The following is a 71,180-nucleotide window of genomic DNA, read 5'->3' on the forward strand; positions in this document are numbered from 1 at the left end:
AAATCGCTTACTATTTGTTCAGATGTCAATGTCATAGCTGGTACACTTTTGTTGCATGGAATTGGGGCTTGGAATCCGAATTAGAATTTGCTAGGCCCAATTCACATGTTTGGGTGGCCTTGGAATTGAGGCCTGGAAACTGAGTGCAATTTTGAGCCCACCCCCCGCCTGTGTATGTTCCGCCTGGTGAGATTCCGCTCGCTCGCTCGGAAACGCAGGGAAACGTCCGCTTACCGCTTCATCGCTAGATAGCGAGGCTTCTTCGCTCGGGAGGTTTGCTTGCTCGCTCTTCTTCCTCACCCCTTCCAGGCCCCCTGCAACCGCCGCCATGCATCCCTGCAGCGAAGTTGACTGGACGAGACCCGGCCGAATCCGGCCCTCCCCGATGTTCCGCTTGGTGGTCGCCGCCTGGACGGGATTCCCCCGGCCTCAAGGAGAACAAGTCGATCCCGGCCACATCTGGCAGATTCCGGCCACCGCCGGCTCGATCCATGGCAGAGGGTCGAACTCGAGCACGCTGGGGCCTGGCACCCCTAGCAAGTTCATCCCGCCGGCAGGTGTTGTGTAGAAAATTCATATTCCATAGCTTGTTCATCCAAACATGATTTGGAATTGGTTAAACCCTTTGATCCCAATATTAATTTCCAAACACATCCAAACAACAGAATTGAATTGTAAACCAATTCATTTCCATCTTAGATTTGGAATTTTAGTCCAATTCAATTCCATGCCAACTTTCTATGCATCCAAACACAGCGAAGATCCTACTGCCATTCTGTCCAAACTCTATTCTACCATGGAGCGTGGTTTTTTTTTTTGTACAGATGCACTTCCATCGGGCTCTTCATCAATTGCGATGCCTGCAGCCAATCGTCTGTGACACAAATTGCATGGATCAGAAAGTAGAATAATTATTGGAAAAGCAATCACTCACATGTTCTGTGTAGGATTATTTTCATACAAACTTCATGAGTTTCATGTATCTGTTTTGAATTGATTTTGAAACACAATAAGAAGTTTGTATACATTTATAGGATCTCTAACATAAACTGAAATATGGAATATGAATAAATTTGTTAGTTGTGTTTTCATTTTATAACATGCAACTGAGGACATGTGTCAACGTAACATACTAACATGCCTTAGATCGATGTCTCAAAGTGAATGGATTGTGTTGCATATCTAAATGCATGGTTTGAGTGGAAGCTATTAGGCCGTCGACAACAAGAAACTGGATATGTGAATTGGAGGCCAGCCGTGGATTTCGTAGCAACCCGAAGCAAGGAAGAAGCGAGAAACTAGAGATTGGTTTGAATGTCTTTGGTTTCACATCATATGTAGGCCATCTGCAGGATTGATACTGGTCTTCCGTTGTCATACACACGATCTTTACCAACAATAACACACAGGGGCGGAGCTAGCATACAACCATTTGGTGTCAAATGACACCAATGGATTTCCAAATCCTCTTTAGAAATTAGAGAAAAAATCTTATAGCAATAGAGAATGACACCGGTAGCATTTGAAGAATGACACCAATGGGAGATTTTCCTAGCTTCCGCATTTGGCGGAGGTTAAATAATTTTCTTGATATATCAATGTCCACGCATAGGAGAATTACTATAATAGGTTTGGCAAGGTGAATGACTTGACTTTTTTATGCTTTTATTTCAAAGTCAAGCAAGGTGCTCATCATGTAACTTAAAGTTTCACAATATATTTTTAAGTAATTGATCAATATCACATACATAACCACAACGTTCAGTCCACCATTGTCATTCCTTCTCAATATGGCATGTACTTTTCTATACTCTTCTGTTTTTTCTAACAGAAGAATCACCGGAACTAGTTTACGGTGATTGGAATTTGGAATAGCAACGTGACTTCGGAAGAAGCGTGTTTCTGCATCTGATTCGCTCGCAGCATCTCCAGAAAGATTGTTCATACTGGATCTGGTCAGAGTTACTAAATCAAGTACCGCACCTATGCGGTTTTTCTTCTGTTGAAATTCAGAAACCAGCGCCAAGTTGAGGTAATACGCCAGTATTTTTTGGCTAGTGGCGTTATTAACGCGCGAACCAACCCTAACTGATTGCCGTTGCTCGCTGGGGTACAATGTAACGAGATGTCGATTGTCGACTTGTTACTGGGTGGCGAAGCTGTTGTTGGATCTTTGATCGGTACCAAGAGCCGCCTTCTTGGGGTTGACACTGTGCTGGTTCGGTTGCACGATTATTTTTCTCGTACTTTTCCTTGGACCCTCGGTTTTGAATGGCAAAGACTTTAGTTAGGTCAGTTGATACCATACATAATCAGGCTTTGGGTACCCTGAGTTGCACACGCAAATTTCTCTTGTGTCTTGTCAATGATAGCACTACTAATTTCTTCAGACCATTGATTTTGACATTATTGATTAAGTAAATTATTGACCTCATAGGTTTTGAAAAGCTAACACACCCATCATTTGTGAACGCTCACGCTGTTGAACAGCTAATTTTGCCACCAGGTGGCCGCCAACAAAAACAAAGATTAGGGGAAAATAAACCAGAAAGCCGGAAAGATATTAACAAAGGCACGGACGACGCCACCGCCGTAAAAAAACAGGTCTAGGCACACGAGAGCCATATGTTTTCATCAAGAACAATCGGTCAGCATGATCAAAACTCCATTTGCTCTGTGACCCAAGACACCAACGAACCATAGCACCATTATGTTTGGCACGAAGTTGGGAAAAGGAGTTGGTCTATAAACAAGTGGATCTAAGTATGCCTCCACCAAGAGTCGGTCCTTGCACACACACATTATGCAGGTAACTCGGGTTGTAAACACCGGACATATATTTTTGTACTGCCATACGTCACATGCATTTCTCTTGTCAGTTCGGCCAGTCAATACATAAAAAGGATGAACCTACCATGCAAAGGAGTACTTACTGATGTCCAACCCAAAGTATATATACTAGTCTTTGTTACTCCTCCGAGTGTCTTAGTGTCTTATTACTAGTAGAACATTTGCGTGCCAGTAAATTTGGATATTTGACTATATAAAGTGCAATACCAACAAAAGATCTGAGGATAGAGTTTCACTTGACTTTCATTTGTTGTTCATTCTCAGCCAAGCAAAAAAAAATGTAGCATGTAGTGCCATAGGTAAAATCTTCACTTAAGAATCAGAGACATCGAGAAGAGGCAGGCATATTAGAGGAACTACCGAAGTCAGTTGGCTGTGATTTATTCACAGAGACAGGGTAACTCAACGTTGCATGGATTGATGTGCAATCCCGTGTTGGAGACTTAGGACATGTTTGGTTTTGGAACCAAGTACCATGTAATGGAATGGTTCCGTACCACTAGAATGCAATGGTTCTATCTCTATGTTTGGTGGAGGCAATGACATGGAATAGAACGACCCGATCTCATGTTTGGTTTGGAGGAATGGAATGGCACAAATATTGTTCAAATCACCTCTTGTATAGCAAGGGCGAGACTACCTCCATCATATCTTAACCCCTTTCCAATTTAAATATATTATTTGCATTTCTAACATTATCTATTTTAATTAGTATCTGCAATCAGCTTCACTACCCATGTTATGTTTGTGCGAATATTAGTGTACATGTTAGGTTATGGAGGTAGTAGCATGGGTCTCCTATATATGTAGTGTTCGAGTTGGAATAGGCGTGGATAGGATACATGTAGTGTTCGAGTCGGACACTAGTAGCATGGGCCTGAGGGGTGCCACACAATGTAACATATGATGACTTGATAGCAGCAGGAGTGCAAGGGGAGCCGGCGGCTTGCACCGGTGCCCAAGATGGCCAAGTTCTGTGGTATCAAAGGGGAGGAGCGCCCGTAATCATGCCCCGCAGGCGAGATCGCCAAACTGCGCTACCAAACCTCGATGTCGTTATCACGATGCGATTGCTTGTTTCTCGGGTAGATTGACTATGCGCTTATGACGGTAACAAGTGGTGTCAGAGCAAGGTTAAAAGCTGCAGATTGTCGATCTAGAGGTGTCACGGTGTTTTTTCATGGATCCGATAATGTGTGTCGATGCAATGGTCATGGCGATGGAAACAGCGGCTATGGAGTTGAATAGCAACAAAAGCAATCGGGAGAGCATGGCAAGATGATCGGATCGGTGGCAGCAGCACCACGAGTCCTCAACGAGATCGATCGCACATCGTAGACGATATCGGACCAATCTGACTAGGGAGGACACGTTCAGATCGAGCAAATCAGCGCGCGAGGTGTTCACGCGTACATGTGCAGGCGGTACGCTCACATGGACGTGCAGAAGCAACACGAACGCACACAGATCGACCCGTCAATCGTCAAAAGTGGTGTCTCACACGAGAAGTAGCAGCGCCATAGGTCCAACCCAGGCGGGGCGTGTGTGGCCCTCGTGTGAAGGCTGCATGCTGCACGGAAGGTTCAGGCACGATGCTGGATACATCAATCGGTACAGCAGCAGGTAACGAGGGGTGACCTCGGCAATGTCCATAGATTATGGACTTGGGTTTTGGCAAGAAGGCGGTGAGAAGAATTCGGAAGCGAGAGTGGCACACGACGTAGGGTTCACGTCTTCTTGGTGAAGGATCGCTATGTCTTTCTAGCAATCCAGTATATGATCATAGTTGTGTTACAGGGAGCCGCTGCAGGCGGAGGGTTTTATGTTTGTCTAATCTGGTCTAATCTAATCTCTCCCCAAGGAATGTCCCTCTTTGTTTTATATATGCAGCTAGGCTAGAGTTTATAAGTGTTATTCTAGAGTCTTCTTTCTTGTACTCTAAGCGGCTATTACGTGTGGATCCAGCTTGTTGAACCATCGTGTTGGGCCGCCTCCATAATGACCACACCACGTAGAGTAAAACGTGGGTACCCGACGGGTATGTCCACGACAACAGAAGCGCAAGGCAGGGAGCCGGCGGCTTGTGCCGGTGTCTAAGGCGGCCAAGTGTTGCGGTATCAAAGGAGATGAGCGTCGGTAATCATGCCCGGCAGAGTAGGCGAGATTGCCGAACTGCATTACCAAATCTCGGTGTCATTATCGTGCCGTGATTGCCTTGGTTCCTTGGTAGATCGATTATGCGCCTACGGAGATGACAATCCAAATATCCAATCAGCTTGTACAATTTAGAGACTCAATGCAAAAAAATTCTGATTAGAACAATTTGGAATTAGAAGCACTGTTGTTGCCTAGCATCAGTTGTGCCCAACTAGTCCACTCGATAGCAGCATCGCAGACCGACCTCATCTAGCAGCACCTTGCCAAGAGGGTCTCCTTCGCCTCCACATCCCTACATGTTGCCCATGTCAAGAGGGGTGCCTTTAGGCTGAGTGGCGGCAGGGCCAGATGGGATAGACAAGGAGAGGGAAAGACAAAGGGAAAGAAGGAGGAGGGCCGGGTCAGGTGAGAATAGGGCTAGTGATTAGTGGTGATCATTAGCCAGTCATTCCACCATGTTCCACCGATTTGGTGGAATGGGTACATTCCACATATTAAGAGAATATTCTCCTCTCGAGATAGTTCCATTCCACTCCACAACGGAACACTAGAATGGGTTTTAGATGTGGAATGGTTTCATTACATTCTACTCCGTTCCAAAACCAAACACACTCTTCAGTTCAAAAAAAAAAAAAAAAACCAAACACACTCTTAATTGCAAAATGCCACCAGTTTTGGAGCTAGGGCTTTAAAAGGCTACCACCTCCAAACTTTTTGACAAAAAACCGTCATTCCACATTCTAATTCTTTCAAGAAGCACTAACTGGTCTTTTTAAATGGTCTGATGCCGTTTCTGACGATTGGTCCACTGTGGTCCACTGTCAGGTTGATGTAGCAGGTGTGTAACGTTCCCTTTTGTTCGAAATACATTTTAAACATATATTAAAATGTTAAAAAAATTCAAAACAAAATGCCGTGAGCGTAGCTTTACATCTTACGTGCTCATAAAGTTGTTTCAGCAAAAAACAACCTTTTGTGCATCTGGTGTAAAATAGACAATTTTTGGTGTTAAAATAGGACATTTCTCGAGACATTTTCTTGTCTTTTTACACCAGGCACAAAAAATGTCGGTTTTGAGTGATACATTGCCTGCGCATATAGAATATGGAGATATTACATGCAAAATGTTTTTCCTAATATTTTTAACATTTTAAACTTTGTTTTTGAGATAAGGGGAGCATATGCACATGAGATGAAAAGTGCATTTCCGATATATTAAACTCTTTCTACATTCTGGCTTTTTTTTGTAAAACTTCGAGGGACCAATGCATGAGGCTATCTTCTTCCCCCCAATCCCTGCGTGCCGCGACCAACAACTCCCAGCCGTCCCCATCTTGCGGCTTCATTCCGTCCGCCTCGACCACGTCCTCAACCACGACGCCCTTCCTGTCGTTGCCCTCCACCGCGACTCCCTTCCGAAAAAATGGTTGAGGCGGAAGAGAATATGTATGGTTTGAGTGGAAGCTATTAGGGTGTCGACAACAATAGACTCCAGGTGAGTAGTCCAGTACAGGCATACATCAATTGGCAGTCAGTTATGGATTTCACAAGGCCCGGAAGCAATGAAGAAGCGATAAACTAGAGATTGGTTTGAATGCCTATGGTTTCGCATCATGTGCGATGAATGGAACTGATACTAGTCTTCCGTAGTCAGAGACGTGATCCTTTTTTTCTTTTTTTTTGCGAAAGAGAGACGTGACCTTCACCAACACTAGCACACCTGGTGGACATATTTCTACTAAAGTCAAATATATTGTTAATATATAATAATGATATATCAACGTTAATGCACGTTAAATTACTATTATACTTTTGGCGGGGCAGACGACTTAACTTTTTCTTTTGAAATGGTGTATTTGGTTCTCTATTTTCCATACAAGTTTCCTTCAAAATTTTAAAGGCCGCAGTTTGTCACCCAAACAAGCCATACGGGGGAGTTGGGAACCAGCCGGCAATGATTGGCCTGCTGGAGCTCCAGCGGGAAGAAGGGCCCGATATTCTCTTTCTGTCGGAGACAAAGCTTGACAGAGGGGAGTTGGAGAAGATTAGAGTTCGTTTAAATATGAAACACATGGAAGTTCGTGATTGTGAATGCCGTTGTGGGGGCCTAGCGATCTTCTGGAAGGAGGGGGTGCAGCTGTTTGTCAAGCCTACGATGTCTCGATATCATATTGATGCGGACGTCATAAGCGAGGATGGCTTCAAGTGGAGATTGACTGGTCTTTATGGTGAGTCCAAGTCTGGGGAAAAGGACAAGACCTGGAAGCTTCTCCGGATGCTCCATGGTCACTCTTCCCTCCCCTGGCTTTGTCTGGGGGATTTCAACGAGGTTCACTTTCCGAGTGAGAAGCAGGGCGGGCAGGCAAAATCTCAAGCCTGCATGGAAAAATTTAGGGAAGCTCTCGAGTTTTGTGGACTGGATGATCTGGGGTACTCGGGTGACCCCTATACGTGGCGCAACAACAGCCTAGATGCCAGTGCGTATATTAGAGAGAGACTGGACAGGGCTGTGGCTAGTATGGATTGGAGGCTGCACTTTCCTGGGTACAAAGTCATCAATGGCGACCCACGCCACTCGGACCATAGGCCTATCATTGTGCTGCTGGAACCTGAAATCCAGCAGAGAAGTTACTCGGTGGCTGAGCAACCAAAGTTTGAGGCTAGGTGGTTGGAGGAGGGGGACTGCGAAGATGTCGTGAAGAATGTCTGGTCCCTGGCTATTCTTTCAGGGGACTCCATGGTTGCGGAGGCCATCATGTGTGTTGGTTGTGACCTCCACTACTGGAGCAAGGAGGTGCTAGGAGACCTGAAGAATCGGATAAAGAAGACAAAGAAGGACCTCGCTCGGTGCAGAAAGGAAAATATCTGCGGACTCCGAGTCGACAAGGAGCACTTGCTAAAATATAAGCTGAGCAAGCTTCAAGACCAAAAGAATATTTACGGGAAGCAGCGTGCCCATGCCCACTGGCTCAAAGATGGGGACCAGAATACAAGTTTCTTTCATGCGTGTGCCTCTGAGAGGAAAAGAACAAATCTGATTAAAAGGCTTAAAAATGATTCTGGGGGCGTGGTGGAGGGAGAAGAGGAGCTGAAGAGCTTTATAGCTAACTATTATCAGTCACTTTTTGTGTCTAGTGCAGGTGTTGGGGAGGATGAGCTGTTGACAAGCGTCCCCACGCTGGTCACTACCGAAATGCAGGCACATCTCTCTAAAGAATTCTGTCTGGACGATATCAATGAGGCCCTCAACTCTATTGGGGACCTCAAGGCCCCAGGGCCTGACGGCATGCCAGCGATTTTCTACAAGAGATTCTGGAACCTTGTCGGGGAGAAAGTGCAGGCGGAGGTGATCGGGGTGCTGAATGGAGGGGCTATGCCGCCAGGATGGAACGAGACGGTGATTGTCCTTATCCCTAAAGTGCAGAAGCCGGATTGTTTGAAGGACTTGAGGCCGATTAGTTTGTGCAATACCATCTACAAGATTGTGGCCAAGACGGTGGCGTGCAGGATGAAGCCTATCCTGGATGGTATTATTTCTCCGAGCCAAAGCGCCTTTGTGCCTGGGCGCATGATCTCGGACAACATTCTGGTCGCATACGAAATAACCCATTTCATGCATAAAAGGAAGGGGGCAGGGATGGGGTTGCTGCTGTCAAGCTTGACATGAGCAAAGCTTACGACAGGGTGGAGTGGCATTTTCTTGAGAACATCATGAGGAAGATGGGGTTCCCTACTGGCTGGGTGGCTCTAGTCATGAATTGTGTGCGCTCTGTCTCCTATAGGGTCAAAGTGAACCAGGACCTCACTGAGGTTATTATTCCACAGAGAGGACTCCGGCAGGGGTGTCCTTTGTCCCCGTACTTGTTCATTATATGTGTTGTGGATATACTTCATAGGTATACCATCGACATGGTCCGATTCCGGCAAGCCCGGGTGGCCCACAGATGGTGGTGATAGCATATGGCCCACCGGGCAGCCCAGTTGTTGTTGATCAAGATGGAAGATGTCCAACCCAGGCAGTGGCGGACGCAGGAAGAAATTGGAGGGGGGGCACACCTAGAAATTTTTTTTGGACCACCCAAATTGTGAAAATCGTTTGCCAAATGAACAATATATAAGAGAATTTGATTGTCAATATTGAAGTTCAATACATATATCAAATGTCACGATTGCAACATAAATAGTTCAAAACATAAATAGAGTCTTAAATGATAGAATATTACCTTGCATTTGGTTGTTGGGGTGAAAGTGGATGTGGTGTTGTATAAATTTCAATCTCACTCTCGATAGAATATTACCTTGCATTTGTAGTTTTCTACAAGTGCCAAACTATAACTATGGTCTATGGATAGAGATTTCACAAATTTATTTACCAAATCATAGACAGAGATATAATAAATTGATTTAACCAACTATGGACAGAAATTTTCAGATTAACACTATGGTCTATGGACAGATTTTAACAAAATATAGTCACATATTCTTGATTCCTCCCAAACAGCCAAACAATGTTGCTAACTGCTGCTCAGCTGCTGGACGGTGGTGGAGAGATGGACGGATGGTGTCTCGCCTGGCTGCGACGGCGGGCAGTGTCCGGCCGAGCGCCGCGAACCCCGCGATGGCGAGATGAGAGAGCGGAGCGCCGGACTGACGGAGGACGGAGGCCGCGCCGTCGCAGAGCGCAGAGGCCGGAGGGATGGAGTGCCGGAGGCCACGCGCCCACGCCGCCGCAGAGCGCGAGCGTGCAGGTAGGCTTCGCCCGGCTCTCGCTCCGTGCCTCCGTCCCTCGGTATCGAGGCTGAACGCTTTGGGTAGTTTCTTCCTTGGACTGTTTGGGTCGTTTCTTCCCTGGGCCGGAGGGGTATGAATTATTTTTGGCAGAATTCTGGGTGGGCCACGGCCCCCCCGGCCCCCCCGCTGGGTACGCCCATGAACCCGTAGAACAAGGAGCCGGATCCGAACCGCCCTACGAAGGTAGCCGGATCCGAACCGTCCTACGAAGGTAGCCGGATCCGAACCGCCCCACGAAGGTAGCCGGATCCGAACCGCCCTACAGAGGTACCCGGATCCTAACCGCCCTAGGAAGGTAGCCGGATCCGAACCGCATTACAGAGGTACCCGGATCCGAACCGACGTACAGAGGTACCCCGGATCCGAAGAGGTCTATGCCAGGAGTCAGATCCGTGAAGGCCCATGAAGGAAGCCGGATACGTGGAGGCCCATAAGGAACCCGGATCCAGTACGACGTAGATGGAAGGCGGATCCTTGACGTACACGGCAAGACATTATACCGTAGTTAGGCAACCTGTAATCCGGTTAGGACTCTCCATGTAAACCCTAGATCCGTGCGCCTATATAAGCCGGATCCCGGGAGCCCTGAGGGCAGATCTCGAAGTAGAAGCGAGACAACCACAACTCATTGTAACAACGCGAAAGCGCCCGGATAATTCCGGACAAGCGGCGAGTAGGCCTTGTCATCGTGCGAGTGTTCCGAAGCTGGGTAAATCGCGTACCACCGTCCCGTGTGCACTCCGCCCTATGGCCCCTACTTCTTCTCCCCCTCGTGAGGATCCCTCCTCCGAGGTACCGTCGATTAGGCAACGACAGTTGGCGCCCACCGTGGGGCCTGCGGCGTCTGGAGGCCGGAACCGGGCGGGTTCCACATCTTCATCTGCGAGACCTTCGATTTCGACGGAAACGCACTGGTAAGTAGTGTAGCTACGACCGCCGCCGAGCAGGACGCAGCTGCAAAGATCCGATCCGAGTCGCTGGAGCTTTCCACGGAAGAATCCGCCTTAGACCTGGAAATTTCAAATTCTGGTTTTGGTAGTTGGATCCGCACCTATATTTTTGGTAGCCGGATCCATACCTATTTTTGGTAGCCGGATCCATACCTATTTTTGGGTAGCCGGATCCGCACCTCAATTTTTGGAAGTCGGATCCATACCTATTTTTGGTAGTCGGATTCGCACCTATATTTTGTAGCCGGATCCATATCAAAATTTTGGTAGGTGGATCCGCACCTCAATTTTTGGAAGTCGGATCCACACCTAAATTTTGGTAGGTGGATCCGCACCTACAGGACCACTGCGACAATCAATCTCGCACCGGCTCGACGGAACGCCGAAGAAAAACCGCCATGACCGACGTTGACCCGCTCCAAACAGCTAAGTCCCTATTTATATTTAATATTTTAATATTTTATGATCATGAGATTAAGATTGGTTCACTCATATCCTGAGTCTTTTACCGCTTTCACTGTTGGTCATATCTTTCCCACGATTTGCCTCGCGCTCGTGAAAATCTTTGTACTGTTTTTGCCGCTTAAGGCTCCGATGCTGCTGCAAAAATTTCCGCCTTCGGGCGTTAGCTTGAGTTTTCCGGCCTACACGTTTTTCGTTGTTTATATGTGGATTCCTTAGTAGTGACATTTCGGTACTTAAAACCGGCCTCTGTTTCGAGGTTCTTGATTGTTTCGCTATTAAGCGCTATCGCCTCAGCGAGATGTTCCGTGTTTAAAGTTTGCCGTCTCGCGAAAAGTCAAGCATATAAACCGGAAGAACGGATAAACCAGATCTTGCTTAAAACATATAAATTGCATTAACTCGTTCAAGATAGTCGAGTTGTTTTTCCGCCTTGACAGCTTTATGTTGTTCAACTGCTGCATAGTTTCAGCTTTAAAACATTTGTTCAAAGGCCGTTTTTGTTCCGCTTACATTTGTTCGTTGAACATGATCAAAGAAACAATTTAATACAAATATGTTTTTATGTTTATGTATCAGGTACATGACACTTGGACCTTCAACAGTCCTCGAACTAAGGTGTTTTCAAGCAGACCTAGCAATCGCGAGAAGCCCGGGGAAGCTAGCCGGATCCATATGAGATAAGGTTAGGCGGATCCGTAGCATGCATAGCTGGAAAAGCAACTTGAGTCTTGATTCCGCTATGCTTAGCCGGAACCAACCCTCGGGGGCTGCGATTTTGATCTTAAGTGAAAAGTGTGTTTCCTTCCGAGTATTAGTGCTGGAAATTTCCGCCTAGATGCTTGGGATTTACACTATTCCTTGGTCACATATAAAGATAAAGCTACTCTAAGAGCTCCAAGCCGGATTTTCAAGTAAATTCACCTTGGCGCTCGGGGCTACATCGATGAAGTTCTCTTTGGAGCAACTAACCGAAAAATTTACACCTTGACGCTTGGGGCTAAGTTTCTGAGCATCGAGTCTCCTTGGAGCAAGCCGACTCAACGCTCGGGGGCTACATACATATGGTTATGTCAAGAAAAAATTCAAAGATGGCGAAAATCTGGCTAACTAGTCGGATCCGCACCTAATTTTTTGGTAGCCGGATCCGCACCTAATTTTTTGGTAGCCGGATCCGCACCTAATTTTTGGTAGTCGGATCCGCACCTTAATTTTTTGGTAGCCGGATCCGCACCTAATTTTTTGGTAGCCGGATCCGCACCTAATTTTTGGTAGTCGGATCCGCACCTCAATTTTCGGTAGTCGGATCCGCACCTTAATTTTTTGGTAGCCGGATCCGCACCTAATTTTTTGTTAGTCGGATCTGCACCTATATTTTGGGTAGTCGGATCCACACCTATATTTTGGCTAGTCAGATCCGAACCTACATTTGGCTAGTCGGATCCATACCGAAGATTACGTTGGATGGTGTCTCCGAAGAATATGACCATTGGATCATGAAGTTTCCGACCAATACTTGGTTGGAGATATGAAGTTTGGAGTCCTTCAAGATTCTCTATTATTCGTTCCAGCCAAAGGGTGAAGATACATGCGCAAGCTGAGCTGGATGGAAGAACGGTGAATCTTGGAGAACTCCGGGGGCTACTGTTGTGGATATACTTCATAGGTATACCATCGACATGGTCCGATTCCGGCAAGCCCGGTGGCTCACGGATGGTGGTGATAGCATATGGCCCACCGGGCAGCCCAGTTGTTGTTGATCAAGATGGAAGATGTCCAACCCAGGAACAAGGAGCCGGATCCGAACCGCCCTATGAAGGTAGCCGGATCCGAACCGTCCTACGAAGGTAGCCGGATCCGAACCGCCCTACGAAGGTAGCCGGATCAGAACCGCCCTACAGAGGTACCCGGATCCTAACCGCCCTAGGAAGGTAGCCGGATCCGAACCGCATTACAGAGGTACCCGGATCCGAACCGACCTACAGAGGTACCCGGATTCGAAGAGGTCTATGCCAGGAGTCAGATCCGTGAAGGCCCATGAAGGAAGCCGGATCCGTGGAGGCCCATAAGGAACCCGGATCCAGTACGACGTAGATGGAAGGCGGATCCTTGACGTACACGGCAAGACATTGTACCGTAGTTGAGCAACCTGTAATCCGGTTAGGACTCTCCATGTAAACCCTAGATCCGTGCGCCTATATAAGCCGGATCCCGGGAGCCCTGAGGGCAGATCTCGAAGTAGAAGCGAGACAACCACAACTCATTGTAACAACGCGAAAGCGCCCAGATAATTCCAGACAAGCAGCAGTAGGCCCTGTCATCGTGCAGGTGTTCCGAAGCTGGGTAAATCGCGTACCACCGTCCCGTGTGCACTCCGCCCTATGGCCCCTGCTTCTTCTCCCCCTCGTGAGGATCCCTCCTCCGAGGTACCGTCGATTAGGCAACAACAATATGTGCTGAAGGGCTCTCCTGCCTTTTCCAAAAAGCAGCGGAGGAAGGCACACTTGAAGGTGTACAAATCTGTCCAAATGCTCCAAAGATCAATCATATGTTTTTTGCAGATGACTCACTGGTTTTCATGAAAGTCAATGAGGCGAGTGTAAAAAAGCTACAGAGTATCCTCAGGCTGTATGAGGGGGCTTCTGGGCAGATGATAAATAAGGAGAAGTCTGCGGTTATGTTCAGCAAAGGGACCGCAAATGCTGGGAAGCGCCGATTCCTAAATGGGCTCCAAATCAGTGCCGAAGCTCACAATGAGCGCTATCTTGGCCTCCCTGTCTATCTAGGCAGATCTAAGAGCAAGGCCTTTGCTTACCTCCTCGAGAAGGTGTGGAAGAAGATCCAAGGATGGAAGGAAAAGTTCCTCTCAAAGGCTGGAAAGGAGATCCTTGTCAAAGCGATGCGCGCGAGCAATCCCTATCTTTGCTATGTCGTGCTTCGACTCGACAAAAACTTTTTGTGATGAGCTGAGTTCTATGGTGTGTCGGTATTGGTGGAATAACCAGGATGAGGAGAGGCACCACTGGCTTGGATGGGAGCTGCTGTCAAAACCAAAGGATGAGGGAGGGTTAGGATTCAGAGACCCCCGTATTTTCAACATGGTGATGCTTGCTCGCCAAGGCTGGCACCTGCTTCTTAACCCTGACTCCCTTTGCGGCCGGTTACTTAAGGCGAAGTACTTCCCGGAGGGAAGCATTCTTGATGCTACCCCGAAGCACGACATATCCTACACATGGCGTAGTATTTTGAAAGGTGTAGCTCTGATGAAGGAGGGGCTGGTCTGGCGCGTGGGGAAGGGGGACAACATCAACATCTGGGACGACCCTTGGCTTCCTGTTGGTGATACGCGCAGGCCAAGTAATGGGTCGAGACATGTGGAGATAAAGTTCGTCTCTCAACTTCTGAATTCTGCGACGGGTGGCTGGGATGAGCAGCTGGTCCATTCGCTGTGAAAGTATAGAGATGGTAAACCTAGAGGGGGGGTGAATAGGTTTCTACAGATTTTAATTCTTTCTTTGCAATATTAGGCTTTGCGGAATATAAAGGTGAGCCTAATGCAAACTAGGTGAAGCAACCTATATGAGGATACAACTAACTCGAGCACGAAGGCTCTCACGAGCAGTTAAATCACAAGTAAGGAGTTCGGTTAGAGATAACCAGATAGCACGCGGAGACGAGGATGTATTCCCGTGTTCCCTTGCTTTGCAACAAGGTACGTCACGTTTGGAGGAGTGGAGGTCCCACGAAGGATTCCCGCGCCACGAAGGCTCACCCTATTCTCCGGAGCCTATCCCACGAAGGAATAGCTCACTCACTTGTGGTAGACTTTGAGGTAGCCTCCAAACCTTCACAATCTTGCCCGGAGCAAATCCACAGCCCGGATGCTTCCGGACTCCTCTTGCCCACCTAGGGTTTCCAAGGAACCCTAGGAAGCAAGCTTCTCAATGAATACAAGGGGTAATGAGATTTGGCTTGGTAGAACGGTAGATCGGGTCCTCCTCTAGTGATTCCCCGGAGGGATTTGAGTTTGGGTGGAGGAGGAGGGAGATCTGAGGCTTTTGGTGTTTCTAGCAATGGAGTAAGAGAGAGAGAGCTCAAGAACAGCTTGTAGTATGTTGCCTAACCCTTCCAAGGTAGAAGAAGGGGTATTTATAGTGTTCTTCAAAATCTGGCCGTTGCCACTTGCCACCTCGACATTCTTCCTCGATAAACCCGGTTGACCGGACCACAGACCGGACAGCCCGGTCGTGAGGCCGGTCGGACCGGGCCACAGACCGGACAGCCCGGTCGTGGGGCCGGTTGGACCGGATCAGTGACCGGGGCTCCTTTGCATCGTCCTGGCACTTCTCCGGTTGGTGGCCGGTTGCTGCCCGGTTGCCGACCGGTCGACCGGACGGAGCGCCGGACCCGCCGGTCAGGAGCCCGGTTGACCGGGCGCAAACCGGAGCTGCTGGCTTCTCTTTTGGAGCCCGGTTTCCGGCCGGTTGATCGGCCAGCACGCCGGACTGGCCGGTTGCTGGCCCGGTTGGACCGGGCTGGTGACCGGATTTCTCCTGTAACCCCTTTTTGATTGTTGTTGAAATGGGGGGTCTCCTTTAGCCTTCTTGTTCCTTTGATACACCATTTACGCCTCATTGCCTAATACCTGAGATTATCCTTATAAACACATTAGGCCAAATACTTTAGCACGGTGTCATCGTTACCAAAATAATGGATAAGGGTGAAATACCCTTACAATCTCCCCCTTTTTGGTATACGATGACAAACCGAGCTAGAGTCACGAATAGATATTATGATAAGCTCTAAACCTTGATTCCATATAAGATATTACGAAAGCTCCCCCATAATGTGTGCACTTGGAGAATTTGCGTTTGAATGCAAAGTGCACCATTTGTGAAACATGAGAAGCTCCCCCAATATCTTTAGGAAACAAGCATGGTATGGAGATGTGCATATCAAGATATATAAGCATAGCACACATAATCATCCTAACATAGAGTAGCACACATAATAGTCGTCCATACACATCCATACATGAATTATTGGAAATAGCAAATGGTTCTTGAAAAACTCAAAGTAAACAAGCACAAGCCATATAAAATCCAAATAAGGCAACTCCCATGGCTTGTGGCACTCAAAGAACCCCGTGGTCCTAGACTCTACTCTCTTCTCCCCTTTGGCATCGGAACACCAAAAAGGCGAAGAAAAGAGGAGAGATGCTATCGCACCCATCAGTAGTGACCAAACCCAAGCGAGGAGGAGCTCTCGCGAGCATCATCATCATCCGCATCATCATCACCCGCATCATCATCAGCATCATCAGCAGGAGGAGTGGGAGCACGAGCAGTCCTAGTAGGAAGAGCACCATGAGCGTACACGGAGAAGTCGAAGTTCTGGAGCATCTCATCGGTAAGAAGAGGCATCTCCCACTGAGGAGCTACCACAGGCTCCAGCTCATCTCCAGGAGGAGGAACAGGGTGGTTCCTTGAGGCCATGAATTCATTCTGGCGCCTCCGTGTCTCCTGGGTCATAGAAAGGGTCCGATGTGCAACATCATTGCTGTTCTTGCACATTTGGAACATGCATGTGAAGAATCGAGCGGCCCCATGCTCGGGAGCGCCGAGAGTGACTGGAGCTAGCATCATGATCATGGTGTGCCTTGGAACGGCGCTCAGTGGTGGGCATCATGGAGGGAACGTCTGGACGAGTGGCCTCCTTAATGGGGAACCGGAATGGTTCCATGATGACACTTTCACCAATAGTGTGCCGAGGAGCGGGAACAATGTAGTTGATGAGCCGCTGAACATACTGGGCATAGTTGGGAGTCATGCGGTCCATAATTGCTCTCCTCGGTTCACAGTAGATAAGATCACAGCCATCAATCTTCCTTACCCTGTCAGGATGACAATAGTACATCAAGTTGAGGTGATAGTTCCGGACTTCACTGTGGTCGCCAGACTTGCTGATGAGGTTCTCACGGAACAGCTTGGCAAGTACCAGATAGGAGTAGTACATCCCAGAGATAGTGGGAGGTCCAGGCGAAGGGTTCGCAGGATAGCAGAAAGAGATGTCACCCCTAGTAAGCCTGGACCGTGAATGAATCCTGTATCCTGGATTACTGTCATCACCACAACCCATGGCTGCACGGAACTGAGAGTAGGAGCATGAGTACTTCGTCTTGCCGGTCATCCATGTGAGGGTGCGGTCCTCATCATCATGGAAGAAGACGGTGCAGTGAAACTGGCGGACAAGGAGGGGACAAAAGGTAGGATCATCTTGGGTATCATCAGGCTTGAGGCACACGAGGTCTCACAAGAGGATTCATTAGGATGATAGTCGAGACCATATTTAGTCACCAAGGATTCAAGATATGCATTGGTCTCAACATGCAAAGAGAGTTCCTCTTGTAAACGAACATGTTCCTCAACAAGCTTAGCATGCTCACTAGTAAAAGATGTAGAGGGACTAGCATGCTTTTCAACAACAATGGGATCCTTCATTGATTCAAGTGCTTTCATGTAGGTTTCTTGGAGTAGGTCATGGTTCTCTCCAAGTTTCTTGAGCTCATCCTTTACAAGCTTGTTAGCTCTTTCAAGGTGGTCAAGATCCCTAGTGAGAGAAGCATGAGCAACTTCAAGTTCCTCTTTTGAGGTATGGAGCACTTGAGTCAAAGATTGAGCCCTATCAATAGTTTCTAGGTCCTTAACTTTATCAAGTTCATAGGTTTCAATTTGTTGCTTAAGACCTTGAGATATGCACCTTTCGGTTTTTAGCTCTTGTCTTAGGAGATTGAATCTCCGTTCCTTTTCATCCAATTGATATTCTAATTCCTCAATGGACTCATCCTTTTCTTTGAGAGAGTCCATCAAGAAATCAAACTTGACAAGAGCATCACCACGAAGGGTGCATCTAACATTGTAAAGTTCCTTAAGCACAATTAGTTCATCTTGATTTTCATTTTCATCATCAAGAACACTAGATAGGGAAGGTGGAGATTCCATTACCTTGGTTTCCCTTGCCATAAGACAAGAGCCAACGATTGTAGAGGAGGAAGAGTCATCGGAGTCATCATCTTGAGTGATTCTTGCCATGAAGGAGGAACCAACATCATTCTCCGTGGAGTAGTCCTTGGAGTAGTCATATGTGAAGAGTGACCCGGGCTTGGAGAAAGCCAAACCGGCCACCCCGGCCTCCTTCTCCTCATCTTCATCTTCATCATCGGACAAGTACTCGGCTCCAACAAAGGCTCTTCCCTTGTTCTTCTTGAATCGATCGTTGATTGGGTTTGGCTTCAATCTTGGCTTGACCCCTTTGATGAATCTTGGCTTGTCTACCCTTTTCTCATAAGGGCACTCATTTGCAAAGTGGCTATCTTCATCACAATTGTAGCAAGTTCTCTTCTTCTTCTTGTCATTGAGGAGCATTGGAAACTTTGCCTTGTATTTCTTGGCAAAGAAAGCAAAGTCGGTAGCCATGTCACTAGTTGAAGTCATCTCTTCTTCTTCTTCAATTTCATAGTCTTCTTTGCTCCCATGATCGGCCCTAGCTTTGAGAGCAAGGTTGTGTGACCCTTCATGGTTGTGCGAGGCTTCATCCACACGGTTCATTGCCATGAGCCTCTTTCCCGCTTTGGCCATGTTTTCATTGGCGGCCACATAGGAGACGAGATCATCGGAGTTGAGATCGGCACTCTTGGTCATGATTTGCAAGTTGAGTGCAAGGTTGGTGTCTTCTTGCTTGACGGCAATCATAGCAATGACCTTGGACTTTATGAATGCTTCATTCATCTCGAAGCCATCATTGTACTTCTCAACACCAAGTCCCTTGACCCTTACTCTAAGAGCACCAAGCCTAGCATAGGCATCGGATACGGATTCTCCATCTCGAATCATGAACTGGTGGGCCTCTTGCTTTGCGGTCTCATAGAGAGCTGATTGGATCAAATCGGTTCCCTCTTGGAGTACTACGATCCGATCCCACAACTCTTTAGCGGAGACAATGTCATCAACTTGATCAAGGAGCTTGCGGTTGATGCCACTTCTAATCTTGTCACGTGCGGAGGCATTGAGTTGACGGTTGTAGAACTCGGTGGAGGTCAACCGAGTAGGATCTTGTGGCTCCCGATGTCCATGAACAATGAGCTCCCATAGCTCCACACCTGCAACTGCGAATATGAGATTCCATAGCAGATTTCCAATGTGGAAAGTGAGTTCCATCAAAATGGGGAACGGTCCCACTATGGTTTATATGAGGCATGGGTGAAGTGTTTTTGGGATAGTCATGGTTAGCTTCATGGTAGGTTTCCTTAGAGACCGAAGCCCCACTAGAAGTCCCACCGGCAGTTAAGTTCTTAAGCATGGCAGTCATTTCTGTCATTTGTTTTTGTAGCTCATCCTCCTTTTTCTTCTTCTCGGCATCATATGCCAAGAGTCTAGATTTCATCTCTTTAACCGAAAGGTTAGAGTCGTCATCTAGACCCTCGAAGAGTTTATCCATCTCACTCTTAAGGCGGTGAAGACCTTAATAAGAGTCCAGGCTCTGATACCAATTGAAAGTATAGAGATGGTAAACCTAGAGGGGGGTGAATAGGTTTCTACAGATTTTAATTCTTTCTTTGCAATATTAGGCTTTGCGGAATATAAAGGTGAGCCTAATGCAAACTAGGTGAAGCAACCTATATGAGGATACAACTAACTCGAGCACGAAGGCTCTCACGAGCGCTTAAATCACAAGTAAGGAGTTCGGTTAGAGATAACCGATAGCACGCGGAGACGAGGATGTATTCCCGTGTTCCCTTGCTTTGCAACAAGGTACGTCACGTTTGGAGGAGTGGAGGTCCCACGAAGGATTCCCCGCGCCACGAAGGCTCACCCTATTCTCCGGAGCCTATCCCACGAAGGAATAGCTCACTCACTTGTGGTAGACTTTGAGGTAGCCTCCAAACCTTCACAATCTTGCCCGGAGCAAATCCACAGCCCGGATGCTTCCGGACTCCTTCTTGCCCACCTAGGGTTTCCAAGGAACCCTAGGAAGCAAGCTTCTCAATGAATACAAGGGGAATGAGATTTGGCTTGGTAGAACGGTAGATCGGGTCCTCCTCTAGTGATTCCCGGAGGGATTTGAGTTTGGGTGGATGAGGAGGGAGATCTGAGGCTTTTGGTGTTTCTAGCAATGGAGTAAGAGAGAGAGAGCTCAAGAACAGCTTGTAGTATGTTGCCTAACCCTTCCAAGGTAGAAGAAGGGGTATTTATAGTGTTCTTCAAAATCTGGCCGTTGCCACTTGCCACCTCAGCATTCTTCCTCGATAAACCCGGTTGACCGGACCACGCGACCGGACAGCCCGGTCGTGAGGCTGGTCGGGACCGGGCCACGGACCGGACAGCCCTGGCCGTGGGGCCGGTTGGACCGGATCGGTGACCGGGGCTCCTTTGCATCGTCCCGGCGCTTCTCCGTTGGTGGCCGGTTGCTCGCCTCGGTTGCCGACCGGTCGACCGGACGGAGCGCCGGACCCGCCGGTCGGGAGCCCGGTTGACCGGCGCAAACCGGAGCTGCCGGCTTCTCTTTGGAGCCCGGTTTCCGGCCGGTTGACCGGCCGAGCACGCCGGACCGGCCGGTTGCTGGCCCGGTTGGACCGGCCTGGTGACCGGATTTCCCCGTAACCCCTTTTTGATTGTTGTTGAAATGGGGGTCTCCTTTAGCCTTCTTGTTCCTTTGATACACCATTTACGCCTCATTGCCTAATACCTGAGATTATCCTTATAAACACATTAGGCCAAATACTTTAGCACGGTGTCATCGTTACCAAAATAATGGATAAGGGTGAAATACCCTTACACGTTGTTTGAGGCGGAGGACGCCAAGACAATACTTTCCATTGGCATTGGGGAAGGGATGGAGGACCTGCCGGCCTGGCATTTTGATGCAAGGGGTACTTTCTCGGTTAAGGCTGCATACAAGGTGGGAGTCAAAATCAGGGGTAGAAAGAAAGGAAAGGATGCGACTAGCTCCAAGGCTGCTAGGGGGGGCAGCGTTGTCAAGTTTGAGTGGAAGAAAATCTGGGATCTAAAAGGAACAAGCAAGCTGAAGATGTTTGTGTGGCGCCTTGCCCACAATAGCCTGGCAAATCGTATGAAGATCAAGCGGGTGGGAGTCAAGCTTGACACCAAGTGTCCCGTCTGCAATCGTCTTGATGAGGATGGCGGCCATGTGTTCCTCAAGTGCAAAAAAGTAAAGGAGTGCTGGGTGCAATTAGGCCTCGGTGATACAAGATGCAAGCTCGCTGGAGTGCAACTCGGCTGAAGCAATGCTCGGAATGCTTGTGGACCCGTGAGGAGGAGGTGCAGCTCAAGGCTCTCGTGCTGATGTGGGAATGGTGGGGCGTCAGGAACAAGGTTAATGCGCGCGAGTCGATCAAAAGGGCCTCTGAGATTATCGGCAATGTGGAGAGGCATCTGCTGGACTTCAGCTCTCTCCGCCCACCACCCAAACCTCCAAAACCACCTGATACATCTATATGGGAGAAGCCGAAGGAGGACTTCATGAAGGTGAACTTTGATGGAGCCTTTCATGAGGCTACGAGCACCGGTGACCGGGGTTTTATAATCCGCAATCACCGGGGGAGTTTGTTGCAGCAGGGGCTGGGAGGTTAAGTCATCTCCGGATCCCCCGCACGCCGAGACTCGGCTCCGTATCGCCGCCGTGAAGGGTGCTGCTGTGGTGGGCGCAAGAAAGGTCATTTTTGAATCAGATCGCTCAAATCTGGTTCGAGTGCTGAGAAGTGAGGAGCTGGACCGGTCCGCCTTATGGCCATCGACGATGGAGGCAAGGAAGAAATGTGCTGCTGAGTTTTAAAATTTTAGTTTCTCCTTTTGCCGTCGTGCGTGCAACTCTGCAGCTCATGAGCTTGCAAAGGTTGGTGTTAAGTCAGTTACATCTGACATTTACTGGGTGGACTCTGCCCCCAGTTGTGTAACAAACATTGTTGCCAGTGATCTTGCTGTGCAAGTTGAGTAATAGATCTCTATTCCCCCGTCAAAAAAAAAACAAGCCATACGGTAAACATAAACATGTCAAAGCTAAATTGCAGATATAATAATGGGGTTGTTATTTCAATGCGTATTATGCTTTTATCTCAAAGTCAAGCAAGGTGCTCATCATGTAGCTTAAAGTTTCAGAATATTTTTTTGAAGTAATTGACCAATGTAGCATACATGGCCGCAACGCTGTCGTATCATCATGTAGTTCCGCCTCGTCCTTCCTTCTCAATCTGGCATGTACTTTTCTATGCTACAAAAATCCTGTAAAACTAAGTAGACCCCTTTGTTCTTTAAGCAAATTAAACGTTTCTCGCTGAGGTGAGATGCTCTGGGATATTGATTGTCGACTTGTTTATTTGGTGGCGCCTTGGCGGCGATGTGGTTGGATCTTTGATTGGTACCAAGAGCCGCCTTCTTGGGGTTGACACTGTGCTGGTTCTGTTGTTCAATTCTTTTTTCTCGTACATCTCCTCGGACCCTTAGAATAGCGAAGACTTTAAGAACTTAGGTCTGTTCAAACCATAGAATTATGCTTTGGGTACCCTGAATTGTACACGCAAATTAGCGGTAGCTTGGCAATAAGAATAACAAAGATTGGGGGAAAATAAAACCAGAAAACCAGAAAAGATACTAACGAAGGCACACATGCAGCCACCGCCAAAACAGAACAGGCACACCGCACACGACAGCCATCCATTCGATCAAGAACAGTCGATTAGCAAGATGAAAACACCATTAGCTCAGCGACCCAAGACAGCAATGAGCCAAATCACCGTTGTATTTCCCACAAAGCCACCATGACACCGTTGCCAATGACACATGACCCCAACATAAAAGGTACTTATTCATTCTACAGAAGAAATGTTGAATCAGAGGGTTCTCCTAGCTTCTCGCTGGTGTATTGGCAGCTAGAGACGAGGGGAACATGCGGAGACTTTCCTGAAGAAAAGTCAGATCGCTTCTCCCTCAACAACTCCACTAGTTTAATGGAAGAAATTTGCTATGTTATAAAAGAATGTAAATGGCACATGCCCGGTTCCGGTTTTGCCTGCTTCGCATCCATTGATGCTATCACCACGTTTCTGTTGCAGATGCAATCATGCAATGCCAGAACAGTAGAGCTTGGCACCTGATAAAATATTGCAGATTCACAGATATATCCCCTCCTTTTGCGATGCCAGTCAATCTTGCAATTCAGTCTGTCAGTGCAAACAAACAATTTAGACGATCCATTTTTTGGATTCTCGAAACTGGGTGGTAAGACAATCCAATGTTTTTCTTTATGAATGTTCCTGGCCATTTAACGAACAAACAAAGCACCCACCAATCTCCATCCTTTCCCCGAGTATCTTTGAGTAGATCCACTGATCCATGACAAATATTGCTTGAATTTGTATTGGTCGATGCGTGTGCTGCACGTGGAAGTATGCCACCACCGAGAACCTACCATTGGCATAGGACGCATCCTTTGGTAGCTCTGATGTGGGCAGATAGCGACGAGCAAGAAACAGCCGGGTACCAGCGGATCCCAGAGCGTGCCAGTGATCCAATCGCCAACGTATAATGAGATCAACTTGGAATAAGATAAGCTTGCGCGCGAGCGCACGCCTAACAGTATTTGGCATTTCTTCTCCACAGCGGCGACTCCCCACGCCAGTGAAGAGCTAAGCCAACTCGCTCCGTCCAGACTATTCTCTGTCTCTACTCAGCTTCCCTCCCTCTCCTCGCCCACCCAAGAGGCCATCCACCTTTCTCTTGACCCCATCCTCCTCCTCTCGCACCTTATCTTACCCATTTAAATACCTTGCATCTTCTTGGGGGGAGAGAGAGAGTAGTGAGAGGGTAGACAAAGAAAGAGAGACAAAACTATGGCGTTGCTGCAGCACCAAAGGTTGCCCGGCATTGGCTGCGGCGACATCTTGGCACGGGCAAGATCACAATGTCTGGCAGCGGCGTCCCATGCCCCCTCTTTACCTGTCTTGCTGCACGTTAATGGCGGCAGCAGGCAGGCTCATCTCGTCTCGCGTAAGGCCGGCAACGCCCTAAGCTTGAGCGGGAGGAGCAGGAGGCGAGAACTATGCGTCGTCGCGGCGTCCACGGCCAGCGTCACGCCTGCCTTGCCTAGCGGAGTCAGCGCCAGCGATGTCCTTTGGCCCTCAGCTGGTGAGTTTCGAGCTTTGAGATTCTTTTGCCCTCTCCTGCTTTCCCTGGATCTTTATGTTCATTCCCGGTAGTCATAGTCACAGTTGGGTTTGCTCCCTTCAACGGTACCTGTCAGACGATGGCAGTTATTTCAGTCTTTCTAAAACATCAGTTTCATGATCTTACCACCAGCTAGACTTCCAGAAAATAGAGTTACCACTTTTGACATACTTTTCTTCTCCTGGTGATATTATGAAGGTGCATTCTTGGCGATGGCAGTGCTAGGAAGAATAGATCAGATGATGGCGTTCAAGGGAGTATCATTGACAATTGCACCTCTTGGAGCTGTCTGCGCTGTGCTTTTCACCGCTCCAGCCTCGCCAGCTGCCAAGGTTTGTGGTCAACAGCAAAACTTAGTTTGGATACTTTTATATTTTGTAAGACAGCTAGTAGCCTAGGGCTGGATTTAGAATGACTCATTGCATTGATTAGCTTTACAGAAACGATATGTACAGAATGCATCTAACCTCTTCTTCTATGATTTCCGCAAAACAATATTTTTCAAAAGCTCCATCCACAAGCAGTTTCTACCCAAGTATTAGAACACTTTGAATTTTGAGAAGACTTCTATCATCTGGTAGTGAGGGATATACTGTAGGCATGTAGAACTTGGTTGAAATAACCCTACTCTACTTGCTTTGTCAAGTCATCAACACGCCATCAATGTTTATGTTTCCTGTCATTTTCAGTGTAGTAACTGCCATGTTATAGCTTCTCATTCGCATTGCAGAGAATCAAGAGATCTTGATAACCAATACTGACACTAGCAGGTGATTTTTTTGCAGAAATATAATATATTCGTCGCCCAGATTGGTTGCGCAGCAATCGGTGTGCTTGCCCTGTCGTTGTTTGGGCCTGGTTGGTTAGCAAGGGGTGCAGCTCTTTCTGCTTCCATAGCATTCATGACCATCACAGGTTCTACACACCCTCCAGGTAAAAAACCAGCATAAATTTTCCATCTGGTATATTACCCAGATATATGCATATGTGGTATTTCTATGTGCTTTACTGAACTCTTATTAATTTGTGATTTTTCTGCAACGAAATTCAGCAAGGACATAGTTTAATATCACCTCTTTCATGATGATTACAGCTGCAAGCTTGCCTCTCTTGTTTATTGATGGCCCGAAGTTTCACAACTTGCAATTCTGGTATGCACTTTTCCCTGGAGCAGCAGGCTGCGTCATTCTTTGCTTGATTGTAAGTTAACTGTACCTCTGACGCTCCTGAAAGTACATAAGAGCTGTTATAATGAGAGCTGAACATTGACCCTTGAATGCACATGTTGCAGCAAGAAGTGGTGGTTTACCTGAAGAAGAACTACAAGTTTTGACTCAAGCACCATCATTTCATGACTTCTTGAATCATGGTTTGATTATCATCCAAGATGTGCCATAAATTGATAGATCAGCATTTGGAAGGAGTTTACAAATTTAGATTTAGTTTTCTTGGCTCATTTGCCAAGGGAAAACTAGTAGGAAAATAAAAGCTTATTTTGCTTGCTAATTGTAATTGATCATGGTAAAGACCATGCAAATGTAATGTACATATATACCAATGAGAATGGAGTATGATGTATATACTCACTTATCCCTACATTTATGTTTCCCAATAGTATTTCTCATCTAACATAATTTTGCAACCATAAAAGAAATAGAATATTCCCAATAACCTCAGGTAATCTGAAAGGAGAAATCATGCCATTCACTCAAACATGGTTGCAGTTGCATGCACGCTTGCACAGTTGTAGTAGTAGTAACCATCCAAAAGGTAAAAGATGGATTCAGTAATGGAATATAGGTGGGAGTGGGAACATAGGATGCAACACACACACACAATTTAAAAAAAAAAAACGAATATATGGGAAACCTATAGAAAGAGGATACTATGCTTAACATACACTCCAAAGTGTGTATCATGATAAATTACTTCAGTGCTTCACTTGAACCAATCATCCTGAACTACTGTTGCCCTACTTTACCAACTTATGAACTTAGTTAATCAGGCTATTTAAATCTCATGAATGAAAACATGTAGTTAGATGTGTTACTATACATCCCAGTCATCACCTCTACTGCTAAAGAATCTCTTAGCAGTTAAGTTTCCATAGATCTCTGAAAATTCAGCAAGGCATTTGCTCCTAACATGATAATGTGCTTGTGTGTTTCGGCTAATGGCTACTCCTGAAAACTTAGACATGTCAATTGCCCAAGCTGGCTTCACATACTCCACTGTGCTCATTGAGCTTGCATTCGCAAACAAGAAATTTAGAAGGACGTCCTCACAATTGAAGAAACTGTCAACAGTCTCCCTTCCTACCTCAGCCTTCTCGCTCCAATACCTCTTAAAAGCCAAGTCATGATCCATAAATGCTGCTCCAGTCAGTATCATGTTATAACCTCCTTGTTGCCGAGCATATCTCTCATTGCGGTATTCCAGTGGAGTACCTTCAGCAAGGCGTGGATAGTAGCCAACGATCCTGTCAGGGTGCTCCCTCCATACCTTGAACCCACGCTCTAAGTCATCACATGGCATCATGATATCATCATCAAGCTCCATAACAGCTCTTGTCTTAATTTCTTCGTCTATGTTGAATCTGTTGTTCAGAGTGTTTTTATCTTCAACTCTGACTCTGACAGGAACTGCTGACTTCAATTCATTTTGTACTGGGGGACGGCCCTTGTTCCAGACAACTACAATCTCCCTCACTGACGCACATTTGGAGTAATGCTCCACAAACATCTTCAAATTCCAAAGGCGGACGTCATATGTCATAGTTAACAGTGTGAACTGTGAGTATCTACCCTTGATTGGATATGGCCCTTCAGCACCATTGCCACCATATATGTAGTGAGTTCCAAGACAAGTTAGAAAAGTTAAAATTAGTATAACTACTGCTACAGAAACTCGGCCCTTCCAAGTTCTGTAGTCAATTCTCCCACCGAGAAGAGAACCCAACTTGTTCAAACTGGAAATCAGCAAGCTTAGCTTGTCCTGTAGAACGAATTGCTGCTTTGCATGGAAGAAATCATCCCGTTTCTCAGTTTGTGGAGCACACCATCTGAGTGGCAACGTGCACTTAATCGCACCAATGAGCCCACCAAGCAGCAGAATTAGTACAAGAGTGACTCCATAAATCATGTACCCTATGGTCGGACGGTGAACTGAATCACTTGAGGACACTCTATCACCATCCATTACCCCAATCCAGACTTGACTTGATTGAAGCCATTGAACATCAAGATGATGGGACCGTGCACCATTCCATGCATGTTTTTCCTTTGGGGGCTTGTCGATGGCAAATGATACCTCAACTTCCTTGTATTCATTTGCTGTCAGGATTTCAACTTTGAAGACTTTGATACTATGGCCAGATACACCGCCACTATCTTTGCCTATACGATAGAGATTGCCATCATAAATGATTGGCCTGCCTCCATTTCTAAAACTCGACCTGTTGGCCATGCTACGAATTGGATTATGCCTGTGTGGATTCCAAGGAGCAAGAGGAGAGCTGCTATACCAGATACTGAGCTCTCCATTCTGTTTTCCACCATAAGAGCTTAAATCTGATCCAAGGAGCCAATAGGAACCCTGGAAATTTATGATCACTGAATCTACAAGTGGCTTCTCCAGAAGGACCTTCTCCAATTTCCACGTAAGGGGGAAATCCAATGCACGGTATAACCGAAGATCTCCATTCTTGCTACTTTCCGGCATCATATAGATCTGCGGATTGAGGCAAGTAATAAAGTACATGTGAGGATGGATAGAACTGGAACTTCTCGATCACGAATAATAAGCAGCTTTGAATGGGATATTTACCTTGTTATCGTAGCTGAACACATATGGGTATGAAAGATGCCAGTCCTCATCTAGCACCACGCCCAATTGCTGCCATGTTGCACCGGAGTCCTTGCTCACAGCAGCGGCAATGTCACCTTGTGATGTAGCTGGGTTCTTCGTCTCGAAAAACATGTAAATGGCATCACCCTGAGGAAAATTCAGTTTCACATCCATCCGGTCAAGGTACAAACCACGACTGAACAAGAACTGATCACGGCGATCTTAAAAGTTCTGATGAAAGATACATTGCGGGGAACGAATCACCACGACAACTACTTTCGCCTCTAAGTATGAAAATGTACAAGGGTGATGTTCAGAGCAGCACACTAACTTGGAGCATCAAGCATCTAACAAGTGCCCCTAGTTGATACTAAAACAGTATTCAATTACTGAAGTAATCTAATTGAGACATGGGCCCATGGGTGTGTTATATCTACTTGGGTTACTACTTGCTAGATGCGGAATTGCGGACACACAATATGGCATAATCGACGCAGTATCCGTCGCCCTACCTGACCATATACATGGCCGCCAGCAGAGAGCTACGAACGGGCGGGAATATTGAAATCAGAACGCGACCAAAGCTTTACCTTCGCACACTAGCTTGGAGAACCAACCATCAGACAAGTGACCCAGTTGATACTAAGATATTCAAATTTAGTGGCATAATCAATGAGGAACACAGAATATGACATGATCGATGCAGTGTCCGTAACCCTGCTGCTTTAGTGCTGCGAGAGCTGCTAACGCGAGGGAATACTGAAATCGGAGCGCGACAAATTAGAGGTTCGAACCTGGATGAAGAGGAAGGGGTTGGCGACGAAGCTGCTGGGGAATCCGGCCTCCGCCACGTCCGCGCACGTCACCGCCGGGTTCGCCACCGGCCACGCAGCTCCTTCGTCGTTCGAGATCCCCCACTGCGATCCACGGGAAACCCAAGTTAAACGGTGCATATAAAGGACGCGCCCACTGGAGCAGAGGAGGGAGTGGAATTACGTGTTCGATTGGCTTGAGGGTGAATGGGGAGTCGCCGAGGAAGACGCCGGCGGACCAGGAGCCCTCGGCGTCGGCGCCGCAGCGGCGTGTGGCGGGCGGGTGCGGGAAGCGGGGGGCGAGCGCGCGGGAGAAGGCCGCGGCGACGAGGGCGAGGAGCGTGATCGCGGCGCAGAGGTAGGCGGGCGCGGAGGGCGGGGAGTGGTGGGGGCGCCGGCGATGCGCCGCCGTCGCCGGCCGCGGGGACGACGACATCGGCCGGCGGTTACAGATGGAAAGCTCCAGGTGCGCTTTTCTTTCCCCACTTCGGTTCTGTGACGTGCCGCGGCGCGGCGCCTGTGTTCTGCTGCCCGCTGGATCAAGACGCCGTTCGGAACGGTTGCGGGAAGAAGTCTGGGACGTCGATGGCCGATCTGATGGCTGCGGTTAGCCTGAAGAAACATGTTGTTCTCTCTCTTCCCCACAGCGACCCAATTTTCACCAAATTTGAAATTTGTAGCAGAGTTTGAATGAAGCAGTTTTCATTATGCAATGTGAATGGTAAGACGGAAGAAAAACTACTGGAATATGGGCAGTGAGAACGGCAATCGGGAGCACGATAACAAGGAAAAAACAAGTTGAAGAGGGTGCAAAAAAATGGGTTTGGAGATGTTACATGGATTCCAAGGTCATCATCAGTAACATTGATAAGTTTCAGATTTACACTTCTCTGCTCAATCAGGAATCACATTCCTAGGTCCCAGCAGTATAACAGGTTCCGGTGCTACCCTCCCTCGTAGGGCCTCCGAGTTGTAGCAGCAGAAATGGGGTATCAATACCAGCAGGCAGCAGCCCGTGCCGCTATGCACGCATCCATCAGGCGCACCATAACAATCGCGAGAATCTATATGTGCCTCCGAACCAGATCAAAACCGCTATATTTACAGTTTCTAGGTGTACATATGCGTGGTGCATGTTTTACAATATCTTCCTAGCCTTTAGGTACCGGTACATGAGGAAAAATCCAGCTACTGCCCCGACTGCTATTCCACCAGTTGTCGCCCAAAATGCCCACTGCTCCAAAACAAATTCACCGTCAAACGAAAGGGGCGCAATGCTATATCAAGTAACAGCTAGTGTAGGCAGGTGGCACTGACACGGAATAAAATCTGAGGAGTACAGTGCTATACCGAGTTCGTCTCGAGGTACGATGTAAGGTTCATGCCAAATATTCCTACAGAACAGAAAACAATACAATGGATGAGCCAGGTTTTTAATGGCTCCTACTAAGGAATACCATGTACCAACTAGACTCTCAAATTACCCGCAAAAAAAAAACTAGACTCTCAAAAACAAGATTCTAGTGAATAAGAAAATTCATGAAGGTGATCTTTTATACCTGCAATTAGTGCTCCTACAGCAACGCAAAATGTTCCAACCTGAAGAAGCAGCTCCACCCTGCTTACCTCCAGTCTCCGGGAACTGTAAGAATGTCCAAAGTTATGGTAAGGAGTAACACCATTTTATGATACATTAGAGATTTGGAGCAACTTAGCTACAGATATTTTCTGTCGCAAAAAAACACTGCACTACGCAAATGCGTCCTTCGATTTCGCCCCCAAAGAAATTCTACTACCTCATAGTCATGCAGAATGACATCTAAACTAATTCAGCCCATTGGATCATAACGGAACAGATGGGTGGTCTATATTGATTTGAAGATATGATAAAGGAGCTCTTTATTTACATGAAGTAATATTATTTCTGCCATAAGCATTTTTTATTATCCAATTATATTGGGAAACAAAAAATTCAAAAATATGTGCATATAGTCAAATAATTTTTAAGCTCATGTGGTGATAATAGACAGACCTTAAGTTCACTGCAATTGAATCTTCCATTTCTCTTGCAGAATCAAGAAGTCTCTCTGCCTGACCATGGCATGATTCACATCTGACAATAAGAATGGAAACTTGGTGAAAACACAAAACCGCAAGGAATAAACAAGAAACACATTAATGTATTGCAGGACTTACCTTTGAAGATAATTTTCCAATAGCATTTCAATTTCTTCCTCTTCTTCTGTTGAGGTCAAAAGTTACAGATCAATTCACGTTAGGAACCAATCATCTGGCTAATATCAAATAACATACCCCTGGCCACCTAATTAATTTACTTTATTATTATTTTTCTCTCAGAACTTGTAGACACTCCACATAAACAAAAAAATTCAATTGCTTTCCTCTCATTTTCACGAGTGGCTTCTTCCTTTTCTTTCGTTTCATTTCTTTATAAGAAATATCACAGATGCATTTGTACTGTTGCAATTTGCCACTTTAAACTACTCGCATATGCTACAAAGGTATCCCATCAATGCTATGTTTCAGGACATAAGATATTGGTCTAGCAATTAGATGGCAGAAGGACATAATGAAGGTGCATGGTCGCAATGATAATTCAGTTGTACCTTCAGCAATATGCTTCTCTAAAGGAACAGAACATTCCACATCATCGCTCAATTTATCTAGTGTACAATTTCTCCCCATAATACATATTCTACGAATTTCATGAGGATCTTCTAGGAGATCAATGAGCATTTGCTTGAGATCACCGGCTCGTGAACCCAGCTCAACCTTGACACATGAATACAGAATCAAAATCAAATCAATTTGACAACTGTGTCCAGGAAATTATTCTAAAGGCAGATTTAATACCAGTGATTGTTTGCTTAGACGAAGCTGCTCCAGAACATCACCTGTCAACCGATTTGGTAGAACTTCAAGCAACGTGGCTACCTGAGATGAGAGCCCAGAGCCAAGTAGCAATCCCATTAGTTCAGTTGGCAGAGGTGTTATAGGGAGGACAATATGCAGCAAAGTTGTGCACTTATAAGAGGCCAGCAGAAGGCGCAAGGTGTTAAGACACAAAGAAGGAAAGAACTGGCAGCATTATAGTTTGCATGCTGATGTATGTACTTGGCATGAAGTTGTTTGAACTGAACTGTGGAAATAGGGAAGGTGAACAACAGTCGACAAGTGCATCAGGTCATCTACTAAGAACAAATCAGAGATTGCCCTTAAAATGAGTACACATGAAGAAAAACGAGCAACAACTTCATCGTAGATATACTACCTCCGTTACAAAATAAATGTAGCAGATTTGTCTAGATTCATACGTATCTACACACTAAAATGCATCTAGATACATGTGAATCTAGACAAATCTATGACACTTATTTTGGAACGGATGGAGCAGTTCTGAAGAAACAAAACTGTGATGTGAAACCAGGAACACCTTATGGAAGGATGACTTTTTAAGTACTCACTCGGGGCTCAACATGCATTAATCTTCGCTCCAACCTTTGTATTCTCGAAAGCAGTGCGGCTTCGACAACCTAAACATAACAGGAACACAAAGAAAGATTGGATCATTTTCCGCCCAATATTGGACCGACAGGTACCCTCAAACTCCATGAATACCAAATACAAATGGAAGGGCCACATAACAGCATGTTTTACTAAAAAATCATTAATAAAACTAAATCAATGAAGTTAAACGTGTATAGTAGAACAATCATGAATAATTTAGAAAATCATGGACATGTCTGCACTGCTGTTATTCAAGACTTGACTTACTTGATGACTAGAGAACTCTAGAAAATCAAGGATGAGTAGTCGAGTGGTGTAATCATGCATATACGTTACTTTAAAATAAAATAAAACTTGTGATTGTTTAACATGCTTCATTGTTGAAATTACAATGTAGATATGAATAGAAATACGCAGCTATTTGAGCAATTCTGAGGCTCTCAAATCCTAACCGGGTTAAAATCAGTAAACCTTGGTCCACCAAAAAGAAAACACTAAACCTCAATAGAAATAAAACTTTCCAAGTTTCCATTGATACAATAAGGAGAAAATAAATTGACAGAGCAACATGACGCCATATTAAGATCATCCACAGACTCCAAATACAAATGAATACAACATTTTTTTTGCGAGAAAACAGATGAATACAATAACAGCCTATCGATTACCTCAAGTTGAAAAGGCATTGCAGGCCCGCCATTGATGTTCCTCGGATTTAACCGGGGTAGTAATAACTCTAAGAAGGCCTTTCCTCCTGGGCTGCTCAAGTTAGAGAAAATATCAATAAGTTTGTTTTGTATGGTAAGTTCACCAATACCAGTAGGTTCCAATCACAAACATATAAACTGACCTGTTATAGTTGAATATAAGGACACGTTCATGCATAGCAATTGCTCTCAACGAACCAAGATTGAGTAATATTGCTTGTTCACGTACCTACAAAAAATGGTGAAATAAGAGCTTACACGAGCATCTTATATAGAAAGCAAGATGGTTAAGAGAAAAGTACATGAATGATCATGCAAGTTGACAACACAGAGAATAGCCAAAATAAATTTGCAGGGAAAGCAAAAAATGTGCTAGACATCAACCCATAGTAACATTTCTTAAGATGATTTTAACTGAATCGTAGTCAATGTTCCTGAAACACAGATGTAAGCAATACTTGAGCTGAAATTACGATCCTATGACATACATATTGTAGTACATTAACTTTATTTCTTATTTTTCAATCTTTTCAAGTGCAACTATTTGTGGGCTCCATGGTTTACTGTAAACACAGAGCGTGGCTTTTCACATTTAACAAAGAGGAAACAATTATACTGTCGTAGGAGTAGGGCCGTGGCACAAAATCCATTGTTTGAACATATGAAATGATGTACAGGATAGGACTTCGACAAACGGAGGGAAAAATATATAAATGTTACCAGCAGCGAAGGCATTGAATTCATTAGCCATAGTGATGGGTCAACACTTCTGGTATCTCGTAGACGGAGGCCTAGCAGCAGAAGAGTTAAAAATCACAAGTATGCAAGTGCTTGAAAACCACAAATATATTTATCGAGAATATTCTGCATTGAGAAAGTCGTGGCTGAGCTCAGGTGTAGGTGCACCAATTAACTTTGGACATAATTTTGTGGCGTTATAATTTAACAAAAAATCAAAGAAAAAAACATGATTCTAGTACATCATCACACAATGTTACACATAAAACTGGAGAGAAATAAAATGATATCAGGCAAACACAAAAGAGCACGTTGTAGCAAATATACTTGAATATAAAACTAATATAATTCTCCCTTTTTTGTTTCTCCAAAAGATACAACATATAACCATGAAATTTTACAGGTCAACCTAGATTAGTACTGCAATGCTTAGAATTGTTTTTGGATTTTTGGTTCACTGGAAACAGCTAAAACGACAAGGACTGTGTATTGGATTCTGCATACCACTTGATTTCAGTAGCTGCCGCCGGCTTATCTTTTCGGTAGACACCCTTCCGTTAGACTTCACTTCTATGACCTGAGTAGAGTTCGATATTGATGTGAAGGTTAATTCGCATCTTGCAAGGTGGTAAGCTTCAAAAATTGTAAGGGGCATTATTCCGCTAAATCCCACCCACCCTTCCATAAAAATGTCCTCAAACTAGCATGGCAACTCTTGATTTGAACTGTATAAATACAAAAGCACGCATTGCTTCTTGATATCTATCGACTTGTCGTCAGAGTGACCACATTGCAGTGTTTCCTTCTAGAGGCGTATGCTTGGTTGATGGATTACTCCAACGCTGTTGCAGTCTGAAACTCTATTTGCATAATTTTGTTCGAATAGCAGGAAACGGAGCGAGAAACGTTGGGGCGGCATGCAATGTGAAGGCAATGCAGCCGAATGTTTGACTTTCTAGGCATAATGGTTACTTACTTATCCCCTCAACTGCCTTCCGTTACTCTCGCATTCGACATCGTATCATAAAAAACAGTTCATATTGCATAATCACCATGTTCATGTGGTTGCAACAATACAAGGCGTAACCCGGCCGGAGTTGGCTGGGGACCTACCTCGTAGACGGGCTCCTTGATGCCTAGCGAGACGTAGTCCGCGGCGAAGCGTCCCGAGCCCCTCGATGCCCCCGCGCTCTCCGCGTCTCGGGCACCGCCATCTCCTCCCCTCTCCTCCTCTTCGGAATCCTGCTCCTCGGCAACGGCCCGCCCATCATTCCCCTCCGCGGCCCGCGGCGCCGGGGGTGTGAGCGGCAGAAGGATACCTCCTCCCCTCCGCGCGCCGGCGGAGAGCCCTAGCGGCGGGAGAGGCAGCCTGGGCAAGCGGCAGCGGGGCAGGAGGTGGAGCGGCAGCGGGACGGGGAGGACGGCCTGCGACGCGCACGGGGAGGAGGACACGGACGCCATGGGCGGGCGCTCCGCGGGGGCATCAAGCGCGCGCGCCCCTGTATTTTTGGGCGAGCGACGGCAATGGCGAGGTGGAGAAAGAAGCAAGGAAGGAAGGAAGAAGCGAGGCGGGAAATGCTATCCGGTGGTTGGGCTGGTGGCTGTCCTGCCTTCCGCGGAGGGCGATCGGGGCCGTCCGGTTCCTGATCTGACGGTCCTGGTTTGTCCGGGGTGTTTGCTCATTTGGACGTGCCTTCTGGCCGGTGGGACCTCCGGGGAGAGAGTGCCTGGTGGTGGTGAGTTCAGGGCTTCACGACAGCCTCGGGAGGCCTCTCGGTCACATTCTTATCTCCCCTCTCTTTCTTCTCGTGCTGCGGTGAGAGCTAAAGGTGCTAGAAAAATCTACTGATATTAACACTAGTAGGAAAAGTCTTATAGGTGAGATCTTAGTTTTGTGGCGTATTAGTCAATTATGCGCCACAGAAAGTTTATTTGTGGCGCATCAGACATGGTGCTCCAACAAAATAGCTTATTTGTGTGGCGCACTATTAGACCATGCGCCACAGAAATAAGGTAGGGCCCACATCCTGCCACCACCAATAATTGGTGTCGTTATTTCTGTGGCGCATAGGACTGTGTGCGTCACAGAAATAAGTATTTCTGTGGCGCACTGGTTCTGGTGCGCCACAGAAATGAGTGATTTTGCGGCGCACTTGTGCTGGTGCGCCACAGAAATAGCGTCTTTTATATTATATCATGATGTACCTCCTCCCTCGCCCGTACGCCTGCAATCTCTTCCTCTCCCTACCGCCGCGCGTCGCCGCCTTCCATGGTGAGCACTGTCGTCGCCGCCGCCTTCCTCCGCGAGGGCCGCCACGCTCCACCCATCCCCGCCACCAGCAGCAGCACAAGCCGCTGCAGCGTGGAGGAGGAGGGGCCGCCGCATCAAGGAGGACAGGCCGGCGCCGCGTCAAGGAGGAGGAGCCGCCGCGTCCTCCTCCTCCTCCACCCCTGTCGTCGTCGACCTCCTCCTCCACCCCTGTCGTCGGTGAGCACTCTCCCCTCCCATCCCCTCCCCTCCCTCTTCCTCTCCCGCGCGAGCACAAAGTGCTCGACGAAATGCTGCAGCTAGATGCATGCTCTGCTGCGTCCTCCTCCTCCACCCCTGTTGTCATTGCTTGATGTCATTACTGCTGCAGCTAGATGCATGCTCTTGCAGCTTCTCACCATTCCTGGTGAACTACTGTTGCTATTGCTTGTGTGTGCTGCAGCTATCATTGCTTGTTGTCCTATGCTATTGCTGCTGCAGCTGTCATTGCTTGCTGTCCTATGCTATTGTTATGTCTCTGTAGCTTCTCACCATGTATTGGTGACCGCTCATGCTTGTAAAAGCATGCTGGAGGGTTTTGGTGATGTGCCTGATGCTTCCATAGCATCCTGGTATGATTGTTGTTGCCTAATTCCATAGCTTGGATGGAAGCCAACTAGTGTTGGGTACCCCAGCTTTGTTTTGAACTCAACTGAGTAATGATAAATTTCTATTTCTTGTTGGCTTGTATGAATTTATGGTTGATGTAACCTCAGCAGTGGTTCACTACTGCATCTGGTTGCTCCCACTGTTGTATGGTTTATTGTGGAAGGATTATTGCATACTGATGATCAATTCCTGATTACCAGTAGAATCTGATGATCCCTTTGGAGCATCTGCTCCATGCTATGTGTGTTTGAGCAGTGGTTCACTGCTGCATCTGGTTGCTCCCACTGTTGTATGGCTTACTATGGAAGGATTATTGCATACTGATGATCAATTCTTGATTACCAGTAGAATCTGATGATCCCTTTGGAGCATCTGCTCCATGCTATGTGTGTTTGAGCAGTGGTTCACTGTTTGAGCATCTCAAAGTTGGACATTTGATTGGTTTTGATGAAAATAGAGATATCCACAGTAGGGGATCATGTAAATGAATGCCACTGTGGTATCTTTGAAGAAAATGGATTGTTTCTGATGGTTTTAAAAGGCTAGGTGGTGCTAGGTGATTTAGTTGGCTACCAAGAACTTGTCTCATCTGGTTAGCTGGGGTATGCTATGTGTTATTGCTTGTTTAGACATATCTATCACTTACTGGATTTACTGGTTCTTGCTTGGCCTCTCTTTTGCCAGCATCACTTGGTTTATACCAAGTGATGAATAATCCATTTGGAGCATCTGCTCCATGCTATATATGTGTGTTTGAGCATGCTTATGATGGATTGCTTGCTTGTTTGTGTTGCTGGTTGCATCTCAAAGTTGGTTTTGATGAATTGCTTGCTTGTTTGTGTGTTTGAGCATGCTTATGATGGTTGCTGGTTTGGTGGTGTTTTTGTACTTGCCGATGATTAGAATGTTTGGTAGATCACTACTCTCTGGGTGGCGTGAGTGAACCTGGTGTGATGGCACAAATATCAATTTGTTGTGCATCCTACTTGGCTTCGCTTACGCCATCCCTGAATGTTAATATTTGTTTCGACCAACAAAGTATGAGGCATATGATATCTAGTTGATACTGTTGGAGATATGCCCAAGAGGCAATAATAAATTAGTTATTGTTATATCTTAGTGTTCATGATAAATGTTTACATCCCATGCTATAATTGTATTAACCGAAACATTGATACATGTGTGTTCTGTAAACAACAAGGAGTCCCTAGTAAGCCTCTTGTATAACTAGCTTGTTGATTAATGGATGATCATGGTTTCATGATCATGAACATTGGATGTTATTAATAACAAGGTTATGTTAGGTGAATGATATAATGGACATACACCCAAATGAGCGTAGCATAAGATCAAGTCATCGAATGAACGCTGGTGAGCAGATGTATAGCTACGCACGCATAGAGAGACCGACACGTGGCTAACACCGTTTGTTTCTCTGTGAGGCGTGTCAGCATTGTTAATACCCCATCGCTGCATGTGACTGGTTTGGCCTGAAAAGGAATCTCCAACAGTGAGCCATGCAAGGCAAAAAATAACACCTCGATCCATCCAAACCAGCCCGCATTCTTAATATATCTAACAAGTGCATGCACGTAATGGTGTGGGCTCCATTAGCATGTCTGCATGTGCATTCCAACTTTGGATACACACGAAAGAAAAGGCACTGGAGCCTGGAGGCTCATGCCTTCACCGAAATGAGTGGAGGCCTCGAATGTGGTCATGCCATGCTGCCTAGCTATTCTTCGATCAATTGCAATAGAGCTGATACGTATGTACGAACGCCATGACCACGTACTTGCAGCTCGACGATGGCTCGGGCGAGAAGCCCGTGAGCAACTGAGCAAGGACCGGCCGGTGGCGAGGAAGCGAAAGTATTGGAATTCATACAAGCCAGCTGACGTGATTATGCATGTAGTACATGAAGAGCGAGTTTGCACCTTGAGCTGGCCGACAACACCTGCAGTCGGCCTCCTCGATCGCCGCCATACTCTTTCTTTTCATGCGTCAAACCATTAGCTCGGTCAAGGTTTCCTCCTAACAGACGTACTTCACCTGCAAGGAGCAGGTCGCATGCCATAGCTTTCTCGTCAGGAGAACACGTGAGGCCAGTTCAAGCCGCAAAAGCAGATTCCACACCGTTTGGTCGCCGTCAGTGATGGCAGAATCTCAAAGCAAATCCAGTGGTAGAGGGACTATGCGTAGCTACCCATCTGCTCACCGAATTCACTCTCGTCAAGTCATTAAGTTCAACTTGCTATAAGCTTTCGATACATATTTACCTAGTCCTTCGACCATGAGATCATGTAAATCACTTACACCGGAAGGGTACTTTGATTATATCAAACGCCATTGCGTAAATGGGTGGTTATAAAGATGGGATTAAGTATTCGGAAAGTGTGATTTGAGACATATGGATCAACAGTGGGATTTATCCATCCTGATGACGGATAGATATGCTCTGGGCCCTCTCGGTGGAATGTCATCTGATTAGCTTGCAAGCATATGATTGGATCATAAGAGATGACAAACCACGGTACGAGTAAAGAGTACTTGTCGGTAACGAGGTTGAACAAGGTATGGAGATACCAATGATCGAACCTCGGACAAGTAAAATATCGCGAGACAAAGGGAATCGGCATCGTATGTAAATGGTTCAATCGATCACTAAGTCATCGTTGAATATGTGGGAGCCATTATAGATCTCCAGATCCCGCTATTGGTTATTGGTCGGAGAGGAGTCTCGATCATGTCCGCATAGTTCACGAACCGTAGGGTGACGCGCTTAAGGTTCGATGTCGCATAAGTAGATTCGGAATATGAGATGGAGACCGAAGTTTGTTCGGAGTCTCGGATGTGATCCAGGACATCACGAGGAGGTCCGGAATGGTCCGGAGAATAAGATTCATATAAGGGAAGTTGATTTCTAGGTTTCGGAAAAGTTCGGGATTTTTCCGGTGGAAGACCGAGAAGGTTCTAGAAGGTTCCGGGGGGTCCACCATGGGGACCACGACCTAGGGGGTCTAACATGGGCCTAGGGGGTGCATCCTAGCCCTAATGGGCCAGGGGCACATGCCCCTCAAGGCCCAAGTCGGCCACCCTTAGGGTTTTCCCCAAAACCCTAGGGGGGATCAACTTGGGGGGGGAGAATTCCCCCTCCCCCCTTTGGCCGCCGGCCCTAGATGGGTTTGGGGGGTTGGGGGGCCACCCAAACCGACCTCCCCCACTATATAAAGAGGGGAGGGGGCAGGGGGTCGACCACCCTTCATACCCTAACCCTGGCCGCCCCTCTCTCCTCCACCGCAAGTCTACTCCGGCTTGGCGAAGCCCTGCAGCTTTTCTCCTCCACCACCACGTCCACGCCGTCGTGCTGCTGGGATTCCGAGGAGATCTACCACACCTCCGCTGCCCGCTGGAACGGGGAGAGGACGGGCTTCATCGACACCGTACGCACGGCCGAGTACGGAAGTGCTCGCCGGATTGCGAGCCTTGGATGATCGACTACATCAACAACGAGATCTAATCTCGTAGGCTTTGGAAATCTTCGAGGGTTAGTCTCACATGCATCTCGTTGCTTCGATCTTCGTAGATTAGATCTTGCCTTCTCCTAGATTGGATCTTGGATTTATTCGTCTTACGGTAGGAAATTTTTTGTTTTCTATGCTACGAACCCCATCAGTGGTATCAGAGCCATGTCTATGCATAGATCTGTTGCACGAGTAGAACACAATGGTTTTGTGGGCGTTGATGCTTTTGTTGCTTTAGTTTGTGTACTTTTCATCTTGCGGGATGGTGGGATGAAGCGGCCCGGGCTAACTTTACATGACCGCGTCTCATAAGACCTGTTCCACGCTTGACATACAACTTGTATTGCATAAGTGGCTTTGCGGGTGTCTGTCTCTCCCACCATAGTGAAGATTCCAATTTGCACTTTCTATTGTCAACACTAGTATCACCGTTGTGGTTCATGTTCGTAGGTAGATTGGATCTTACTCGAAAACCCTAAACCACGTAAAATATGCAAACCAAATTAGAGGCGTCTAACTTGTTTTTGCAAGGTTTGGTGATGTGATATGGCCATGATGTGATGATGATTATATTTGATGTATGAGATGTTCATTGTTGTATTATGGCAACCGGCAGGAGCCTAATGGTTGTCTCTAATTTTTGTTAAAGACTTGCGTGTCTATTCATCATGTAATAGCTTTTTTTCAAGTAGCTGTTATAGTAGCTATAAGTGATGGACAACCATGAAGCGGTGCCATGGACCTTGGTGCAATGCTGGTGATGATGGAGATCAAGCTCATGTGCTTTGGAGATGGAGATCAAAAGCACGAGAAGAAAGGCCATATCATATCACATATTATGAATTGCATGTGATGTTAATCCTTTATGCATCTCTTGCTTAGATCGCGATGGTAGCATTATAAGATGATCCCTCACATTAATATCAAGATAATAAAGTGTTCTCCCCTCGTATGCACCGTTGCTACAGTTCGTCGTCTCGAAACATCTCGTGATGATCGGATATGATAGATTCTACGTTCACATACAACGGGTGTAAGCCATGTTGCACACGCGGAAGTACTTGGATTTGCTTGGCGAGCCTAGCATGTACAAACATGGCCTCGGGACACAGGAAACCGAAAGGTTGAACACGAGTCATATGGATGATATGATCAACATGTTTATGTTCACCATTGAAGCTACATCATCTCACGTGATGATCGGTTTTGGTGAAGTGGGTTTGGATCGTGTACCACTTAACAACCATGAGGGATGTTGTATTAAGTGGGAGTTCATTAGTAATTAGATTAAAACATGAACTAATTATCATGAACATAGTGTGAATAGTATTTTGAATTAAATTTGTAGAATTGGCATCCGTTATCTACCATGCGCTAGTCTTGTAATTGAGATAGAAATACTGTTAAGTCTGACAAGTAACTTTACGGATTAGTACCGTATTGTTAAAGAATCAAGATATGATTAAGTCCTAATGCAATCTTTTAGTAAACCTCACATTGATGATTCAAAGAGCAATGTTTTCAATTAGTACCAAATCATCTTGTCTCCGTGAAACTTGAAGTTCAAATCCGTTTGAAAAGTAAGGAGCTGGAAATTTTGTTTTCAGAAATAAGCAAGGTATGAGATATGTGTGATATCTAAGACCCTATTGCAAGATGATAGATAATCTAGTGAGACTACATAAACTCATAAGTTTTATGTGAATGTACGAAGGTTGAAGACGCTAGGCGTCCCGATCCTCCAACTAGTTGGGCACTAACGATATTCACATATCCATGAAGTGATCGTCCTTAGTATGCACCGTTGCTAAGACTCGTCGTTTCGAAGCATCACGTGATGATCGGGTGTTATAGATTCTACGTGTGCATACAACGGGTGCAAGCCAGATTTGCACATGCGAATACTAAGGTTAAACTTTACGAGCCTAGCATGTACAGACATGGTCTCGAAAAGTCGTCATGATTTGATGGATAAAATTATGAGTGAAATTGTTCATCACATTAAAAGGTTACTAATAGTGAAATCTGGAACACTTGTCATGTGATGATCAACCTCAAAGTAAGAACCTCAAGGTTATTGGTATTTGACCAATGGACCTAAAAGTTATTGAAGGTGAAGTGTTTTCTGAGAATGGGGAAAGCTAAAAGAGAAAACTGCAAAAGATTTTTGGCAGAAAGAAAGAAAAGACTAGAAAGTCTAGCTCAGGAGTATATAAATGATATACATGTTATGAATGTATTCCTTGTTTGGTCACATAATAAAATTCTTGGGTATTTGTACCAGATTGGTTGGTATGAGATGTCATACAAAACAACGCAATACAAGAATACGATGGCCTAAGTGACTGATAAGGAATATGGTGATAATGCACGTCTGGAACATAATAAAGTGTTATTATGTTTGTCATTGGCATTCTACCTAGCCCTTAGAATTTATAATAAAGAACTCAATAAATTGTTATTTTGCTCTGGTCAAATGAAAACAATGAGTTGTTCAAATTATGACATTACTCCATGTACGATGGATAAGTTATTATAAATCTTAATGGTGAAACACACATACATAACACTGATGCTAAAATGCCATAAGGCAAATGATTTGAATTCCACTTAGTTGTGGAACCGCCATTTAGGTCATGTTAGAAAGGAACGCATGAAGGAACTCCATGCAAATGGATTTTTGGAGTCATATGATTTTTGAATCATTTGGCGCTTGCAAATCTCTTCTAAAAGGAAATGACTTAAATACCATTCATAGGCCAAGAGTTGAACGGGCAACTAACTTAGTGGAAACATGCATGTGGTGATGTATATGGTTCACTGGGCATAGTTGTGTGCGGGAGATGCTTCTACTTCATGAAAACTTCTAACAATGAATTGAGTATATATATGTGGATATATTCGATAAGGAAGAAGTTTGAAACATTTGAATGGATTCAAGTAAATTTCAGCATGAAGTGGAAATCATCGTAATAGAAAAGTCAAATATCTATGATTGGATCATGGTGAAATATTTGAATTACGAGTTTTAGCGAACATCTAAGAGAGTTATGAAATTGTTCTACAACTCACGTTTCTTGGAGTATCATAGTGATGATGTTGTATCCGAGAGATGTATCCAAACCTTGTTGGATTAATGATGAGATAAAATAAAATCATGCCATTATATTTTTGTGGATTATGCTTAGAGACTACCGCTTTTACACTAAATAGAGCATCATCATGATCCATTGAAATGACACCATACGAGTTATGGCATGTGTATAAACCCTAATAGTCCTTTCTTATATTTTGGTATGCATAGCATATGTAAATAAGTTTACAACCAAAATTGGATGAATGTCTTTGTTGGTTATCCCAGAGAATTGATTGGGAATTCTTTCCACTATGGAGACAAAGACAAAAGTGTTTGTCGATGTTTCTTACTTTTTCCAAGAAATTGTTTCTAGCAAAGTATTTGAGTGGGAGGACAATAGAACTTGATAAGGTTTATGAACCTGAGCATAATGATCAGAGTAGCGGAGCATCAGAAATGGTTCCGGATGCGGCCACGACGATCATGGCTCCCATGACTACAAAGTGTTTTAGCCATGGAGATCAAAGTACCTATTGAACCTTGTAGGTATGGTTTACTTTGTGATCAAATAAATGATTTGTGGACAAAGGATTGTTTTTGAACAATGATAAACCAACTACATACAAAGAAGTTATGATGGGCCATGACTCAGTTAAAATGGCTATGCGCCATGAAATCCAAAATAGATGAATACGTTTTTTGAAAGTAAATGGATCTATAAAATTGATGGACTTGGATGGTATATCCTTGAAGAAGCTCGACTTGTCGAAAAGTTGTTTACGACAAAGTTCAAAGAGTTGACTACGATAAGATTAGATCTTCCGTAGCGATGCTTATAGTCTATGTGGATTATTCTAGTAATCACTACATATTTCTTTTATGAGATATGCTAGTAAGATAGCAAAATACATTACTTAACAGAAGTATGTATTAAAGGTGTATACAAGATACAACCAAGAGTTTTGCTAGTTCGTGGAATACTAGATAGGTATACGAACTTCAATTGGATAAAGTGAGTATCGCGGAGTTGGAATCTTCACCGGATGAAATAGTCAAAGAGTTTTTTGATTTCATCAGAGACGATGAAGAGGCTTGCATTTGCAAGAAATTAAGTGGGAGCGCTGAGAAATATTTGTAATACTTTATGTGGATGACATATCGTTGATTATAAATAATGTAATTATATAATTGATTAAAAAGGATTCATTGAGAATTAACTTCAATGAAAGGATATGGACTGAAACATATTTAGTGTCAAGATCTATGAAGATAGATTGAAACACATAATAAGTTTAAGTCAAAGTACATAGAATGAATATTGAAGTAGTTCAATATAAAAATATTAAGAAGGTGTTCTTTTCCATGTGAAGGTTTAACAAGACTTGAGTCTATTTGACACTCGATGAGTAATAACACATGAGTGATTTTAGATCACGAATAATATGTACAAATTCAGATGTCCTGTGCTCTAAAGTGTTACGAGCATATACCAGAATGATTCATGTAATGATCATTGGACAATAGTAAGAATATCCCTGAGGGGCTTTAGAAGAACCAAGGATATATATATATATATATATATATATATATATATATATATATATATATATATATATATATAGTTTTTGTATGGGGTAATGACAAACAAATCGATGTAAGGAGTTGCACCGATATTAGTTTGATCACATATAAAAATAAAAATTTCAATCTCAATTAGGCTAAGTGTTGTTTAAAAGGTAGCACAATGAGCTAGAAGAAGTCTATGCTAGATTTAGATCAGTTCTAAATATTGTGACGGATTCTACAAACGAAGGCAGAGTATGTCATCGTTTCGAAAATGACTGAGGATGTTAAGTCGAGGAGTTCTTTGAGAACTTGGTGTAGTTCCAATAGTGTTAGAACTTTGAAGCTATATTGTGTGTGACAATATTAGTGACTTATTTCAGATCGCGGAATTAAGGTTCCACCAGAGGACTAAGCATATATAATTAATGCCAACTCATTTGGAAAATGAGTGATGCGTTGAGACTATTATCACCAGATTTTGGTCAAATCAGGAGGTGGGCCGTAAGGGGGATGGGCTGGAAAGACTACGCGTGGAAGATCTCTGAAGCGGCCTTGCACGAAGAATTTGGGCTAGTTGCCCGTGTATCTTTATTATAGTAGATTGCATCATAGATTAGAAGTTAGAGTTTGTCTCATACACGGTGGGGATTATTCCCACGTTAGAAAGTCCCTTGGACTATAAATATGTATCTAGGGTTTATGGAATAAACAACAACACACGTTCACCCAAACAAATCAATCTCGGCGCATCGCCAACTCCTTCGTCTCGAGGGTTTCTACCGGTAAGCGACATGCTGCCTAGATCGCATCTTGCGATCTAGGCGAGCCTAAGCTCCACGTTGTTCATGCGTTGCTCGTATCGAAGCCTTTTTGATGGCGAGCAACGTAGTTATCATAGATGTGTTAGGGTTAGCATTGTTCTTCGTTTAAACATGCTAACGTAGTGCAACCCTTGCATGTCTAGCCGCCCTCACACCTATCTCAGGTGTGGGGGCGGCACCCCGCTTGATCATTATTTAGTAGATCTGATCCGTTACGGTTGCTCCTTGTTCGTCAAGGATTAGTTTAATATCTGCAATAGTTAGGCCTTACAAAGGGGGGGAGGATCCAGCGGCACGTAGGGTGTCGTTCGCAAGTCCTAAACGAGGATGTTCGGGGATCAACTTCATGTTGGTTTTTAGGCCTTGTTTAGGATCGGCTTACGATCACCGTGCGTGGCCGCGAGGCCCAACTCTGGAGTAGGATGATCCGATTATACGGTGAAAACCCTAAATCGTCGTAGATCTCATTAGCTTTATCTTGATCAAGCGGGACCACCATATATTCGTGCACCCCGTACGAATCATGGGTGGATCGGCTCCTTGAGCCGATTCACGGGATAACACGAGAGCCGATCGAGGCTCGTATTTAATGTTTACGTGTATGCCATGCAGGAACTAAGCGAGGCATTCTCCATCACCTTCCTGACCAGGTATAGGTCAGGTGGCACGTCCTTGCACTTCGCATCGGACGTGTGACCATAAGAGCTTTGCGGGCCGTCGCTCGGAGGGACCTCAGCCAGCCGCAGCTCTAGGTTGTTCCCGGCTCTACGGTGTTGACACGTCGCTGCCCGTCGGTGGGTTTCTGACGTCAACACATTCTGGCACGCCCGGTGGGACAATCATCTACATCAACCACATCGCCATCTACATCTGAGATGGCGGACGGCACGCCAGTCACGTACGAGGATCTGACGGAAGAGCTCAAGAAGAAGTATGACGAGATCAAAGTCATCCTCGAAGCCGACCTCATCGGCTCTTTTCACAGAACCCGTTCCCATGGCATCAGATGGAAGGGGTTCTCACCTCAAGGTGCACTCGATGGGATAGACCTCTCTGCCCCGTCGGAGGAACGCACCAGGTCCCTGCGGCAGGAGATCAACTTCTTGGTGGCTCACTCGCTACACCGCCATTCTGAGAACCTGGTCAACACGTTGGAGCGCGTCGCTCTTCGCGTGACCCAGGAGATCATGAGGCACCAGTACTCGCCGTCAGGACCAGCTCTCGGGACGCATCAAGGAGAGTTGCCACTCCAGTCCCGTCTGCCGCTGCCATTTGCGTTGGCAGCACCAGAAGTGCCGGCTACACCGGCATTCGTCGTCTACAAGATTGGTGGTGACCCTAGTGACTACCAGTTCTTGCCTGAGGCGCCTAAGGAGATCCCTCATGGATACACGTGCACGTATGTGCCAGATTGTGGCAACTGGGCAATCGCAAACCAGGCCACGACATCAGGGACTTCTGGGAAAACAGGAGGAACGTCAGCGACAGAGCTTGAGAAGCAGACGTGGCTAGCTAAGTACGCCACCCCGATGAACCTCCAGAGCTCGGCTCCAGCAGTTGGCTCAGAGCTGGAAAAGCAAACATGGCTGGCTAAGTACGCCACTCCGGCGAATCTTCAGAGTTCAACTCCTGCAGACCGGCCACGGCGGATCAAATCGGTACCATACCGAGAGACCGGTTCGGCATGGTGCTGAAAAGAAGGGCAATCGGCTATTCCAAGCCGTACCCCGACGAGTACGAGATGATCCCGCTGCCACCTAAATATCGGCTCCCTGATTTCTCCAAATTCGGTGGATCGGATGGCTCCAGCTCCATCGAGCACGTCGGCCGATATTTGGCACAACTAGGACCGGCTTCAGTGTCGGATCAGCTACGCGTGAGGCTCTTCTCACAGTCCCTCACGGGATCGGCTTTCGGATGGTACACCTCATTGCCACCAGACTCCATCCGGACTTGGAAGCAGCTGGAAGAGCAGTTCCATATGCAATACCATTCAGAAGCTTCCGAGTACGGCATTGCCGATCTAGCACAACTACGTCGAAGCGCGGAGAAACGTGACGGAGATACATCCGGCGCTTCAGGAATCTTAGGAACCGATGTTATTCGGTTCGTATAAGCTGAAAAGAAGCGATCGAGTTGGCGGTAGCGAGGCCTTGCAACACAGCTCAAGGACATGGCCTCCCAAGCGGATTATCCCTCACTGGCGCACATGGTTCAGAAATTGTCAGCATATGAACAGCGCCACCCGGACCTGTACCAAGACAAGTTCAAGCGTGCAGTAGTCCTGGTCGATGCAGAGGAAGACGAAGCTTCTGCGGGAGATCAAGAGGTAGCAGTGGCTGAATGGACTCGGGGAGGAACCCCCGTGTCATGTAAATGGGTAAAGCCACCAGGCCCGCCTAGGGGATTTGATTTTGACGTGACCAAGACTGAGCAAATCTTCGACCTCCTACTCAAGGAAAGCGAGTTGAAGATACCGAAGGTCTCAAGTTCCCCACGGCGCAAGAGCTGAACGGAAAGCCATATCGCAAATGGCACAACTCGCTCTCCCATGCCACCAACGACTGCAGGGTGTGGCGTCAGCACATCCAAGCGGCGATAGAGAAAGGGCGTCTAATTTTCAACCAGTACGCCATGAAGGTCGATACCCAGCCCTTCCCCGCCGTTAACATGGTAGAGTTCACCTACCCTGAAGGTTGCCAGCCAGGATCCTCGTTCAGCATCAACATGGTAGGACCTGGGAAACACTCTGGCAAAGATGGAGACGAGGGCAGCTGCTCTCGTAGCAAGGACACAGAGGAGGCCGCTCCACGCGATCGGCTCCATCTTGATGGCAAGCGCTACGTCACAGAGGGAGAGGTGAAGAACATAAGATATCAGCAACCCCTCTCTGATCACCTCCTCAAAAAGTATGTAAGTCAGTATGACCAACGCCGACGGTCCAACTATGATGATGAGAGAGATCGTCTGGCGAGAGAAGCCAGAAGACATCGTCGGCATGGTCGCGATGAGGAGGAGCACGAGCGCCGTGCCACGGAGGAATCAAGGGAGCAAGATGACAACGCCAGGCACTGGGACTGCCCCTTCTTCAGACACTGCTGGGATTCAGGAATGAGCCGATTGCCCACAATTGGCAATTGCCCAGAATGCAACCAGAAGAAGAAGGAGGCAGCCAACATATCTGTGTTCAAGCGCTTAGGGCCTCTCCCGCCACAAAGCAAGCGCGCTGAGTCACCTCGTTGGGCAGATCTTGAGGATTCAGAAGACGAGGGAGAAGAAGAAGAAGACAGGTGCCACCGGCCAAGGTGGTGCCCTGACGGACTCAGCCGTTCCCAAAAGCGCAGGGTTCAGCGGTTGCGCGGCCTGGAGGAAGCCGAAAGGTTGTACTTACATACGTTAAGGAAGGCACGACCTGATCTGGCCGCAAAAGTTCAGCGAACCCTGGATGAAGAGGGTCGTCCATGGAAAATGGAGTGGCGCCCCAAACAAAGGAAAGCCGATGATGAAACATCGGCTGGTACAAACATGGTGCTCGTCCTTCCGACAGAGTTTAGTGCTCCACGACTCTACGATGCACTCAAGGTGGACGACAGCAGGCGCATAAAGTCAGAGGTTGGGTTGGTTCTATCCAGCCTGACCGAGTAGCAAGAACAAACCGATGAGCAAACGGGGCGAGGCTGATTCTTGTGATCGGCCACAAAAATTTATGGAGGGACATTACAAAACCTTCATCGAACAAGCAATGTGGAGGCCGATTCCAGCAATCGGCCAAAATTATCCTCACCATCCATTCTGCCTGGGTTCAACGTTTGATCCAGCAGGGAGTACCTAAAGAGCCGATACCATCAAATCTTTTGACAGAATCGGCTCGGGGGGGCACCTAGGTGGATAAAACACGAGGATATGAAGAAGGAGTGTCTTTCAAACGCCCAGCAGCCCAAGATATTCTTTGATGATGGGTATTGAAGTATGGGGACCGATACATACATGAATCGGCCGTAAAAAAAAAAAATCGAAATTTTTTGAAGCACAGCCGATGCAGCAGACATCGACTTAAGGGCAGAAAGCTGATGCATGACCATCAACTCCAGAGGTACAACTGTTATGAGCAGAGGGTCAATGGAGTAGGAAGTGAGCCATGAAGAGAGATTCTAATGGAAGAGCTCCTCAATGGAGTGGTTTGATGACTCCGATCTTCTCTTCAAGAACCTCTGGTTTCTTTTTGCGAGTAATGTGCAGATCAGGTTAAGGATGGGTTGCATCAGATCCACCAAAGGAAAGGAGCCGATCTGACCTGCAAGGCGCGAGAAGTAGACTGAAGAAGCTCGGGGGGCAGCTCGCCCTGAAGGTTCTCTGTTTTGGGGAGCCGATTTTGTTGAAATCGGCTGACTCTGCATGATACTTGGAAACCGACGGCGGCACATTTGGCTGATCCATTACCGTGCTCGCCTCGACTGAGGCTCGGGGGGCAGTTAACTTGGTAGATGCTCTGATTTGGAAGCCGATGGGAGTCACATCGACTGGCCCTGCATTATGATCTTCTCTGAAGTAGTGAGGTGTTGTAAAAGAAGACTACTGAAGCTATGGAGAGGAATCGGGAAAGGAGGCCGTCGGCTTTTACAGGTTTTGGACCGTCTCGTCGCTGCAAGAGAAGGAAAGGGACTGGATTCTCGAAATAGCCGATGAGTAGTCATCGGCTGAGGGATTGCGAAAAATTATGGTCAAATATCAAATCGCAGCCTGAAATTGAGAAGTGCTTGACCGACGGGCTAATCGGTAGGTGAGTCCGGCTTCGCGGGCGTCCAAAAGAAAAGAGTTCCGATACGTTGCTATCGGTCTTGGCATGACAGGCGAAAGGAATGAAATTGGAGTAATTGAAGGATGAATTGAAAGAACAATTTCATTAATTCAAAGGAGCGGCTTTACAAGAAAGAGCCGATGGCTCTCAAAAGAGGGATCTGGTGCCTAGTGCACTGCTACTACTAGTCCTATTCTACTAGTCGTCGTTGTCCTCGTCATCACCGCCGTCGATGTCATCGGCGCTGCTCCCAGGAAGCTCTTCGTCGCTGCTGCCCCAGCCCTTGGCCGGAGCGTCTTCCTCCTCGTCATCATCATCATCCTCGCTGTCCGCCCAGGAGCAGAAGCGCTTCGTCGGCGGGTACCCGGCGGAGGAGGAAGATTCATCTTCCTCCTCCTCTTCTCCTTCTTCGTCGTCATCTTCGTCCTCGCTGTCCGCCCACATACGGGAGCGCTTCTTTGGCGGGAGCTTGGCGGAGGGGAAGACCTTGGCCTTCGCTACTTCTCCTTCTTTCTTCTCCTTGTCGGAGGAGAGGGGGTTCACCTCGGAGTGAAGGTTGTCCTCGTTCTTCCTCTTCGGCAAGGATTGGAGGGGGAGGCTTGAGAAGGAAGAGGAAGAGGAAGACATTGCTACAGGAGAAGAGGGTTTTTTGGTGCCGATGGCCGGAACAGAACAGAGGATGAAGAGGGCTAATCGATCGGCACGGTTAAATAATAAGGAGCCTGGTGGAGATTTAATGCCATTACAGTTTCCAAGGAGTCGAGGCCAAAGCTATCAGAATTTGCAGGGAAGCTGAGAAGACAGGGCATAATGATGACGGATGCTGCAACGGCTCTGTTCTGCCATGACATGACCCTTCGAAGGAAGAATAGAGTGGTTTTGGAATTATCATTGCCAAAACCAGGGGGGCATGTGTTATCACCAGATTTTGGTCAAATCAGGAGGTGGGCCGTAAGGGGGATGGGCTGGAAAGACTACGCGTGGAAGATCTCTGAAGCGGCCTTGCACGAAGAATTTGGGCTAGTTGCCCGTGTATCTTTATTATAGTAGATTGCATCATAGATTAGAAGTTAGAGTTTGTCTCATACACGGTGGGGATTATTCCCACGTTAGAAAGTCCCTTGGACTATAAATATGTATCTAGGGTTTATGGAATAAACAACAACACACGTTCACCCAAACAAATCAATCTCGGCGCATCGCCAACTCCTTCGTCTCGAGGGTTTCTACCGGAAGCGACATGCTGCCTAGATCGCATCTTGCGATCTAGGCAGCACAAGCTCCACGTTGTTCATGCGTTGCTCGTACTGAAGCCTTTTTGATGGCGAGCAACGTAGTTATCATAGATGTTTTAGGGTTAGCATTGTTCTTCGTTTAAACATGCTAACGTAGTTCAGGTGTGGGGGCGGCACCCCGCTTGATCATTATTTAGTAGATCTGATCCGTTACGGTTGCTCCTTGTTCGTCAAGGATTAGTTTAATATCTGCAATAGTTAGGCCTTACAAAGGGGGGGAGGATCCAGCGGCACGTAGGGTGTCGTTCGCAAGTCCTAAACAGGATGTTCCGGGGATCAACTTCATGTTGGTTTTTAGGCCTTGTTTAGGATCGGCTTACGATCACCGTGCGTGGCCGCGAGGCCCAACCTGGAGTAGGATGATCCGATTATGCGGTGAAAACCCTAAATCGTCGTAGATCTCATTAGCTTTATCTTGATCAAGCGGGACCACCATATATTCGTGCACCCCGTACGAATCATGGGTGGATCGGCTCCTTGAGCCGATTCACGGGATAACTCGAGAGCCGATCGAGGCTCGTATTTAATGTTTACGTGTATGCCATGCAGGAACTAAGCGAGGCATTCTCCATCACCTTCCTGACCAGGTATAGGTCAGGTGGCACGCCCTTGCACTTCGCATCGGACGTGTGACCAGAAGAGCTTTGCGGGCCGTCGCTCGGAGGGACCTCAGCCAGCCGCAGCTCTAGGTTGTTCCCGGCTCTACGGTGTTGACCCGTCGCTGCCCGTCGGTGGGTTTCTGACGTCAACGGAGACGCAAATGAATTGCAAAATACATACGTTTCTGAGCGTGTCAGATCCGTTGACTAAAACCTCTCCCGTGAGCAAAACATGATAAGCACCAGAAGGTCAAGGTGTTATATCTTTACAAATGTAAGCTAGATTATTGACTCTAGTGCAAGTGGAAGACTGTTGGAGATATGCCCAAGAGGCAATAATAAATTAGTTATTGTTATATCTTAGTATTCATGATAAATGTTTACATCCATGCTATAATTGTATTAACCGAAACATTGATACATGTGTGTTATGTAAACAACAAGGAGTCCCTAGTAAGCCTCTTGTATAACTAGCTTGTTGATTAATGGATGATCATGGTTTCGTGATCATGAACATTGGATGTTATTAATAACAAGGTTATGTCATTAGGTGAATGATATAATGGACATACACCCAAATGAGCGTAGCATAAGATCAAATCATTAAGTTCAACTTGCTATAAGCTTTCGATACATAGTTACCTAGTCCTTCGACCATGAGATCATGTAAATCACTTACACCGGAAGGGTACTTTGATTACATCAAACGCCATTGCGTAAATGGGTGGTTATAAAGATGGGATTAAGTATTCGGAAAGTGTGATTTGAGGCATATGGATCAACAGTGCGATTTGTCCATCCTGATGACGGATAGATATGCTCTGGGCCCTCTCGGTGGAATGTCATCTGATTAGCTTGCAAGCATATGATTGGATCATAAGATATGACATACCACGGTACGAGTAAAGAGTACTTGTCGGTAACGAGGTTGAACAAGGTATGGCGATACCGATGATCGAACCTCGGACAAGTAAAATATCGCGAGACAAAGGGAATCGGCATCGTATGTAAATGGTTCAATCGATCACTAAGTCATCGTTGAATATGTGGGAGCCATTATAGATCTCCAGATCCCGCTATTGGTTATTGGTCGGAGAGGAGTCTCGATCATGTCCGCATAGTTCACGAACCGTAGGGTGACGCGCTTAAGGTTCGATGTCGCACAAGTAGATTCGGGATATGAGATGGAGACCGAAGTTTGTTCGGAGTCTCAGATAGGATCCAGGACATCACGAGGAGGTCCGGAATGGTCCGGAGAATAAGATTCATATAAGGGAAGTTGATTTCTAGGTTTCGGAAAAGTTCGGGATTTTTCTAGTGGAAGACCGGGAAGGTTCTAGAAGGTTCCGGGGGGTCCAACATGGGCCTAGGGGGTGCATCCTAGCTCTAATGGGCCAGGGGCACATGCCCCTCAAGGCCCAAGTCGGCCACCCTTAGGGTTTTCCCCCAAACCCTAGGGGGGATCAACTTGGGGGGGGGGGGAGAATTCCCCCTTCCCCCTTTGGCCGCCAGCCCTAGATGGGTTTGGGGGGTTGTGGGGCCACCCAAACCGACCTCCCCCCTATATAAAGAGGGGAGTGGGCAGGGGGTCGACCACCCTTCATACCCTAACCCTGGCCACCCCTCTCTCCTCCACCGCAAGTCTGCTCTGGCTTGGCGAAGCCCTGCAACTTTTCTCCTCCACCACCACCACCACGCCGTCGTGCTGCTGGGATTCCGAGGGGATCTACCACACCTCCGCTGCCCGCTGGAACGGGGAGAGGACGGGCTTTATCGACACCGTACGCACGACCGAGTACGGAAGTGCTGCCGAATTGCAGCACTGGATGATCGACTACATCAACAACGAGATCTAATCTCGTAGGCTTTGGAAATCTTCGAGGGTTAGTCTCACATGCATCTCGTTGCTTCGATCTTCATAGATTAGATCTTGCCTTCTTCTAGATTGGATCTTGGATTTATTCGTCTTGCGGTAGGAAATTTTTTGTTTTCTATGCTACGAACCCCATCAGATACCACTTGGCTCTTTCTTCCATTTTAGTGCCGATGATTAGAATGTTTGGTCACATATACACTCCGGGGCGGCGCAAGCGAGCCTGGTGTGATGGCACAAATATCAATCTCTTGTGCATCATACCGGCCTCGCTTACTCCGTCCCGGAATGTGAATATTTGTTTCGACCAACAAAATATGAGGCATATGATATCTAGTTGAGATACCACTTGGCTCTTTTTTACATTTTATAGTGCCGATGATTAGAATGTTTGGTCACTCGTACACTCGGGGGTGGCGCCAGCGAGCCTGGTGTGATGTCACAAATATCAATCTCTTGTGCATCCTACCTGGCCTCGCTGACGCTATCCCTGAATGTTAATATTTGTTTCGACCAACAAAGTATGAGGCATATGCTATCTAGTTGATACCACTTGGCTCTTTCTTCCATTTTAGTGCAGATGATTAGAATGTTCGGTCAATCGTACACTCCGGAGTGACGCCGGTGAGTCCGGTGTGATGGCACAAATATCAATCTCTTGTGCATCCTACCTGGCCTCACTGACGCCATCCCGGAATGTTAATATTTGTTTCGACCAACAATGTATGAGGCATTCCATTTAGTTCATACTAGCTACTTGTCTCTTATTTGAGTTGACACTTCTTAATTGCATTGGCCGATGATTAGAATGTTTGGTCACTTGTACACTCTGGGGTGGGGCTAGTGAACCTGGTGTGATGACACAAATATCAATTTCTTGTGCATCCTACTTGGCTTCGCTGACCCCATCCCTGAATGTTAATATTTTTTCGACCAACAAAGTATGAGGTATTCCATTTAGTTCATAGTAGCTATTTATCTCTTATTTAAGTTGACACTTCTTAATTGCATTGGCCTTTCTTCCATTGTAGTGCCGATGATTAAATTTTGTGGTCACTACACACTTGGGGGAGGCACCAGTGAGCCTAGTGCGATGACACAAATATCAATCTCTTGTGCATCCTATCTGGCCTCACTGACTCCTTCCCTAAATGTTAATATTTGTTTCGACCAACAATGTATGAGGCCTTGTCATTCCATTTGCTTTGGTATTTTTAAAATGCCGATGATTAAAATGCTTGGTCACCGTACACTCGGGGGTGGCGTAAGTGAGCCTGGTAAGATAGCACAAATATCAATCTCTTGTGCATCGGACTTGGTCTCACTTACGTCATCCCTAAATGTTAATATTTGTGTTGACCAATAATGTATGAGGTATTTATTCCATTTCTCTTGTGCATCGGACTTGTTGGTCTCACTTGGTCTCACTCTTCCATTTTAATCATAGTAGGAACCGGATGAAGACCCCGATGCAAGCGAGCCTGGTGGGTAGAGAGGAGGGAGCAAAGGAGGAACCGGATAAAGACCACTTTGTATCTCGAAATTGTGAAATTTGTATGAATTAAGAGTTGTATGTAAAACATTTGACATTTGCCACTATATATGTATCTCGATCGGGCTCTAAGTAATGTGATGATGATGTCTATATTATATATGTTCAATGTACATGCTATTTATATTATATCTGCATATTTCTGTATGTTGCTGTATATAACATGTATATTGCTGTATATAACATGTATGTGTATAGCAGGCAGTACAAAATCGTGTATAATACGAGCAAATTATATGGCGCACTGAAAATCAATTCTGTGGCGCACCTTTTTCTGTGGCGCACCTAAGCCATCGTGCGCCACAGAAACCTTAATTCTGTGGCGCATGTACGGGTGCGCCACAAAAAACTTATTTTTGTGGCGAAGTTTCTGTGGCGCACCGCCCTTGCGCCACAGAATAGGTATTTTGGTGCACCACTGATGAGACTTTCCGTACTAGTGTAATGGTGAATGTACCTACGAAAATGGCCGAGGTGTGTTTTGTGTGGGGTAGGTAACCCTAAGATCCCGACCACCGAGAGCTTATTCAGGGGATCATGAATTTATTTGGTGGCGGGAATGTTCAAGTCAGCAAATCGAAATACGGGACACTAGTCACCCCGGTCTAGTCCCCATTTGCCTTGACTGTATTATATGAGGGATAAATGTGGAAGGATTACAATGTGGTGAACTCGGCGAGATCTGATGATGATCTCGACAAGGTTTTTGTCTTGTATTCACTGAATAACATGTTCCCGCCTTGTAAATCATCGCATTTCATTACCATATCGTTTTGACTAATTGAATAGGCATTGTTCTTGTTGATCATTCGAATGAAGACTTCATTTTACAGATGATACTTAAAATATTTTACATGTGATAAGACTCATGGAATGGGCGGATAAGCATTCCAGTAGATATTGATCTGAAAGTGGAAAACAGGTTACCATGAAAAGCACCATCTGACTCATGTGTACTAAATTTCTAGATCCCGTTGTTGGTCATTGATCGGAGGGATATCTTGGTCATATCTACGCATTCCTGAACCGTAGTGCGGCACGTTTAATTAAGGATATACGACGTTTAGGGTTTTGATTCGGGATCGTCCGAGTAATAAGAGTGAACTCTGAAATTATTCCGGAGAGGTATCGAAAGATGTTCTGGAGTCGATGAATTGTTCGGAGATTTAAATAACATGTTTTAGTATTTAATTAAGTGAATTAAATATTAAAAATGAATTTAAAATAAGGATAACCCTAATGGTACGCATGTATGGTAGCCCGTTAGGGAGCGCTCACCTGAGGGAATGGGTGGTGGTGGCCCATGATGGTGTCACCCCCACCAAACCCAAGGTGGGGTGGTGGCCCAAGGGGCGCATATGGTGGAGGCTCCATCCCTCCCCACGCCTATCATGTGGTGCTTACGGGGTTGGATCTCCACCATCCGCATGCCGTCGTGTTGCTTGATCGTCGGTCTGAACTATTATTCTTCCACTGCTTCGCTGGACTGGAGCCCGGGAAACGTCGTCTACACCGTACGTGTGTATAACTACGAAGGTGCATGCTGCCAGTTGTAGTACTTCACTGCACGTACGTCTGCACGACCTTGAGGTTGGCATCGCCGTACGTCTACACCAACAACGTTCGTTCTGAATATAACGTTTTCGGTCTTCAAGGGTATAAACACCGAAACTCCTTCATTACCTTACATCTACATATAATATATCTTGACTATATCGTTCCCGTTGGTAGGAAAAAAAATTGTTTCCTCCTACGTAACCCTTCATAGAGAACCGGTGGCTTCATTAACGGCAACCTGCCACAGAGCATACCATACGTCGCATTTAAGGATCGAGCCGGCCGTAGAGTCGCTAACATGCCGGTCCCGCCATTGAAATTTGGCGTGGCATTGTGTGCTCGCGCGCCCGTTCGACACCCCACGTGAAGGGTCCAGCAATTTTATTGGACTCCAAATGGTGCCGGCTCATTATTGAGAACACCTGTGTGGTAAAAAAAAGGCTGGACCCAAAACGTTGTTGGGATAGCTATACATGCTGGTGGAGATGCTCTAATAGCAGCTGTGTTTTGACCACCACAACAAAAGAATCAACCAATCATATCTATTCAGTGGCCAGTGGGCAAGCTTCTTTGCTCGCCCGCCGGAAGGTTCCACAGGGTCTTTCGACCCGGGAGCGTCAGCGTTCAAAGCCCACACCGGAGCTCGGTCAGGCTCGTAGCGGTAATCGTAGAAAAGCTCCTCGCCTGAACCAATTCGTTCTTTGGCGTTGCCTACCCTATGGTTCCCGAAAGAGTAGAGTAAGCAACGGCCCAGCTGCCGAATCAGATATAAAATGCAGTGTTTTGAACGAGAGCGAGAATAATTTAGCTCATGCAAAATGCTCGAGCTAAATCTAGTGATAACCCCAGCATATAATGTTTGATGAGTGCAAGTGGTGTGTTTGTACACCTACCTGATTATTCTAGTTAAAAATGAATGATGCAGGAAACAATCCGCGATAAAAAAATATTAGCGTTAAGAACGCTGCGTTAACTCGTTATCTTCACGTGTTATTATTAAGGGTGTGTTTGGTAGCCCGTATCAACCCATAATTTCCCATCTCATCAGAGATTTTTGGCCATACCTATATTTGTTAGCCCGGGTGAACAGAGATGAGTTATGCCCACTTCATACAGAAAATGCCCCTCAGCCTGGCCGGTTGTGAAGCTCAAATCGAGCTTCACAACCCAGCCAAGCTGAGTCCATCCCGCAAACTTCCTCGGGACCCCACCAGCGAACCCCCAGACCACAGCCCGGCCTCCTCATTTGCTCTCGAACGAAAGGAATGGTCGCTCCCGTACCCCTCCCATGGCCGTCGCCCGCCACCACCCCCTGGCCGCCGGCTGCCGCCACCCCCTCCCCTGGCCTCCCTGGACGCCGCCCGCCGCCCGCCGCTGCCCCCTGGCCGGCGCCAGCCGTCCCTGGACGCCGCCCGCCGCCGCCCCCGGCCGGCGCCGGCCATCCACTGGACGCCGCCCGCCGTCCCCGGACGCCGCACCCGCAGCCGTACATCGCGGTCACCGGCGCCGTCGCGGCCGGACCACCACGCTCGCTCGGCGGGACGCGCCTCGGCTCCGGCCCTTCCTCCTCCCGTGCCTCAGCAGGCCCCGCGTCGGCCCTTCCTCCTCCCGCGCCGGACAGAAGCAGCAAGCCCCACCGCCGACGAGCCACCGCCGCACGGACCTTCTCCCGCAATCCCCGGCGCCCCACGGCCCTCCGACCACCACCGCTGGCGCCCCACGGCCCGCCATCGCCGGCGATCTGCTCCCAGCATGGCTGAGGGCCTGATTGCTTTTTAGTTATTTTGTTTAAGATCTTTAGTGCAAGAGTTTGGACCTCTTTGTTATTTCTTAGGTTTTGGGCAAATCTCCGTCCATACGGTTACCAAACAAAGTACAGTATCACTTTGAATTCTCCCAACACATACAAGCTAACAAACAGACCACAAAATTCTAAGGGCCCTTTTGTTGTGGCTTTTTTTTAGCTTTTTGGCTTTTGGATTTTGGAAGCCAAAAGAATAGGATCTTTGTTTTTGGCTTCCAAAATCCAAAAGCCAAAAAAGCACCTATTTAGGTGTTTTTTTTGGCTTTTGCCAAAACTAAAAAGCCAAAAAAAGGCACAACAAAAGGGCCCTAAGTCAGCTTGTATGGGGTGAGATATCTCAAGTGGGAAAATGAATCTGAAGTGGCACAGGCTACCAAGCACACCCTAAAGCTCTATCTCCATTACAAAATCAACGAAATCAACACCAAAGGTTGAAAAATACATGATCTGTGACCGTCATGTCATTAGCTTCACATGTTAATTTCAGTCTCTATCTCGGTTGCACAACTAACAAATCAAAACCAAAGTTTCAGAATGCATGATATGTGAGTTGTAACATCAAAGTTGCATTTCTTTTTTATGCACAACCCTCGTGGGTGATTCCGCTACCATTGGTAACAGCCTACGTTGCATATGAACAACCAAGCCTATAAATAGGCAGCAAGAGGTATGCAACCAATTAACCATGTACTTTCCACGTAAGGCCTCGTTTGGCACAAGAGTATTTGCAGGGATTGGAGAGTATTATCCCGGCCCATTTTCAAATCCCCAGTTTTCCCCGGTAGCCCATTTGGTACTAGAGTTTTGGGCCAAAATTATCTCCGCTCATCCCCGGAAAACCCCGTCCCCGGCCCAATTTTGCCTTGGACTCAATCCACGACCCCAACGCCCAACCTCGCGTATTATCCCCGTCCCCGTCCCCGTCCAAATCCTAGGAACCGGCGGCGAACGGAACTGCGGAGAGTGGAGCGAAGCGGCGGCGAGGGGCGGAGGAGCATCAATGCCCCATTTCCCTTGACCCGACGCCACTGAAGGTCGACGTGGCGCCTTCGTCGCTGCTCGATTCTCTCCGGCCGGCCGCTGCTAGAGACGACGCTCTGCACCGCAGGTTGCCGCTGCTAGATTCCGGAGGCCACATATGCCTGCCGAGTCTCTCCGCCCCACCGCCGATTGAGGCGACGCTCGGCTCCCCGGGTTACCGCCGCTTGATTCCGGGGCCTACTGATGTCGCTCGCGGCCAGCCGTCCTCCGTCCGGCCGGCGCAACTCGCGTTTTCCACCCTTGAGTCCCGTGTCCTGCCCTGCCCTGCCCAACACCTATAGGGACTGGCGCTGCTCGTGGTCGCAGTTCTTGATCAAGGGCGTCTGCATCGTGTGTGCATCTCAGCATGTGTCGCAGTTCTTGGTCTGGCTCGCTGCATCTGTGAATCTCTCAGACCAGCCAACTCCAAGAGGGCAACGAGAATTGAGAGATAGACACTATGTTTGAGGAAAAAAAAATAGTTGCTGGCTTCTACTTACGCACTGCAAATCTGCACTTTGCTGTTCAGGACTTGCTGCTTGCGCATCAATGTTGCCATTTCCATCGCACACCAATCCCTATGAACCAAATGGCATTTTTTAAACTGGGGATTAAGGATTATATGGGACAGGGTTTTGTGGAGTATTAGTGGGGATTGGGTGAAGGTAGAGTTTTCACCAATCCCCAAGAGTATTATCCCTAGTAATCCCCACTAATACTCCACTACCAAACAAGCCCTAATAGGGATTTCAGCAAGTTGGTTTAACGGTTCATGCGGGTTGAGACCAAACTGTGAACGGGGTAACGTGCAGCCCCAATCACTGGACGCAATTTCCAGCTTCCCACTCTCTTCTTTTTTACTTGAGCTTCCCGCTCTTGTTAACATCAGTCATTGGCAGAATGCTTGAACGTCATGTCACTCGCAACGCTCATCATGGTGCCAGTATCAGCCCGTACAATTACAGTTACAGCAAACGCCCACAAAAGCTTTTGAAGTGGCGAACACACCACCAAAGGCAAGGCCAGCTAAAACACGGGTCACGTTCCATCAATAAGTTCTGATACAAATGGGCTCAGATACAACAACAGTCAGGCTCGGATACAACAACAGTCAGGGGCCAAGCAATGTCAGGTTAAACTAAACTCAAGGTGTGCTAATAACAGCTAAATTTTGACCCCACAACAAAAGAATCAACCAATGATGTCTGTTCAGTGGGCAAGCTTCTTTGCTCGCCCGCTGGATGGCTGCCCAGGGTCTTTCGACCCAGGAGCGTCAGCGTTCAGTGCCCACACCGGGGCTCGGTCAGGCTCGTATCGGTAGTCGTAGAAAAGCTCCTCACCTGCACCAATCCGTTCTTTGGCAAAGATGCCTACCCTATGGTCGCCTGCTACCATGATAACCTTGGCGTAGCAATTTGGGTCAGGGGAATGGTTGGCGAACTTCAGCTTGTCACCCATTCTGAAGGCATCAAGAACAAACTGCATCCAGAGAGTAGAGTAAGCAGCAACGACTCAGCTAACCGAATCAGATGTAAAATGCACGTTTTTGAATTCGGACAAGAATATATAGTTCAGCTCATGCAAAAAAGCACGAGCTAAATCTATATAATGTTTGATTACTGTAACTGGTATTTTTGTACACCTACCTGGTTATTCAGGTTGAAAAGGAATGATGAATTCTCACGATCATATATCTTGCCACGCTTGTCTGCTTCCTTGTGGGAGATAAGCTCCCCAGTGTACTCGCCAAGATATTCATGTTTGCCAACCGTATTCTGAAGATTGAGGAAAGACAAAAAAAAATGAGGTAAAGGGGAAGAGGAATGGAGAGGATGGAAGGAGCAATTTTACCTTGAGGAATGCTCCCCAGCCAGAAATATCAGATCTCCCAAGTAAGACCTGAATAAAAAGTTAAAAACTCATGAATAAATTCAATATCATCAGCACAAAATTATGTCTGAAAAAGAACAAGTACATTCTGGTAGACAGTTATAAGAAGGTGCGTTGTAACGGGTGCTCAATAGTCGCTTACAACTAATGGCAACATCGCCTCCATATTAACGAATGCCCACTTTTAAACAGGGTGGCATAGTGGCATCGCCCAGTTGCATTTTTCTTGATTTTAGAAGAATGATGTGGCCCTAGGCCTGCTAAAATTATATTTATGGTAAAAAAATCTTTTTCCGGAACAAGCCCTAAGTTTAAGTAAATTTTACTGGATCAGTTTGTTTCATATCCTAATTGGTTTATAACTGGCTCAGAACTATCATAAACAAAACAAAAAGGAATCGCTTATAAGGAATCAGCTCTTAAAAGATATTAATCGCTGCTATATCAATACCAGCATCTACAGTATTGAGAACGAGCTCAAAGAGACGTAGACATTTAAGATCATGTATAAATCACATCTAGCATTTTAAGATCATGAAACTATCCATAAGTACAACTGGGTAATGGATTATACATCTGAGCCAGTAGTTCTGAACACAAAGAATTTGTGGTTCGTCTCTTTTTTCTGTTAAACGACAGGACCAACCAAAGAAATCATCAAATCAAGTGCCGACACAAAGAAAAGCAAGATGTCCATAACATGTTACAAACTGGACTGTATAATTTTACCCTTTGTTGTTGTTTAAGAAGCAGTTTCATGTTCCGGCATTCATAATTATCGCCTCGTTGGTTGGGAACTCCAAATGAACCATCACCACACCTGTAGGTCAGAAAAGGAACAGTTCAATGCACTGTGATTTATTCTAGAAAGATTATGGATGAGATAACAACATTTTAAGCTTGAACAGCTGGCAATCACTTGTCAAGGCGCTAATGGAATACCTTATTAAGCAGATTAGAGTGAAAAGGGACCGTAATTGCATTTCAGCATTGGTCAGATAAAGACAGTACAATCATACTTTATTTTTTAATTAACTGCATTTTGTGTCCAAAATTTCCTCTTTTAACATTCTACACATACATGCCAATTGAAATTTAACTACTGAAGTCATAAGTTCTCCTATAATTGGCATGTCTCCATAATGCAACCTTTCACATTCGGGTAAACATCCATTTCGAATAAGATACTGTTCCAATGAATTTATGTAGTACACCATTCCATAAGATTTTAGCAGAGTTGAATAAATTGCATAAGCAACTGGTAACCACATAAGTTTTCAGCTTCTTTAAATAATACGCTGGTACCCATAAGCATTCAATTAAGTCTCTTAACAAATGGGTGCATCATGTCAAATTACTATGCTTGATGGTTGTCGGCTGTAGCTGATGGCTAAAAAATTCTTTTTATTAACTTATAAATCCCCTTGTTTAAGATCTGAGCTGCAGTCTGGAGAACTGAGTATCTTGAGATGCTACAATACAACTAAGCAAGAGTATTTGCGCAGTTCTAATATTGTAGATTCAACACTCAACAAAGCTCTTCATGAATAGATGAGAAACTTTTATAATGTAACTCATAGCTTTTGCAGATTATCACACCTATACTTGTAACGTGGCAACTGATAAACATGTGGATTCACTTCAGTTGGCTATCATGCGTGATATCAAATGCACTACCTGATTCCCAAATTTCTGGTAGTAAAACAGAATCTTCAAGGCAAATTTCACAGGTACATGTGGTAAATTTTGTACTACTCTGGTACAGTTGAGATTGTATAAGTGTAAAGGACAAAATGGACAGACCTCAATGATGAAACTTTTTATACAGATAGAATTGCGAATTGACTGCAAAGTCCTTCAAAGGTTCACGAGATTTTGTAAATACATACCCCACCCAGCAGTTTCTGCACACGTCAGGATCGCATTCCCTGTCAGCAGCAAAGCATGGACACTGGCGACTGCGACACTGGCTCTTTGCACAATGACAACCTCGAAAACGATTCTTGCACATTTTCGGACACCTGGAATGCAAAGGGGATAAATTTTCACACAAGCAACAACACCAATTGCTAAAGTATGACAACACTACAACAGGATCAGGATACCAAATTGTTTGCATGTCTTCATGTTTATGCATTTTTGTAGCTGTTTCCGTTCATAATTGAAATTTCTCAAACTAACTAATAAGTAACAGTAAACACAAAGTATGCAGGACCACAAAAGGTAGTCTGATTTTATTGTCTAGTGAGAATTAATCTATGTACTATGCAGCTTTACAAAATCTGTTTCGAATTCCATACTGGTTTGAATGTTCTATGCATAGAGTCAAAGCATGCTAACGAGTTACAAGACAGCAACTCAACACTACAGTTTTCAATCATTCTACTACACACAGAATACGACATCAAACCACGTCAATAGATATAACATAGCGCTTTCATGAGCACTGGTATAAATATCCAGAAGGACAAGCATTCTCAGTTCACCTGCAATTGGACTAAAACCAAGCAAAAACCTATGATATCACCAAAAGTGGGTTACCTAGAACCCCATAACAACATGTTAAAGGATACATATGCTTCATATGCATAGAAGTTACTCCCTCCGTTCCTATTTAGGTGGCACCCACGTATTACAGGGTCCAACTTTGACCATTAATTTGATTAACAAAACATTGATTAAGTATCACAAAAATTATACCATTGAATTCATATTCAAATAAACTTTCCAGCTAGATCTCATATATTCCCAATCAAATTGATGGTCGAAGTTTAATCACAGGCGCCACCTAAATAGGGGCGGAGGGAGTATGAATAATAGTGCCAGTTCTTGTAAGGAAAATAATTAACTCACCCACAGTATTTCTCACAGCATGTCCCATTTATGAGACATGGACACTGTTTCCCACATGCCGATTGACAACCACAAGGATTATATTGCCGACAAGGCTGATCCTTCTTTTCTGTAATTCTTTTCCTTATAAAATGATAACCTGCAGATTTCCAGGTGTACTTCAAACGACGGACTCGTCCTCGTCTTCTATAAAACCGTGATCTCGCGCGCAACTCATGTCCCTGAGATATCAACATTGGCAGCACTAAACTAAGATGCCACCAGGGTGAAAAAAGTAGAGGGGCATGGTGAACCCTACCTTTATATATCCTTTAACAAGAGAATCAACACTGCTAAGTGTTCCAGATGCGCTGCTGTTTTCAATATAGTGCATATACTGAAAAACATCACTGCATGTCTTCATTCCACCAAGAAGGTTCCGAGCAATTAAACAACTGCATGAAGAAAACCATTCGGTTTAGTGTGGCTATTAATTTTGGAAATCATGGTAAGCTTATTGCTGTTATAATGATGGAGGCCAACGATTTGGCCACCAGACTCATGTGCTCAGCAATGAAAAAAAGACATGCATATTTTCTCGAAAAAAAAAAGACATGTATAGATGTTATATCATTGCAACTTTCATAGAAATAGAGTATTTTTTGCATCCTGGTAAGAAAACATTGCTCTACAACATATAAGTGGCGCTGGGATCTGTGTAATAAAAAAAAGTTAACCATTAATTTGCCTTGACACCATGAAGATAATGCGGTTAGTGGAAAATGTTTTCGTAATATATAATTTCAGGGAATGGCTCTGGTACATACAACTTTTAGTCATATAATGTTTATAAACATTTCTTCCCAACACTTTTTTCAATCCCCAGTACCACTCCCCACTTGTAGGGTGATGACAATACAGTACGTGGAAGGAATAAATTGTAACAATCCCCACTTGTAGGGTGATGAGAAAACAGTATGTAAAAGGAATAAATTGTTTACTCAGCGAGGAACCATGGTCAAAGTCTTCCAAGTAGTATAGTAAAACATTTCACATATAACCTTTACTCAGTTCACAAGAATTGTTTGCAGGGGTCACGTGAGGCCAAATAGGAAATTTCACCTGACTGGTTCTATAATAGTAAGCAAAATTAAGTGCAAGGTAATTAAACCACTAATAGGTCAGCAGGAGAAGGGTCCAACCTGTTCCTACCAAAAATCTCCAACCCTTTCACTAGTAGCCCTTGCTCAAGCACCTTCCAGGATCTACAGTTATCTTCTTGCCTGCATATATTCTCATCGACATCATCTATCTTCGAACTTAGATGATCATCTGTTGCTGAATGTTCATTATTTGTTTCCTCTGTCGCATCATTATGATCTTCTACTAAAGCTGAGTTCTTCTCTTTCTTCTCCATTGGAGACGTATCCTTCTTCCGAGAACTTCTTGTGTTTGGAGAATTCTGCTGTGAGGATGCAAATGAATCCTTTTGTCCACTTCGTGTACCAGATCTAAGCTTCATATCCCTTGGCCAAAGGCATCCACCAGAATTTGAGTCTGATGGTGCCACTTCCCTTTGTCCTTTTTTCACGCTCATAAGGATTCGCTCTGCGATTCTTCTATTAGCACTTTTCTTGATTCCACCTCTTGCGCTAATTTTGAATTTTGATTGACAAGGTGAGTGATGCAGAGATTTATTGCTTATTGGATGTACTTCTGAATCGCTACTTTCTGAGGCAATCCTTTGGATTGAAGAGCTTTCACTTTGTTGGGATTTTGCCTTCCTTCCACTAGAACCCCGTTTTTTCTTATTTGAATCCAACTGGTTCCTTGTATCATCAGCTGAGTGAGTTGGCTCCTCTATGTCAATATGCATGTCAGAATCGATTGCAACAGTAGCATCTGGTTTGGAGGCCTGAAAAAAACGGTTTGCAAAACAATATCAATGCAAGTCATGCGCTTATGTTTCAGCATCTAAATTGTCACACAAGACAACCCAATTTTCAGAAGTAATACACCATAAAAATACAAACCAGTTTATGACAATGAATGCCACAAGGCATACCATCATCCAAGATGTTCCCAGGTGGTTGCTTTTCTGTCTGCATGAAACACGTGCGAATTAGAACAACACCCAATTATGGTAATAACTCTTGAACTTTCAAACTTACAGGAAATACTAAATCCTGAGAACACCCATGTAATTTACAATCGAAAACCTGCCAATGTCAAGATGAGCAGAATATTCATCAGCAAATCAGAGGCATTACAGAAATCGCATGATGGTTAATAGATGAACATACTAGACATCGCCGACAAAAGAGATTGTCATAGGAATCCAATGCTGCATCCAAATCTTTATCACGGTAGACATCTTCCACTTTGACATTAAGTTCAGAAGCTTTTTTTAAAGAACTCACAGTTTTCTCCCCATGTAGGATCTCATATCTGGCCTGTAAAATAGGGCTATATGTGTTAATTGTCAATAGCAAAAATGTGAACTGGTAAAGGAAGATCCCAAATGGCCAAAATAACATTGAGATTAAGTGAATGATTATGGAAAGAGAACTAGCCTTTATATCACCAGCAGCTCTACCAAAACATCGAGCCAGGGTTTCCAGCACTGCATCAGACATGCCACATTCTTGAATTGTCATCCTAACATGGAGTAGCGGAGGAACATTATTCATTACATCAAATTATCAAATCACCAATTGTGAGGAACACGGCATATAGCAGAAGCCAATATCTATTGTTGATCTATCAAGGTTAAAGAAAATGTAAACACGTCAGCAGACTACTACAATCATGCAACCCAATTGAACATTTTGCAGCGACCTCAGGTAAGCGATGTAAGTTTCTTGAAAGAAAATTGTGACAATCCTTAATGGAATGCGTTCTCCGGTAGGAAATAAAAATACAGCAAACTAACTGCTTTGAAGAAAGGTGAAATGGTAGCATTCATATGAAAAACCGTGATTGTAAAACAAGCATATATGTCAATCACATGTAAGCGCAGAAGTTAGGGCATTTTGGTTCACAGCCACACTTTGCCATATATGCAGAAGCACTGTTATGCTAGTGTTTATCTCACTGCCACGACTGTGGCATGCCACGCTTTCTTAGCAGGCTGTGCCATTTTTCATGCACTCACTTTTACCACACTTTGCCTAACTTGTGGCAAAAATATTCTTCACTGCACTTTTTGTGGCTTGCCACAGTTTAGCTGGGATAGTGTGGCAAAGTATGTCCATTAACCAAACATGCCCTTAAGCCTAGGCTAATGCAAACTAACGCAAAAGAAAACATAGAAGTACACTAAGTTTGTTTACCGAATAAGACAATCTTCAGAAACTTTGAACTCCTTTTTCTCCTCTTCATCCTCAACAGCTTCATCTTCACTGTCACTGCAAATTAAAGCTTCACCGCAATTTGCATCATAATAAATCCTTCGTCGACCAAGTACGGATTGGTCTTCCGACATCCTCCGGTTCCTGCGTGAAACCGCGGGAAATCTTTTGTCTCAAGAAAATCCTATGAAACCTTACTAAAGAAACTTTCTGTAAATAGCAGGGCTTCAAGGCGGTTGAGAAGTGAATGTAATTATAAACAGACCTGTCCAAAAATGTCCATGTTGTATAAGGCGGAAGTTTCGGTACTTCTGGTAGTTTAATTAGCCTAATGGCGCTCTTTGCAGCTTGATTTCCCCCCAACATAACAGTTGATGTGGCATATGAACTTTCTTCTTCTGAACTGACGCCATCTTCCTCAGCAGGTGATGCCTCAAGACTATGCACCAAACAGAGTGCATCGTCTTTCCTACTTGTCAGCAAATTTGAGACAAAGTCGGTGCCATTTGATGTATTTCTTTGCCAGATTTTTGAAGAATTGCTAGTGCTTTGTGTAACAGTGCTGAGCTTAATCCTGTTCTCCTCTATCCTATTCTGGAAGAAATTATAAAAATCAGAAAAAATGAAAACAATAATTTCTTATTTTTTAAAAATGAGAGAACTACAGAATAATTTCAAAGCACCTTAATGTAAGTAAAACGATCTGCTGTAACTTTCTTCTTCAACGACTCAATAACACATAAAACATATTCAGATGCCTTACGTCCTTCTTCATCTGACATAGCCTTATTTTCGTGAGTAACCTACAAAGGTAGGAACATTATCGTACAAGCATAATACAAACTCATATAGTAGTTTTATGATGGTTGAAGGGTATAAATAGGAAAGCCAAAGACAATCAATATTAGAGCCCAACTAATTTGTTGCTATGAACATTTACAGGTAATCTAAAATCCTGATTACAGGCACACCTCAAGAGTAGATTACCATATCGTTAATAGCTCTTAACTGGTAAGCACAGTAGTAAACTCTAACTGGAACGTAGGATAAAGTACTCCCTCCAATTCATATTACTTGATGCTAATATAGATGTATCTAGACACATTTTACTTGTAGATACATCCATTTCAGCATCAAGTAAAAAGGTTACAAAGAAAAGTCTCAAGGTCAACAAAAGTCAAAGCACCGAATGGTTATTAAGTGGTTTCTATTATTTTGTCCCAGATTTATGTAGCCATATTTGTAGAATGGGGTTACTTTATTTTAGCTCAGCATTCTGATATAATCAAACAACAAAAGGTGATGAGATAAAAAAACACAAGATTGCAACGACTAAGTCTATTAAGTATACTGTTAGCCATATAATAGCACTTGATTGCTGATTATTAGCACATAATGACATTGTACACCATAGAGAATCGATATATTACTACAATATACACCATCCCAGTTTATGCTAATTATGTGAGTGCCAGATATTCTCTTGATTAGGGTTAAGGATGGGAATGAGCCAGCGCACTTTGACCTGGACCTGACCTTCTACTTAACTCACGGACATTGGGCCGACCCAATGGACCAGCAAGAAATGGCTCTATGTCCCATTGGGACACATGGTTCGATCCTCGCTTTTTTCCCTGGAACCAGATGTTTTTCTAATAAAGTTCTAACACCCATACACTGGATACATCATCTAATAAGACAATGCATGCTTCTCATTTTATTGAATATTGATTGGCATGTACTAATAATTAGTCATGTACAAATATTAAAAATGGAAAGCAACAGAACATAGATAAATTAGTGGTTATGTAGTCGACTAAACCAGCCATGGGTACTTGCTTAAATCACAATCATGATAGCTAAAGATTATCACACAACCAAGGTATATGTAGACGTGAATACTTGCATGATGGTTGTATGCCTATATATAGCTCTATCGTATATCTGAAGATGCATTTGGGTCAAGCCATCTAACCTAAGAGGTCAACAAGTTTGTGCTCTACGGGTCCAATTTGCAAACAAGGCCAACCTGGCTGCCATATCAGCCTTGACACTGTGGGTCGGGGCAGTGGACAAATGGGTCAATGTGGCTTATCCCCATCCTTAAGGGTTAAGGTTTGGAATGGGCCAGCCCACTTCGATCCAGACCTGGCCCCTGCTGGCCCTTCTACTTTGCTCACGGCCACCTGGCCAACCCTATGTCCCAACGTTTTTGTAATGAAGTTCAACACACGCATATTGGAACCATCATCTAATAGGGCAATGCAGGTGTCTCGTTTTATTGAATGGCATATAGTAATAATTAACCATGTACAAGTATTAAAAATGGAAAGCAACAGAACATAGCTAAATTAGTGGTTAGTCCATTTTAGTCGACTCAACCAGCCGTGGGTACTTGCTTAGATCATAATCATGACTGATGGTTGTATGCCTGCATAACTCTATCGTACATCCGACAATGCCGTTTGGGTCAATCCATCTAAAACTGGGGAGACAACAAGTCCCAGCTCTACTGGCCCAGTTCGCAAGCATCTGACCTGACCACCCCATCAGCCTTGACATTGTGGACCAATGGGCCAGTGTGGCTCATTCCCATCCTTAGATAGGGTGCTATCTCCAATGGTTCT

At 45.6% G+C, this 71,180-nt stretch overlaps 4 protein-coding genes across 4 annotated transcripts in view; 1 reads left to right on the plus strand and 3 right to left on the minus strand.

Annotated features, from left to right (window-relative positions):
- Nucleotides 1-23,953: 23,953 nt before the first annotated feature.
- Nucleotides 23,954-26,030, plus strand: LOC124704242. The gene is made up of 5 exons (XM_047236488.1): nt 23,954-24,409; nt 24,647-24,780; nt 25,234-25,381; nt 25,542-25,648; nt 25,740-26,030. The coding sequence occupies exons 1-5, from the start codon at nt 24,115-24,117 to the stop codon at nt 25,779-25,781; spliced, it is 726 nt and encodes a 241-aa protein (XP_047092444.1). The 5' UTR covers nt 23,954-24,114; the 3' UTR covers nt 25,782-26,030.
- Nucleotides 26,031-26,493: 463 nt separating this feature from the next.
- LOC124697375 (glucosamine inositolphosphorylceramide transferase 1-like) lies at nt 26,494-29,542 on the minus strand. The gene is made up of 4 exons (XM_047229978.1): nt 29,291-29,542; nt 29,089-29,211; nt 28,274-28,441; nt 26,494-28,177 (listed from the first exon to the last, which is right to left on the minus strand). Exons 1-4 carry the CDS (start codon nt 29,540-29,542, stop codon nt 26,498-26,500), a joined length of 2,223 nt encoding a protein of 740 aa, XP_047085934.1. The 3' UTR covers nt 26,494-26,497.
- A 362-nt stretch (nt 29,543-29,904) lies between these two features.
- Nucleotides 29,905-35,555, minus strand: LOC124704243 (magnesium transporter MRS2-A, chloroplastic-like). Its single transcript, XM_047236489.1, has 13 exons — nt 35,193-35,555; nt 34,584-34,656; nt 34,062-34,132; nt 33,485-33,570; nt 33,303-33,393; nt 32,592-32,660; nt 31,981-32,061; nt 31,734-31,899; nt 31,303-31,348; nt 31,139-31,219; nt 30,666-30,748; nt 30,457-30,500; nt 29,905-30,340 (listed from the first exon to the last, which is right to left on the minus strand). Exons 1-13 carry the CDS (start codon nt 35,538-35,540, stop codon nt 30,245-30,247), a joined length of 1,335 nt encoding a protein of 444 aa, XP_047092445.1. The 5' UTR covers nt 35,541-35,555; the 3' UTR covers nt 29,905-30,244.
- Nucleotides 35,556-61,690: 26,135 nt separating this feature from the next.
- Nucleotides 61,691-71,180, minus strand: part of LOC124700491 (histone-lysine N-methyltransferase CLF-like) — an 11,123-nt gene continuing 1,633 nt past the window's right edge. The window contains exons 2-16 of the mRNA XM_047232614.1: nt 69,237-69,356; nt 68,819-69,147; nt 68,536-68,697; nt 67,777-67,861; nt 67,507-67,656; nt 67,375-67,422; nt 67,237-67,305; nt 66,406-67,118; nt 65,523-65,658; nt 65,225-65,445; nt 64,261-64,392; nt 63,101-63,191; nt 62,333-62,380; nt 62,128-62,256; nt 61,691-61,960 (exon numbers count right to left, since the gene is read on the minus strand). Coding sequence (XP_047088570.1) covers nt 61,691-61,960; nt 62,128-62,256; nt 62,333-62,380; nt 63,101-63,191; nt 64,261-64,392; nt 65,225-65,445; nt 65,523-65,658; nt 66,406-67,118; nt 67,237-67,305; nt 67,375-67,422; nt 67,507-67,656; nt 67,777-67,861; nt 68,536-68,697; nt 68,819-69,147; nt 69,237-69,335 — 2,682 coding nt within the window. The 5' untranslated portion in view covers nt 69,336-69,356. The remainder of the gene's footprint in view (nt 61,961-62,127; nt 62,257-62,332; nt 62,381-63,100; nt 63,192-64,260; nt 64,393-65,224; nt 65,446-65,522; nt 65,659-66,405; nt 67,119-67,236; nt 67,306-67,374; nt 67,423-67,506; nt 67,657-67,776; nt 67,862-68,535; nt 68,698-68,818; nt 69,148-69,236; nt 69,357-71,180) is intronic.

Source organism: Lolium rigidum, chromosome 3 (genome assembly GCF_022539505.1).
Source record: "Lolium rigidum isolate FL_2022 chromosome 3, APGP_CSIRO_Lrig_0.1, whole genome shotgun sequence".
NCBI classification, from domain to species: Eukaryota; Viridiplantae; Streptophyta; class Magnoliopsida; order Poales; family Poaceae; genus Lolium; species Lolium rigidum.

What these genes read in the sequence shown, in the direction of transcription:
- LOC124704242 (XM_047236488.1), top strand. Translation starts at nt 24,115, where the DNA reads ATGGCGTTGCTGCAGCACCAAAGGTTGCCCGGCATTGGCTGCGGCGAC. An exon ending in TGTCCTTTGGCCCTCAGCTG is followed by an intron (nt 24,410 to 24,646) that starts GTGAGTTTCGAG and finishes GATATTATGAAG; the next exon opens with GTGCATTCTTGGCGATGGCA. An exon ending in GCGTCATTCTTTGCTTGATT is followed by an intron (nt 25,649 to 25,739) that starts GTAAGTTAACTG and finishes CACATGTTGCAG; the next exon opens with CAAGAAGTGGTGGTTTACCT.
- LOC124697375 (XM_047229978.1), bottom strand. Translation starts at nt 29,542, where the DNA reads ATGTCGTCGTCCCCGCGGCCGGCGACGGCGGCGCATCGCCGGCGCCCC. An exon ending in CCCTCAAGCCAATCGAACAC is followed by an intron (nt 29,212 to 29,290) that starts GTAATTCCACTC and finishes CGTGGATCGCAG; the next exon opens with TGGGGGATCTCGAACGACGA. An exon ending in TGTTCAGCTACGATAACAAG is followed by an intron (nt 28,178 to 28,273) that starts GTAAATATCCCA and finishes CTCAATCCGCAG; the next exon opens with ATCTATATGATGCCGGAAAG.
- LOC124704243 (XM_047236489.1), bottom strand. Translation starts at nt 35,540, where the DNA reads ATGGCGTCCGTGTCCTCCTCCCCGTGCGCGTCGCAGGCCGTCCTCCCC. An exon ending in ATTCAATGCCTTCGCTGCTG is followed by an intron (nt 33,571 to 34,061) that starts GTAACATTTATA and finishes CATTTTTTGTAG; the next exon opens with GTACGTGAACAAGCAATATT. An exon ending in CAATGCCTTTTCAACTTGAG is followed by an intron (nt 32,661 to 33,302) that starts GTAATCGATAGG and finishes TGTTATGTTTAG; the next exon opens with GTTGTCGAAGCCGCACTGCT.